General features: G+C 37.0%; 3 protein-coding genes across 3 annotated transcripts; 2 read left to right on the forward strand and 1 right to left on the reverse strand.

The window, feature by feature from the left end:
* Positions 1–23840: 23840 nt before the first annotated feature.
* Positions 23841–27918, reverse strand: LOC306873720 (homeobox protein engrailed-1a-like). Its single transcript, XM_079423203.1, has 2 exons — positions 27159–27918; positions 23841–24735 (listed from the first exon to the last, which is right to left on the reverse strand). Exons 1-2 carry the CDS (start codon positions 27664–27666, stop codon positions 24416–24418), a joined length of 828 nt encoding a protein of 275 aa, XP_079279329.1. The 5' UTR covers positions 27667–27918; the 3' UTR covers positions 23841–24415.
* An 11485-nt stretch (positions 27919–39403) lies between these two features.
* Positions 39404–47087, forward strand: LOC306873460 (arginine and glutamate-rich protein 1-B-like). Its single transcript, XM_079422771.1, has 4 exons — positions 39404–40018; positions 42389–42614; positions 43518–43601; positions 46154–47087. Exons 1-4 carry the CDS (start codon positions 39690–39692, stop codon positions 46316–46318), a joined length of 804 nt encoding a protein of 267 aa, XP_079278897.1. The 5' UTR covers positions 39404–39689; the 3' UTR covers positions 46319–47087.
* Positions 47088–48296: 1209 nt separating this feature from the next.
* LOC306873592 (ephrin-B2a-like) lies at positions 48297–59641 on the forward strand. The gene is made up of 5 exons (XM_079423008.1): positions 48297–48753; positions 51626–51915; positions 55801–55893; positions 56260–56373; positions 57005–59641. The coding sequence occupies exons 1-5, from the start codon at positions 48641–48643 to the stop codon at positions 57400–57402; spliced, it is 1008 nt and encodes a 335-aa protein (XP_079279134.1). The 5' UTR covers positions 48297–48640; the 3' UTR covers positions 57403–59641.
* Positions 59642–72089: the final 12448 nt, after the last annotated feature.

Genomic DNA, 72089 nt, shown 5'->3' on the forward strand with positions numbered 1-72089 from the left:
TGGTCTATTTGATCTGACATCGAACATAGTGTATCTATCTTGGTAATGTATAGCAGAGAGGAGAAAGCGACCTGATCTATCCTTAGACAGACCTCAGCATATATTAAAGTCACTCTTGTCTTTGCCCTTTAATAGTATCAATATGGACATTGATATGTCGCTTTTAATGACGTATTTGATTTAAGAAAATTGAAAGCATGTTCCAGGGATTGGGCAACAGAAATCCAGGCATGCAGCTTTCTCAGTAGTGGGTTTTCATAGTAAAACAATAACTTGAGATGGGCTTTGAGATTGAATCTTGCCAAAACCTCACTATATGAGCAGTCCCTTCCTGTTACTATAATAAAGTGTTTGGATAAAGTGTCAGGGATCCCATTGTTTTTACTCTCCTATTTATTTAAAGATGATTCAGCTCTTTATGGTAGTCAGATGATTTGGGTTTAAATGAAAATGCTCATCTCAGGCACGGTTTAATAGGTCTGAAATATGCATAATTAGTTTAGATGTATATGCATGTTATGCACATTGTGTGTGAGTATGTGTATGGGTGTGTGTGTATAATAAAATATTTCAATTAGGACAAAGATTGAAGATTATTTTCCCGTAATGCTCCAATATATTCCAGCTTCAAGCATTTATGCAGCCAAGCACTGATATATGATTAAAAAGTAAACATTTGGTGCAAATTATATTTAAAAGCAGTTTTGATAGCTTATTTTGTCAGTACTGAACTTGAATTTAGAGAAAAATATTTTTGAAAAGAAATGTGTTCTACATAATAGGGTATAAATAAGTGCAATTTGTAAAAAAAATTATAAAAATAAATAAAAAGATATATTTTATCACAAAGCTCGTGTTGGACAAATTCCTTTGTTTTGTGGCTGTTGTATTTACTTAGAATTACAATTCAGTATATTTATCTTCCTATCAATCAGCTTCTAGATTCAAAGTCACAGTCAATCTCTTTTTGTGTGTTTAGATAGATAGATAGATAGATAGATAGATAGATAGATAGATAGATAGATAGATAGATAGATAGATAGATAGATAGATAGATAGATAGATAGATAGATAGATAGATAGATAGATAGATAGATAGATAGATAGATAGATAGATAGATAGATAGATAGATAGATAGATAGATAGAAGGAAAGTGAGAAAGCGAGAGCTGTTTAGTGGTTGTAGACATGTGAACTTTGGCTGAACCCCTGACTCTGGCAGACTGCTTTAGGAGGTTGCATGGAGATGAGGCATTTGGGTTTGAATCTGCAGGGCTAACATAAGGCTGACAGAAAGACCTGATATCTTATTTTCCTGAGCTAGCCTGACACAAATTCCACTTATTATTCTCTTATGCCTGTTTTTTTTTGTAAAAGTTGCACTCCAGAAACGAATGGCTCTCTATGAGCAGATGTGCCTGTGAAGTGCTTTTTGGTTTTCATAGAGACAATTTGTTTGTCTTGAGCAAGAGGATGAAGACATTTACTAAGTCTGATTTGGGATCATGATCCTGTAGCAAGGCTTGACACTCAGGACTCCTCAAATTAAGCAAAGTTGACTCTTAAGCATGTGTATGCAATTGAGCCTGCCAATCTTAAATATAGGGCATGTGGATAGTATATGAATATGGGATGCAGAAATTGAGAACGAGTGAACTAGCGACAGACAGATGGGTGCAATAACAATATTTACATCAGATGAGTCCTGACAAATGAATTAGCATAAGACAGTGATCTGAACCAGTCTATTCACATGTTTTCTGCATGTGTTGCAAATATGCACCCTGCCTTTTTTTAATGAGGCAACATAAATTTTCAATGGGTTCTGTCATTGCAAATAATAATTATTACTCTGTAATAGTCAAATTAAAAGTGATTTGTGCATTTTTTTGTGATAATGTACTCTCGATTATATGCAGAAACAAGTATAAGTCATAAAACTTTGCCAAAAAGTATAAATATTGAGACTCTCTGGTGATTTTGAAGCATTGACTATTTGTTTGAGCATCTCAGACATTATTACCTTCAACTTTAAATATACTTTAAATTATCGTTTGAAGGTTGGAGGCAGTAAAATACTTATTTAATTCATTATTTATACTTTTATTCCGCAAAGATGCATTAAATTGATCAAAAATGACTATAAAGACATTTAATATATTATTAAAACATTATATTTCCAATGAATGCTGTTCTTTTGAACTTTCTGTTTGTGAAAATATGATTACAAAAAAAAAGTATCAAGTTTCCACAAAAAAAAAAAAATATATATATATATTATTAGTAGCACAACTGTTTTCAACATTGATAATAATAATAAATGTGAAGGATCATGTGACACTGAAGACTAGAGTAAATGTTGCTGAAAGCAGAGCTTTTCTCATTGATTTAGCAGTAGCTTACTGTCCAAAAAAAAAAACTCAGACAAACACAAACAACTTCCATTTAACCCAATATTCAAACTTCATTTGTCCCGCAATCACCCATTAGATTTCCATCCATCCCTTAACCAAACATTCCTCAAAGAGGACAGAGAGGCAAAAGAGGCTGCCAAAAGACTGTGAATTAGCATAACTGCCATGTCCTATACATCAAAAGAGAACTTTAATGATTTCTGCCCGCTCTCTTCTCTTCACTTGGCCGTGTTTTGGAAGGAAGTCGTGAACCCAGCGCAGGGAGAAGCAGCATGGACTGATATTGCTCCCAGTGTAATTTAAAGCAGATTCTGAAATTTGGAGTATTGAGCTCATCATAATTTCCTTTCATGCTCATCTTCGATCCCTAAAGTTACTCTAAACACAGGCATAAGGCGGCCACATGCAAACAAACATGATCATTACATTTCTATACGGATCCCTGACTTTAAAGCAATAGCCTAAAAGTTGTTTAGTCTGTCTTGTCAACACTATTTTCTTCATTAAAATGGGTGTGTGCAACTTCTGCATCACTAAACAAAACTGCAAAAATTATCACTGCCTTAAAACAGGTTTCTTGAACACTCTCCATGTCTTCCATTGGGAACTGTATTGGTTAAGCCAACTCATGTTGTTGATTAGAATGCTGACAAATTTATCACCAACATTTTTCTCTGCATGTGTGTGTGTATGTATACATTTGTTATGTTATCTATGTTTTGTTGTGAATAAAACATTGGCTCGTGATTTGACATTTAAAAAAATGTCCCAACATTTCCGGAATTCGGGTTGTGTGTGTATATATATATATATATATATATATATATATAAAACATATATACATACACACACACACACACACACACACACCAAGGCCAGTTTGTTTCTGAAATCAAATTTAATTTAAACAAACAAAACAATACCACCAACAACAAGAAAGTTACAGTTACAGTTTTATCTCGTAATCTTGTATCCCATACCAAGATATATAATTATATAGAAAGCCTTTACAAAAACAAGTGAACGCTTCCAAATGTGTTTATTTTAGGTGAACTGTCTCTTTAAGAGACATTTGTAAGGTGTGGCATAGAGAGGTGGACAGTCTGGCTAAGAGATCAGGGAACACTTTGACATTCCAGTCTTTCATATGCTGGAATCAGAGCAGTGGCCAGTGTGGCTCCATCACTTGCTCGTATGCCAGCAGGCATCTGTTAGGGATCTGCCTGGCTGGTAAGTGATTCCTCATAAACATCGCTCACCAGTTCATTAGCAGTGTGTGTGTGTGGACTGGTAAGTTGGTCTGATGAATGCAGTGTGGTAATGCCCTTCAGTTCCTGTGTTTTAGGGCTTCCTGTCTGGGAAAGATACTTAGAGAGACAAACAGTTGAGAGAACCGCAAACAGTGGGCTCTCTTGAATACTGGAGAAATAATTTATTAATTTATTTGACAAAAATTGTGTTTATAAATAACTGTGAGAGAATTATCTAGCACAGCAGACAAATATCTATAACCCCAAACGGATCAGTCAACCGCTATTACTGATTTTTTTTTAAATCAGCATTTTTAAGATCATTGATGATGTATGCATTTACTGTATGTGACATTTATTTGAGCATGTGCACTTGTGCGTGTATACATTTGAAAAGGGTTATGACATCATCATCATCGTCCTGTCTAAATTTCATTTGAAAAGCCTCTGTAAAATGGTCATGACTGTTCTGCTATTTTAACCGATTTGAGACAGATTGGTTAACAAGCCAGGAATGTCACTGGGTTGAGTTTGAATTTGGCCAGGGGTTTCGTTCCACATCAAGAGATGCTCAGGCCTGTTAACAGATTATGTACTGACAAATGTGAAATAGTGCTAAAACATTAACCAAGCTCAAAGATCCAAAACTTTATTCAAAACTTGTTTTGTCATGAATATTCAGTATGTATGGTATATTGTTAATGTAATTCATATTTTCTCAACTTTTAATGCTCAGTTTATTTGTTTTTGTATTTACTTGGTTTACTTACTCACCTGCTTTGTTGAATCCAAAGCTGAGCCCTGTGACCCAAAACCATGACACTGGCATTTCTACAGAAACATAAATTTATTTGTTTGTTTGTTTTGTTTACTTGCTTTGTTTTTGTTTGTTTTCATCCAAAGTGACCAAAGTTACTTTCAAGGCATATATTTTTTCAGTTCATGCATTCCATGGGAATCAAACCCGCTACCTTTGCATTGCTAAAAGAAAATACTTTTGTTTGTTAATTTGTTTCTTTGTTTTGTTTTGTTTACTTGCATTTTTTTAGTCAAATTGACTTACATTGCATTGCTAAAGGAACACACTTTTATGTTTGTTTGTTTGTTTTTGTTTTTTAATTATCTATTTATTTAATTAATTAATTAATTAATTATTTGTTTGTTTGTTTTTAATCACTTACTTACATTGTTTTATCCAAAGAAACTTACATTGCATTCAAGGCATACATTTTATTAGTTCATGCATTCCCTGGCAATCAAACCTATGATCTTGGCATCGTTATAGGAATGTACTGTATGTTTGTTTTTTTGTTTGTCTGTTTGTTTACTTTGTGTGTTTGTGTGTGTGTGTTAATCCAAAGTGGCTTATACATTAAAATTAAATGTATACATTTTATCAGTTCATGCCTTCCTTGCGAATCAAACAGCACTGCTTCAGGAACAGATGTTTGTTTGTTTGTTTGTTTGTTTGTTTGTTTGTTTTTACTTACTAACTTACTTCCTTTCTGACTTTTTTTTATTTTTTAATTTTTGTTATCCAAATCGACTTACATTGCATTCAAGACATACATTTTATCAGTTGATACATTCCCTGGCAATCAATCCCATGACTTTGGAATGCAAGCATGCATTCATTCATTCTTTCAATCATGGATACTTTGCTTTTAAAATTCATTTCTGACTGTGATTCAGTATATTGAGCTTTAGAATTCACTTTTTAAATATGGACAAGACGATGAGCGTGCTTACATGTACAACTAAGAGACAAGAACAAAACGTTTCTGTGATTTGTCTGAATGACCTTTCCCTGACAAAGAACACTGTTTATGGTGTTTACATGACCTTACATTTCATCAGAGTGTTAAGCATAATTGTCTAACATTGTGCATGTAATCTGGAAGAGGTGATATACCCTGTAGACTGAGCGTATTTTATGTGCTAACTGTTGAATGATAATGAGTATATGTATATCAGTTTAGCATGCACATCACTGTTCCTGAGCTCATTACAAATTTAAAATGACATCAAAATGGCATGCTCTTCATTTTTACTGTCTCTACACAAATTATAATGACAATATGACTAAGTAGTTGTACATTGAACGTTTCTGTTCATCTGAGAGCCAAACTCATACAGTCTCCTTATTATCAGCCCGGTCCATGTGGTTCAACTTTTCACCCTTCTCTTCTCAGTGGGGCCCGAAAGCTAACACAAACACACACCTGTGTTCTATTAGGACATCAAGCCATCCATCCCAATAGCCAAAGATAGCACTATCTCAATCAGTGGGAACACTGGTAGCTGCAGAGCTTCCCTATGAGTAAACATATGAAGTTCTGGTTGAAGGGAGGGTCATGTTGCAGGCAATTTATGAAGAAAAATACCATACTGCGTACTACTTCCTTTCAGGAGCTGCACCATATTGTCACCATATTTCAGCCTTCAGCCTTTTGACACACAGCTGAAGTGATCTGATTCCTCTTCAGGAACTCGAGCTGCGTCAGGAGACGCTTTGGGGAATGCCTACAGCGTAACCGGCTCTGAATACCAATGAAATCTGTCCAATGGATGGGAGGGACGTCACGGGCGAGGTGACGTAATGACCAGCTGGTATAAAAGCACGTGCGGTGAAACCGGCTTCAGCTTTCTGTCATTCAGCTAAGTGCTCTGTGTCTTGTAAGTCTTATTTACTGTTGTCTGTCCGTTTTGCAAGGTCATGTCAAAAAGGCTTTGTAAAACTAAGCATGGGAGAAGTGAGGCGCAATACGGGCTGTGTGTTCCTCCGTGCAAACGTTATTTGTGTACGGAGGATGCGCACAGCTTGTGTGTGCTTTGCTTGGGAGCGAGGCACACGGAGGCAGCCCTCAAGGGGACTGACTGTCCGCACTGCGAGGGTTTTCCTCTGGGTGTGCTTCGCTCCCGAAAGGCCCTCTTCTCTGGAGAGGGTTCTTTCATTGGCGTTCCCCACGGCGCGGGTCCCACTTCCGCTGAGGCGGAGCGGAGACGGCGCTCGTGGGGTTCGCAATGGGATCTAGCAGAGGGATCGGAGACGAATGACTCTCTAACTCCATCCTCACTTGTCAGATCCCATGACCGCTCCTTGCGGTTACTTCCCCTCGGGCAGCGGCGTCGGCGTTTCTCATGTCTTCCTCCGAGGAGGTTGACATGGGAAGTGTCGAGCATGTTGCACCCACTCTGTCACCCCAATATGAGGAGCTTGTGGAGTGTCTTGTCGAACCGCAGAGAGGGTTATACGAGCGTTTTCTGCGGTTTCAGACTCACCTCCACATCAGAGCCTGCCTTTTTTTTTTTTTTTTCGACCTCCACACTGAGGTGTCGAGGTCGTAGGGAAAACAATTCGGCCCGCCTCTTCGTGGTTACAGAGCGATGCCGCGTGTGGAACAGACGCTTGCGAGCTATCTGTCCCCTGACGCTGCGTCGTCTCTGAAGGACCCCTTGCCAGCAGTCAGGAGGTCGGGCTGTCTTATGTCTGCACACCATGGTAGTGTTGCGGGCATGCCAGGCTGACCTGCTCAAGGAGTTGGATTAGGGCGAGGGATTTCGTGTGGAGGACATCCGTGAACTCCGCAAAGCCGCTGATTTGTCTCTCTGCGCTGCCAGGGAGACCGTCAAGGCGATCTGTGGCAGCCCTGGTGGCGGCGGAGAGGCATCTTTGGTTGACCCTGTCGAATTTAAAGAAAACCGCGACAGTTCCTCGAAGGAACGAGATGCTGCGTCGCGAGGCCACACTTCCGGCATCCCTGCCAGCGCTTGCTTCATTCTAGAAGCTGACGCCAGTTTCACCGCACGTGCTTTTATACCAGTTGGTCATTACGTCACCTCGCCCGTGACGTCCCTCCCATCCATTGGACAGATTTCATTGGTATTCAGAGCCGGTTACGCTGTAGACGTTCCCCAGAGCGTCTCCTGACGCAGCGTCTCGTTCCTTCGAGGAACTGGGGTTACATACGTAACCTAAGACATTCTTCTCAGTGGCTTCAGTTTGGTGCATAGCCTGTATTAACAGAATAAGAGATGAATGGCTAAATCCTTAGGAATAACATTTGGATCTATCGAAAATCGTTAAAGGAATAGTTCACCCAAAAATGAAAAACTGCTGAAAATGTTACTCGCTCTCACGCCATGAAAGATGCAGTTGAGTTGTTGTTTTTTTTCTTCATCAGAACAGATTTGGATAAATTTAGCTTTCCATCATTTGCTCACCACTGGATCCTCTGCAGTGAATGGGTGCCGTCGGAATGTGAGTCCAAATGGCTGATAAAACCATTTCAATAATCTACAACTTGACAGTCCATCAAATATCATCTTGTGAAGTGAAAAGCTGCATGTTTGTAACAAAAACATAAGGCATTTTTTCTTAAACTTCAATCCATTGTTTTGGGCTCAAAAATATCATCTATCTATAAAATTGCTTTCTTCAGTGAAAAAGTCATTTTGTCTGAATCAGGAGAGAAATATACACAGATATACGCACCATTTACAAGCGAAAATAATTATAAGCTAATATGCCAGTGGATATTTATGTGTGAGGACAACAGGGGATGGACTTTTTCATTTTTCCCCCCCATAATTATGGATTATGGATGGGTATTTTGGCCAGAAAGAATGCTTTAAAGTTAAAATGTCTAAATGATGGAGTTGTTTCTTACAAACATGCAGTTTTTCAATTCACAAGAGGTTAATTGATGGTCTGGAGTGGTGTTGATTACTTGTGTATCATTGTGATGTTTTTATCAACTGTTTGGACTCTCGTTCTGACGGCACCCATTCACTACAGAAGTGATGTCATGTTGCATTTTTCCAAATCTGTTCCAGTGAAGAAACAAACTCATCTACATCCTGGATGGCCTGAGAGTGGTTAAATATTCAGCACATTTTCATTTTTGGGTGAACTATTCCTATATAGGACCCCTTTTCAGTGCTTTCACAGTACCGAGACAATGTGTTTTTTAAACGCTGTCAGTCAAATTCAGTTTGTCATCGTATGTCCTCCTGTTTAACCTCTGACCCACTAACCCAAAAATGGGTCTCACATTGGTCTCCAGTGAGGTTTTCAGGGAAGTTAAAGTAGATGCTGTCAATGAAAAGGGACTCTAGGGAGCAGGGATGTCTAGTCACCCCTGTGGGAACTAATACCACACTAACACCATGGATTATGAGAGGATTAAATGCTTGGATGTAATTGATTGCTTTTGCTCACAGCACGTTGTAACTCAAGGTGTCAGATTATGATAGGGCTATGGAATCCTGTCTTTTGGGAGTAGGGCAAAAGTGTAGATTATCTTCTAGATCATTCTTTCTTTCTTTCTTTCTTTCTTTCTTTAATTATTAATTTTATTTATTTAATGAAATATTACATGTATTATCTTCTGAATGGCATGTTTATATTTTGTTTTGTTTTTGTTTAAATCATTAAAATTATTTATTTTAAAATATTAACACGTAATCTAGAAGGTAATATATATATTATTAAAAATTATTTCATGCATTCATTCATTTAAAACAAAATTAACTACAAGTTTTTAATAAAATAATATATTTATTATCTTCTAGATGTCTTATGTTGTTAGTTTAAATCATTAAAATCGTTTATTTTAAATAAGTTTTCAATAAATAAAATAATATATTTATTATCTTCTAGGTTACTGGATTATTTATTAAAATTATATATTTAAAAGTTATATTTATATTTTATAATTTTATAAAGAATAAGACATTGTATAAGCATTACAGAACTATTAAATTGATGACTATCAGTATCAATCTGCAGGTGCTAATCAATCAATCATTCAATCAGGTGCTAAACTATCAGGTTAGCTAGTTCTTTAAAGTTTTTAGAGCAGATGACAGGAACAGCTTTCTGATCAGATATACTTGCAAAAGAGAGACCATCACAACAATATCAATAATGAGCAGCCACCTAAGACTGGGCTGGGCAGATCAGGCAGCAGACACTAAAGCAGAGCCGTTTATCTAGGCCTGCAGAGGGCAGAGAGTGTTGGAAAAGAGGCCTGGAGAGATTTCACGCTCCTGGCTGTCCTGATGATTTGTGCCGACCCAGAGCTGAAAGCACAGCTACTTGCTGAGAAACGCTCCCAATGGGTTAAACCGATGCAGATGTATCTTAATACCACACAGACACACACTCATTGTGCGGCAAACTGATATTCACATGTCCCAGACATCACATGTGAAGCACCATAAAACAGACGTGTCATTCTAGTTCAGTCAGGTTCAACAAACTTCTTCTCAAAGTGATGAAATGCTTTATTTATTACTTTTTAATTGGGCTTTTTTCATCGAACCACTTCACTGATTGTTTTAGGAAAAAAATCTATACTGATTTGGCATCCTTTGCAAATCCTTTGCAATCCAATCAAGTGATCTGTTTACTTAGTCAGGCTTAAACATGAAAACAGCGCTCAATTGCTTTGCATCAGATGAATGTGTGTATACACATCAAATAAATAATTACGCTCCTTGTTTTTTGGTCACTCAATAATCTCATCCAAGGTCAAAGAAAATATTTTACATTGTCATCAATAGAAGTCCTAGTCTTATATGGACAGCCATTTTTCAATAATATGTTATTGATATTAGTCTGTAACTTAAAGGGGTAGTTCACCCAAAAAATAGCAAACTGTTATAATTTACTCATCCTCATCTTGTTCCAGACCTAGTTTTGAAAAAGAAAAGAAAAAAAGTCTCTGTAGGCTATCCAGTGTTTTTTGAAAATTACTTTAAAAATAAAGGGACCAAATTAAGTTTTTGTTTGTTTGTTTTCCGCCATGCCATAGAACAACCATTGGTGGTTCCCAAAAGAACCTTTCATTTAACAGTTCTTAAAGGGACAGTTCACCCAAAAATGAAAATTGCCTGAACATTTACTCTCCCTCAGACTATCAAAGATGTATAGATGAGTTTGTTCTTCATTGGAACAGGTTTGGAGTAATTTAGCATTACATCACTTGCTCGCCAAGGGATCCTCTGCAGTGAATGGGTGCCATCAGAATGTGAGTCCAAACAGCTGATAAAAACATCATAATAATCCACAAGTAATTTTCATGGCTTCAGTTAATCCATTAACCCTCATGTGAAACAAGATGTTTTCAGTTTAGGGAATTATTCTGATAAAAGAACCATGTTTTTCTTCGTGTGAAGAATGTGTCACTATTTAAAGGACCTTTTTGAAAGGAAACAGTTCATCTAATGTTTAAGGTTCTTCATGGAACCATAGACGCCAATAAAGAACCATTTTTTTAAAAACAGTGCAATTAGTATAGATAAAAGCATTCCTTAAAATATCTTCTTATGTGCCACAGATGAAAGAAAGTCATTTAGAATGAAGGTTGAGTTTTCTTTTTTTTTTGGTAACCCATCACTTTAACAGCTGATGGGCACTGAATTTGAAGCAATATGCATATATCATTACACACTTGTACAAGACCCTTTGCTAGTAAAATAATATTTGCTGGAAGTTTTCAAAACAATATAGAGAAAGTACAAAAGCAGTTTTGACAAGAAGTATGAGAGCTCTCTGATGATGCCTTTTTTCAGTGCTGTCATCAACTTCTGACAATACTGTAAGTGCTGACATTACCCCTAAATTAGTTTTCACTGTTAGGGAATATTATGTAGTTTGAAGCAAATGAGTGAACGGCTACTCGTCGGTTCACGTTGACTGGGTAGAGTTAGTTTTTGTGAAATTACGTGGTGTGCATCCACATCTGGCAGGGAGTTTCTGTGCACCCCCCGAGTCTGTATAAGTGTCTCTGAACATCTGTGTTTCCAGACCCCACATTGTTTTTTTGCTTCACGTTGCTTTTTTTCTAGCGTCTCCCATGTTGCCTCTCTTATTCCTCTGGGTTTACCTTTGCAAATATTCTGAAGCAGGTTTGCAGCTTTCCAGCATCTCTCAGGCCGATCCCTGGAGTATGGCAGATTCTGTTTAATCTATTTACGTGTGTGTTTGTTTTTTTGTATTGTAATACGTGCTGAAGCGTTCAAGCATTTCGCATGTTAGCACAGTACGCTACAGTGTAAATGACAAAATAACTGTTACATGAAAAAGACACTAGACAGGCATTTCATCATTATTTTCCTGCCCCTGATCTGAGACTAAGTGTGCACCAACTGACTTTGTCAAAACAGTATTTCTATACCATCTCTAAATTAGAACAATACTTATTTATCTTACTGTTTGGAGAACTGTTTATCTATTTATTTATATAGAAGTGCATGTATATATATATATATATATATGTATATATATATATATATATATGTATACATAGTTACAGGATCGCTGGATATTGTTTTGACTGTCTTGTTAGTGTGTTGTAAGCCTTCACTAATTAAGATTCGTCAGTACGAGATGGTCTGTGTTTACTTGAACTCTGCACCATTGTGATCGACTGCTGGAGTTAATGACTTGAGGGTAATGGCTAATGAGTGGAGGATCGACCTGTTGCCTATGTTTACACTAATGGAAAACCAGTTGGTCAGCCAACCCCATTAAAACATTTAGGGCTTATAAATAAGAGCAGCCTAATATGATCAGCTCATTACCTGAGGAATACAGGGAATACACTGTTGAATGATCTTGTGAATGAAAGAATGAAAGAGTGCATGTTAAAAAAAACATATATACGCTGATGTTTTGGCTTATCAGTGTATATATAAATATATAAAAATGGCTATTTTCCTGCTGATTTTTTACGTCAATCTTCAGTGTCACATGATCTTTTATGAATCTTTGTAATATGCTGATTTGGTGATAATTGGAAAATATTGGAAATATTTATTATTATCAGTGTTGAAAACTGTTGTGCTTAATATTTTTGTGGAAACAGATACTTTTTCTGGATTCTGTAATGAATAGAAAGTTCAAAAGAACAGCATTCATTTGAAACAGAAATCTTTATAAATGTCTTTACTGCCATATTTGAACATTTTGATATGTCCTTGCTGAATTAAAGCATTAATTTATTTTGGATGGTATTGTAAATTTCATAAGCAATGCTTGCAATTACTGTTAACCAACTTGACCTCAGTTCTCACCAACTGACTGAAGCTTAGGTTAACATAGGTGTCCTCAAGTGTATTTTGTATTAATATAAATTAATTTTAGTATATTAATTTAGTGTAATAGAGTGTGCTGAAAAATGCAGAATACCTAACAAACTTTGTTTTATGATATGCTTTGGTGAAAAAAATATGCTTTTGATATTTTGCTTCAAAGTAAATACAACTTGGTTTAATCTTTTGTTATCTCTATTATAATAACTGTCCTACATATATATCAACATGGAGTATTGAGTTATTTTTATACTCATATCAGAAAAGTAGAGGAAGAGAGGGGGGGGGGGGGGGGGGGGTCAGGGTATGAATTTGGGACAAATTTGAAGTTGCATCCCAGTGAACGTTCACAGTGTCATGGCTCTAACCCCAGTGACCTTTAAAACAGATGGAGAATGGAGATCTGATGTGAAAGCTACCAGTAGATCTCAATGAAATGGACAGATAGATACTGCTCTTTGAGTGACAGCAGCCGAATGTTTGGTTTGATATAGTGATGGCTGACAAGTGCTCTTGTGTTCACGAGGCTTCTGGTAAAAGATAAAAGAGCGAGGGAGATCTGTGTGAGTGTGTGTGTGTGTGTGTGTGTGTGTGTGTGTGTGTGTGTGTGTGTGTGTGTGCACGAACAAGAGTGATGGAAACACAAATAGATGAGCATGCAAGCATATGTGGGTTTTTGTGTGTGCCTGAACATGAAGAGATAGAGAGAGAGATGCCTGTTAACATGCTGCACTGCGGACACACTGCTCTTTAAACACAGATTGATGGAGCAATGTCACGCTGCTTGGAGGTCCATTCTGTAGAGGGCAAAAGGGGGAACTGACATCCGGGCCTCCTCCACAAGTATTTCAATGCTCATGTCCTCCTACGCTCTATAAAACATCAAATAAAATGTATTTATTCATTTTTTCAGTCAAAAATTATACCTAATAGGGATTTTGTTCTGATCAAACAGAGTTTACATGCAGAAAAGTGACTTTGAAAGGAATGTGCGAAGTGTGTGACACAGTTCGTCCGTTGATTCAAGGCAGATTTAGGCAGCAGCTGTGTGTGTCAGGATCTCTTTTTTTCATAGACATCTGTGACTGCTCGATGGAAACGTGTTTTTAACGGTGTTCTTCTTAAACACGCCGCAGGAGATTTCGCTTGATTCCTCACCACAAATGCGTCACCAAACTTCTTTGGATATTAGATACAAATCAACAAATGCAAAAGTGAAAAAGACAGGACAAAATATAAATATTTGAGTAAACATTTATGAATTGCTTTATGACTGAAAATTGGTTGTAAATGTTAAACACTGGCCTCTTTTGAAAGGCGATATCATAAGAAAGCACAATTTCTCCACTTCTAAAAAAATGCATCAGGAGTACAGGTGTCTCAAACACCGGCACCTGTTGTCATGGGACAGGTCAGCCTGCAATTCCAATAAAACCCTGATGCATTCCAGCGTATTACCATCTTAATGCTAGTCCGGCCATCCCACCCTGATCCCAACACAAACTTCCTGAACATCCATAAAATGATTTACTCACATGGAACAGTTGTTGCTGTAATGTGTGTATGTGTGTGTGTCTGTTCTGGCCATGCAGACACACAGTGAGCTTACACACACAAGACAAAGAGGGAGGAATGTGATAGTGCCCTTCGGACCACACATCTCGCAGGCTGCGTGTAAAAGGACTTCTTCACGCTCAATGCTGTGCGGCTGCCACAGATATCACTCAGTGTCTTGAGCTGGTTCTATCATCTGAAAGAAAGGAGGAGTGAGTCAGTGAATAAATGAGTAAATGAGTCAAGTGTGGTGTATTGGTTAAAGCTTAGGGCTCGTAACTGGAAAATCAGAACTTGAAATTCATAACTCACTCAATATTTGCCCTTAAGCAAGATCCCAGGTTACTCCAGAAGAACAAACGAATGAATAATAATATCTACTAAGTGACTGCTACTTATTTAAGTATATATATTTATACTTGTTAAATTTACACATTATACCAACTAAATGTTTGGAGTCGGTACGATTTTTTATTTTATTTTTAGGTTTTTGAAACAAAAGAATATCTTATGGTAACCAAGGCTGTATTTAATTTATCACAAATACAGTAAAACAGTAATATTTAATAATATTATTAAATCAATATAATTCATACATATTGATATTATTAAATTAACTCTTTTCTATTTTAATATGTTTTAAAATGTATTCCTGTGATGCAAAGCCATCTGTACTCCAAAGAATCCACTCCAATATGTTGATTTTGTGTTCAAGAAATATTTTTTTATTATAATCAATGTTGAAAACAATATTTTTATGAATTCAGCCCCCCCAGGATTCTTTGATGCACTGAAAGTTCAGCATTAATTTGAAATCTATTGTAACATCATAAATGTTTTGATGAATTTAATTAATTATTTTTGAGTCTTAATAGTACTAATTCCTTTAAAATAAAAAAAATAATAATAAAAAAATACTGACCCCACAATTTTGAGAATTTGAACCATATTTGTGAACATTTATTACACATTATAAAATTTAAACAATGCCTCATTTTTTTTTTTTTTTTTTTCAAAATTGGAAAATATTAATTGAGTGGCTAAAGAGAAAAACATAATTGTTTCAGTTGATCTATTTCTTATTATTTGTATTTTTTTTTGCCTTTGATTTTTATCTTTGTCTCTCTTTCAGTTAATTCATTCAGTGGATGGTAAACTGCCTCTACTATTAGTTCATATCTGTGACTTATTCCAGAGCAAATGAACTGAATTGATACTGAAATCTCTTCCTTCAGAAAGGAGAACAATCATATGGCAACATATTATCATGTTCTTGCCAAGAAACTAAGTCTCTCTCTCTTAATAAAGTGAAACCGCCTAAAAGGCAGTCATGAACAGAAATTGCATTCTGATGTGTTTGTCAAACAGTTATTTTATTATCATCCGATATTTCATTTCATTCTGGTCACTTCAAATGGAATCGTCTTTTGCCTGAGGATGGTTTCCACTTCTCTTCTCTTCTGTCGGCTTTGCACTTCAGCTGTAGAGTTGATGCCACCCCTTGACCCATACTGACTCTCAAGTTTATATTCCTGTGGGTGAAAGCCGATGCCGCAGACCACCCCTCCTGTACGGTACTCCATCAGACCCTGGTACATATTAATGTTATTTTTGGGTCATTTAACTTTGCTGTGCAGGAGGGCTGAGGCTGACGCAAAACCGTAAATCATCGAGCTGGTGCCATAACAGATTATCATATAGATTTTAGGTGACGTTAAAATAGTCCCTGAACAGGACCTTATTGGGTAATGATACAGGCACATGCAGATGCGTTGACAGGCATGTTTCACCACTGACACCTATACAACATATATTAACAGACCTATCTCTTTATAGTTAATAAACGTGCAGAAATTAATACAAACCAGACATCAACACAAAGACATTTTAAAGTCACAAGTAGATTTTTAAATATCTCTTTGTTGCCAATTTATAAAATGGATAGATTATCCTTGATGTATTGTCAACCATAAAATTGCATAATCCGAATAGGAATTAAATTCTCATTAAAGTTAATTTGTGTAAAAGAGAGATTTAGACTTTATAGAAATTAGATGGTTTTTAGAATGGTTGGCAATTCAAGAATCTGGTTTATTGCTCATGCAAAGCTGAGACTATGTATGAAAATCGCAGTATTAGCCTAAATTCAGGTTAATTTTGTCACTGCATCTTTAAACACCATAGGCCTACTGTATAGAGAGGGGAAGCATTTTATGGTTTTGCTCTTGTTGGTTAGATGTGCAAACCACAATGGCAAACAAAATTCAATAAATAAAGTGTGCATAATAACAGATAAATAAACTTGGATTATTCAAATCTAAAATATTATTTATTATGACTGAACCAACCCTATTAGGCTACATTAGGTTACACCAGTCGGATTAAGGGTTGAACCCGACATATAACTTTTGACAGTATATTGTTTACATTGTGTATTTGTAGGCTATATTAAATATGCATTTTGTGTTACAAATTACCATATATTTTCTCATTTAAAAACTCAGCTGTGTTGTAGGCTACTATTTGTGGTTATATGGAAGCAGCTTTAAAAACTATACCCCGGTTTCACAGACAAGGCTTAAGCCTAGTCCTAGACTAAAATGTAAGTCTGAGCTGTTTCAGCTGAAAGAAACTTGCAATGACTGATCTTAAAATATATCAGTGCCTTTGTTTGGTCTCAAAAAGCACACCAGTAATGCGTTTTTTCTAAGCACATTAATAAAAAATTACTTAAATGTCCGAATTGAACTATTGCCTAATCCTAGTTTAACCTAAACCCTGTCTGTGAAACCAGGCCTATCAGTGTTAAATGTGTAACTGATCAATCGATGCATACAATAAAAAGCATCAAAGAGGTGGCTAGCCTATATGATTATATCTGTCTGACAAGTAGGCTATAAGTCATTTTAGACTTTAAATCATAGTTTAAAAAATATTTAAACTCCATGTTTAAACACATCACATGCCCTGGAATGGATCTAATTATGGGCTTGATTAACTTTCAGTGATGGCAATGACATAATGACTCTTTTTGGAGGGGGAAAAAAGTTCTTTGGGTAAATAGGCCTACTTTTTTTTTTCATGCAAGTAAGGTTTTTATAGAGAGAGGAAGTATGGGTTGGGGACAAGCTCACAATAGCCTAGTCTTAAAATGAGGGAAAATTAAACTTTTTAGACACAATCTTTAACAATAACCAAACTTACAATAATATGTCCAATGGTTAAAATCATCCTAGTGGAAGAATCGCCCGTTAGGCTTATTGTTCTACTGATGCTTCTTGTTTCTCAGACCATGTCCTCTCTCAAAGGTGGGACAATCGTTCATGTCTCTCGCGGGGAATGACATCACGGCCCGTTAAGAGTGGTTGTGACAGCCGTGTGCTAATTGAATATGACGAACTGTTCTCCGGTTCACCTCTCGCCACCTCGGGACTGCACAGCCAGCGATGAGAGACCGGCGATTTAGCCGCCTTTTGAAGTGCAAGACCGACGGTGAAAACATAGCCGCTAATGCTAGCGCGCATCGTGGAAGGCCCTGTCTGTCTGTCTGCGTCTACTCGAGACGGTAAAGTAATACCACATGTGAGAGGAACACCGAGTGAAGAGCCTCTTGACCACCCATCGCATATGATGATACCAGGTGTCCCGGGCTTTGTTCTCTTTGTGCGTGTACCTTCATTATATAAAAAAGTGCCCTGACAGGGATGGGCTCTGAAAAATCTGCACAGCAGATGCCATTGTGAACGGGGTGAACACCCACCGTTGTCCCACGATAGGACCCCTTCTGTTTGTAATTAGAATTCTTGTCAACTCTTCTTCCCTTCATATATGGGTCAATGGTGTGACACTCATTTTTGTCCGAATCTATTAGGTTAAAAAAGGCCTACATTAAAATGTAGTTTATACGAAAAAAAAAAAAGCTTGAATAAAACTCATTTCCTAATAATTATTATTTGTATATGGACCTTATTGAGTCTGAAATAAAGATATCATATCATATCATATTATAGGCTATTATAATAGGCATAATAGAAAATATCCTATTATATAAAATTGTGTTATTATTCATTACATGTATTAGCCTAATAACAACATTCATTAAAGTTAAGAGAGATGTAGACTTTGTAGAAATGTTATGGTTTTTGAAATTGTAGGCAATTCAAGAGTCTGATTTATTGTTCATATTTTACCCAGTGCTGGGTTGTATTTAACCCAGCATTTTTTTAGAGTGATATTATTCTGCCGGTATTTGCATGTACACTATGTAAGAAAATCGCAGTATTAGCCTAAATACAGGTGAATTTTTTCACTGAATCTTTAAACACTGTGCATACTATTTTAAAATGTTTTCCATATTATTAATTTGAATCTTATTTTTAAAAACCATTAGAAGCCATTTTTGTTGTCATGTGACGGGACCACATAAGATCATTATTATGTCGAGGTAAAAAAAAAAACCACACATTTTCACCTTTTAATGAAAATGAAGTAGCCCTTTTTTCAGTCATTCTTAATTTAAATTGAACCACATAATGGAGGTGCAACAAAATGACAATTTTGTTTAGGCAAAAGTTTTGATTTTGAACGTTTGATTGCATCATACCACTGCAGGGCCTTTCAGAAATTACTAGGATGTTGAGGCTGTCGTGGATCACTGACAACCCAGAGTACTTTATAAGCACAAACTAAATCCTAAGATGTTGATTATCTCGTAAAACCAGCTGATTCTCATTTTGAAAAGAAGAACTTCTCTGCATAGCCAAACTATGCGAAAACTGTAGGCCTATATATCAACATCATGCATCCAAACCGGTCAGCTGAAATAGCCTAACTGTGATAAGAAATATTGTAATTTCTCAAAGAAGCCTACTTGGGGAAAAAAGAATATATATATATATATATTTGATAATATAATATTATTTTAAATTAAGTGAATATGTTTGCTACACATATATTTTTTTCTCTTACTCTCCTGTGTGTGAAACAAAAATGTCAGTAATACCTTGAACAATAACAGAATTGTATTTAGATAAAGTCAGCCAGAAACAGATACAAGGCTGTGCAGAACTTTTTCAATTGATATATGCATATGTCACCATACTCTTCTTTTGCAAAGCATAGTGCAGCAGTGTGTTTGTGTCTGGATCTGTGCAGCTGACCGGTTGGGGGTGGGTGGAGGAGAATGAAGGTACTTGGTTGTATCCACCATGTAATGTTCATTTATCTGCTCCCACATTTGTGGCTGCTCTCCCAGTGTTCCTAATGCCTACACTGGCGCATTGGGAGGTTAACATTCAATGCCATCCTTTGTTGAATCGCCCCACCAGTGTTGTCTCTGTATACATTTGTCACACATTTCAACAGCAAAAACTGAAGTGATGTGGACCTTGAAGGAAGGGGGGAACCGGTTTAGAATAGGAGAGTGCATTTGTGTGAAATTAAATGAGAAAACAGAGGCTTGACCTCAGAGCACCTTTTATGCTGAAGGGGACATAGTTTTGAGATACATGATTTTATTTATTTTTTTTAAATGCATTATATGTCTAGATTTGCCAGAGCATGTGTGAATTAAGTTAATCTCTAATAGTGCTTTATTTTAGAAGTTTGTGACAGAAAGGCATCCTCTTTCCAATGCAAGTCCCACTGATTTGATCCTTTTACAAAAAAAACAAACTGATTACCACACATACTGCTCAGTAATTCCATGGCGGATTACATTTGAGTTAAGCAGTGCTGGTTTGTGATCGAAGCAATGATGCCTGTGCATGCATGCGTGCGCGCGTGCGCACAACAGAAACACATGTCAGCTATGTGTGTACAAGCACAGCGCCGTTTGTAAGCATCGAGAGCTGATAGGGTTATAACGCGAATAGCCCCTGGACCGCTGGCCCTCACCCACGGCGTGTTCTAATAGGATTACCAATCACTTAGCTCCTATATTTGCATCCTTTAGTCCTATTCAGGGTCACTGGCCTCTTCCGCTCTCCTTTGATCAATGATGCACGTTCGCCTCTGGTCAACGAGGGCACAAACCGAGACAACCAAGCGAGGCTGTGAAATTTGTGCAGGCGATGCAGCAAGCTTTTCCTGTCCTCAACCCCAGCGCCATGGCCTTCGCCTTTTCTCTTGCCATTTCTCAACACATCCTCTCCTTCAGTTTTCATTGGAAATTGGCTGATGTTCTCTTACCTTTATCTAAAGTTTTAAGTTTCTAGTGTTGCAGCTACCCTGCTAAATAATCTCCATAGTTTCGTCTTTTATTGCTTTCATTTGCATATATATTAAATAGCCTACATGTTGTATGGTAGCTGTAGGGCAGAGTGTACTGAGCACGCGCCGATCTCAGCTGCCTTTTGTTTTAGCAAAGCACCTGCTGAACGAAGGAAGGCGGTTTTGAGCCGTTTTTGAATGCGTGCTATATATTTTCACAAGGTAATGCCAAGTAATTATGGTACCTCACAGTAGATTCGTTATATAGTGTGGACTGAACATTTTTATTTGGCCCACATACAGCCTAGATAAAAAAAAATAAAAACGTACAAGAAATAAATAGCATTTTTAAAAAAATAGAAACACTAGAACTTGAAAATTCAGCCCGATCTCACGGCAATTCGTACATGTTTTACGAAGTGGATAATTCGTACGAATTCGTACGACCTCACTCGTACAAATTCATACGAATTTTGCTTAATCGTACGTATTTTACTAGTTTCCTACCGGGGCTTACTGCGCATGCGCACATCAATATTTCGTCCTTTTTCTCACGCTGAACAACAATATTTAATGCATCTGCATTACTGTAAGGGGTGGGTTTAGGGTTGGGGTAGGTGTAGACGTCAATAAAACGGTAAATCATTTCCAAGATTCACATTGAATATCTCGCTGTTATCATTTGATTTGTACTGCAAGTTGAAAGACATGGGCTTTATTTTCTATTTTTGTCCAATTTAAAATGCATAATAATATAAGCCCCATTCACGTAACATTTTATTAAATGTACAGAAAAACACGAGGGATTGGCTCGTACTAAAGCAAATTCATTTCAAGCAATACCGGAATAATTCTAATGAAATAACCCCATCGTTCTAACATTTTTAAATAAGTAATGTCAATTGGTTTATGGCATTTAATATTCAATATACAGATGTTTTAGAAATGGCGTGCTATATGTGAGTTAATTAAATCCACTCTATAGCAGCAGTTCTATTAGCAGCAGATTAATTAAAAATAAAAGCCGCCCACGGGCTCCTGTGGTGGAAAAACCCTCGTATTCCACGGGGAATGGCTAAATATTTATTAATTCAACGAATTCTTTACTTTAAAGAATGACATGAATTATTCTATAGTCTATTCTATATTATAAGAGTGAAAGAAAGCAGATTTAAGTTCATTTTTTTCCCTGCTTAGATTGTATCATTTGTAACAAGTAGGCTTTGTTTAGAAATTTGGAGAACTCCAAAACATAAAAAAGTTAAATGCTGTATCAAAAGGCTTAAAAGCTCTCTGACGAATTTACAATATTTTGCAATATAACTTTTTTTCATAGTGAAAAGTATTTGTGATCCAAAAAAAAAAAAAGCTTGTTGCCATATTAACATATTCATTATATATTTATGACAACCAAGCAAACATTCCTATATCTCAGATCATGATCTCGGCTTCATATTTAAATGATTTAAAGCATATAGTTGTGCAATAACAAATGTCGAGAAATTTTATGCAGAAAATCGGGAAAAGATTTGTGGCAGTACTTCTGCAACATGTTCTGATGACTAATCGTCCAAATATTCAAGCAGTCCCACACGCTTATAAATAACAGTCTCTTTAACATCAGATTGGATATTCTGGATATTCCAAAAACAATTTATTCTGACCAATAAAGATGATAAACCTCTGATATGAACTCGTTCTGTTTATAGACATCTCGAAGTCCAAACATCACATTTTAGAAAGACCAGGCCTTTCTGTTTTTGCCATAAATGTGAGGGTCTAGTCTGTGAACTTTGACTGTTTATTATTATTATTGTTGTTAAGTCTTCTTCATAATGTATTTTACTATGGGGTAAGCCTTCAGAAGTAACTATGGTAATTAACCATAACAAAATTAAACGAGCCTATTGTTGAAGTCTCGTCCCAACAATCCCTGCACACTGGTATTTAACAGCGCATTTTACATTTGTAATCATTGCATTATACTTTAAGACTGATTTTCTCGAAAATCGTCCAGTCTTGTATTGTTCTAGTCATGACTGACTTGTCAAAATACTGTGCAAAAATTTGCAGGTACATTGAACTCAATGCATAAGCTAGTATCTACAAAAATAAGAGTATTTTTGTTATTTGCACTGTTAAACCCCTGGGTTAAAATGATTGTATAAAATTGTAAACACATTGCTTCATGGTCTGCGCGTTTGATGATCATTACATTTCCTGTAAAAATAAACACATGGTTATTATTCACCCAAATTATTTTGTAATAATGTTCACAGGCCGGCAACATTTGTTAAGCTAAAATTTCGCAAGAGATAGGCTACTTTATTGCCCACAAAACGTTTAATAGTCTACTTTGAACGCAATGTATGCTGTTTTGTTTTAACATAATACGTAAAGTGTTCAGAGAGAATGTCTTGTTTTGAAATATCCACGATTTTGTTTTGACTGCTTAACTTGACCTTTTAACCTCGATGGGAGAGTTTTTTGAATCTGTTCTTTGATCCCTGGACAGACTCCTGCACACTGCCTCGCCAAGACAACCATTAGCCGAGCGCTTCTCTGCACCGCACGAAATCAGATGTGTGACGGAAACATGAGAAAACCACTTTTATGGTTGGTAAACGACATTCAGACAGTTCATTAAAATAATCTGTGGTCAAACACATGAGATACATTGGGACTAGTTCTGATAGCCTACTATAAGCCAATCCTGCAAACACCGAAATTAACACGTGGAAGCATGAGCCTTTACATTGATATGTATATATAGCCTATATATCTGAATGTGTCTAAAAATGCCGTTCCTTATAGGGTGGAAGATTAATCAGATATTGATTCGTCCTACATTTAATAAAGTCTGGCAGATTCTCAAAACACTATTATTTTGATGTACAATAGTCTATTATTGTCATGCGCAGAATTTTGCTTTAAGTGAATAGCTGGCATCAGAATGAACACTGTCCAATCATAAAATGAGAAAAGCAAGAAAAAAAAGTTCCACGATATATTTTCATTTGGAATAATAACGTTTTTGTACTACACTGCAAGCCAGGCTTAAATGTATCGAATACATATTAGCTACATTTAAACTTTTGTTTTCTATGATTTATACTCCACTGTGTATTAAAATGACAAACAACTTAAACCTTAAAACAGGCTGACCCCTAAAGAATTCTCTCAATATTATAATGTCTTCCATCATAACAAATGCAATGCGTTATATATAAATATAACATCTTATTATTACAGTGTAACCACAACCCACTGCTTCGGTTAGAAAATTAGAGTAGCATAGAAAAGCATCGTTTTGTGATATATTTATTAAAAATCTCTGTCAGGGGTTTGGGAGAACGACAAGTCATCGTAGCGTTTAAATAGCTACGGATCGTGTAATTATGTTGAGATTTTGTAGACTAGTAAAAAAAAAAGTAAAGAAAATAAAAAACAATGGCACATTCTACCTTTTTTATTTCAGACAACATAATCTGAACATATTAAAATCTTTGGCTTGAAGCGTTGGTTCAGTCACGCATTTGAAGAACTGTGAGATAAGGGATTTAATCACAAAAACTCTAACAAGCCTGACACTTAGGCCTACTGGAACCACATTGGGAAAGGAGAAGAAACGTTAGAAATATCCAGCAAGTAAGGAGCAATATAGACATCCCCTTACCTGGAATTAAATATACACATCTTACAGTTTTGGCTATATATAAATTTTCATAGTGTTCGTATTTAGATGCATGTCCATATACTGTATGATAAACAGAAATTCGCTTAAATATTCGCAGACATTTCCTTTTCATTTGATTCATAAAAATATGAAAAATCACTTTTGTCGGCGTCAGCGTCCATGGCCTTTTTAGGAGAGAAGCCAGGCCATTTTTATTCGCTATCGTCTTTATCTTCTTGAACTGTTGTTGTGGAATGGTTGTAGAGTCCTTGAGCCATGAGCTGAAGAGCGAGGCCGTTCTTGTAGCCAGTGGCCTTTTTGATTTTGGCCCTCTTATTCTGGAACCAGATTTTTATTTGCGACTCGTTGAGGTTGAGTTCCTGGGCCAGCGACTGTCTCCGCTGCTCAGTAATGTACCGATTCGCCTGAAACTCGGCTTTAAGTCTCTGCAGCTGTTCAGCCGTGAAAGCGGTTCTCGGTCGCTTGTCTTCCTTCTCGCTTTTCTTCTTTTTCAATTTTCGTGTCCTTGGGCCTAGTGTAGAAACAACAATAAAACGAAGACATAAATATCATAAAGCAGCATATGGCAATATGTACCCACATCTGACGGAGAACGCCTTGGCAGGTGAGTGATGCGGTGTTAACATTGGGACACTTCCATATTGGAAAAGCTATATTAGCTGCACTCTCTTTAGAAACGTCGATAACGAAGTCATACTGCAGTTCATTATCCGACAGCGAGTGTTATGAGTGTTTGTAATCTATGTAAAACGAGTGACCTTAGCTGACACGTGCATGTGTAAATTGCCAAGAAAACCAAGAAACAAAATGCTGTTTAAATAATAGCTCTAAACCGCAAATAGCAGCGAACTTTAAAAATGCATAAGATATTTAATCATAAGCAGTTCATATGTAGACCTGCAAAGTAAGCTTTAAAGTAGGCCTCAGTCCTCGATTATCACTAGCACTTTACACCCAGCCAAAATAGCGGGAAAGCAGAAGTCTTACTCAAGCTATTAATCATTTTCTGAAATTTGAGTTTGCATAGAATTCACAGAGTGAAAAAGAACCATGCAATCCAACATTATCTCCAATAATGGCTTCTGTACATTATATTTTTTGAGCTAGTCGCCTATATTATTGCAAGCATCATAGACAAAATGACAGCTTGTCGACATATCAGTAGTAGCTATATTTCGCTCTGTTTTCCACAGCAATGGCATATCGAGTTCTTAATGTTATTGTCCATCACACAGAAAAAGAAAATCGCTAGGTTAATCAGTTTTTGTTGTTCTGTGGCCTCTCTCTTTATAAAACAGGCAAGCGATTGGATATGTTATTTTGATATTAATTTCAAATTAATAAAGCGTTTTAAAATGCAAGTCAGTGTGTCAAATAAAATTGAGAGACAGGGAATGTACATAAAAAATATATATATAACTTATTTACCTCTGCACATGAGCAGTTAATTGCAAAAGTTTTTACAGAAAATAAGTCGAAATTATATTTTTACATATCGGCATTAATATTGCATAGGCCTTCGTTTTGCTCTGTTGCAACAACTGTTCTGTTATTGTTCTGCAAATGCTTTTATTTTCCTTTAATATGCCCATGAATAATGCAGCTCATATGCAAACCCATTCATGCAAAGTAGGTGCAATTTAAACAAACAAACAAACAAAAAAAGCTAAAGACCTGTTTACAGCATATTATGCAAAGCAAACCAATCACGCATGTGGTATTACACGCACGTCAAGAAAACTATTTTCTGCATTACAAATCAACAACTGAACAGAACCCTAAGTCTTTCCTTCAGGAAACTGCACTCGGATGATCGAAATTCTGCTTGCCGTCTGTGAAAGTCCAGTGTCTGATAGCTCAATCAGTCAATCAAAGCATCTTTTCCAACAGCCCAGCTCACTTTGTGTCAGGTGTGCACTGTGAAAGGTTTTGTCAGAAAATGTGATAACCGCCAAATGAACTGGCTTTATTCAAGTCAAGCAGATTATTTAAAATCATTGAAATCTAAATGATTACTGGGTTCATGCGTCTGAGCAGGTAGAGATAGCATCTGAAGGTAGGGACTACACACAATGTGATTAACGTAAGGAGATTCATAATATTCAACAAAAGCTACCCTTTCGGCTGACCCTTAACTGCTTTGTCACAAAAAATAGCCTATCCGTTAAATATCTATCGAATATCCTAAAATCATTTCACTACAAATAGCCTAAAACTAGCAGCATCGTAAATTTAAAGAAGAATGCCACAAAACAAGGTTGATTATGTCAGCACTTCTTTTCTTTTCTTAATTAAGATGAAGGTTATTTGTATTGACATTATGGACCCAAATACTTTTAGATTAACATCTACAACCCATGGTCATAGACTAAGATAAATGAAATGCTAGAGTAAAAATATTCATATACACTGAGAAATTGTGGATAGCAAAATATTTTAAATAAGTATTATCTAAATATTAATCTATAAATATGATCTATATTTTTCACATTAGAACAATTACGTAGCCTATTATTCCCCTTTTCTATTGCTGGTAGTTGGTGTTATGGTAGGCTACATTAATTATTTTGTATAGAATCAGCCTAGAAATTTAGAGGGCAACCAGAATTCGAATTTTGACGCCATAATGAACGTATTTTGCATTTCTGTTTTTCTCCAGAAACGGCTTAAGTGAACAAAATGTGTTTCTACTTTGGTTTGCGGCCTAGATGACAATTGTTCGCTCATGGCTCAAAATAACACTGTTGAATATAAGCCATAGCTTCAGACGCTGCGTAAAACGAGTGAAATGACTAAAACTTAATGTACCCAGTGATTTAAAAAAATAAATAAAAAAAAATACAACCATCTATGCGCCCTCAAAAAAGTTTCACGCGCGCAGCGTCACTCGCTGTTTGTGAATCATACAGTGCAATTAAGAAACTAGCGCCTTACCAGATGAAGGTCTGTCCGAGTACCTGGTGCAGTACACCCACGCAGGCCATAGTAAAGGCTCTTTCGATTCTTTCGCTTGCGAAGTTCCCCCGTTAGTGTTCACCACCATTATCGATGTCGTATTCTCCCCGTACCTTGCTGTGCTAGTTCCATTTCCTTCGACAAGCTTTGCAGAGGTCTGCTTTGAGGATGGCGAAGAAGACGAGGACGAAGAAGTGCTGTCACTACTGCAGTTTGAATCCTGGCAAAGGCTGCTATTATGCGACGGCCTTATCACCATAGGGTTAACATTCTCCCTACCCGAGGTTTGCGCCCGGTCCCTACTCCCAAGATCTTTCTTGCAGCCGAAATCTGGCCTTAGGATATTATCGATGAAAAAGTTGGTGGTTCTGTGGGCTTGCTGCGCAGCCTGGTGAGGTAACATCGGAGGAGATGGTATATTGGGTGAGAGCGAGACGCTCTCGGACTCAGTCGAATCACGACTATTTTGATCCTTTTGCTCCTCCATGACAGCTGGATCGTGGTCTGCACACCAAAATCCCACTTGTTGCAAAGAGCAGTATCCGGATAGCCACAAACAAGAATGCAGTCTATAGTGTTAAAATCAAGGTATACGAAATACCTTAAGAGAAGCGACTGTCATAGCATCGGAATGCTTTCCGCGATCAAGGCGTTTCAAGTGTCAAAACACACCCGTTATTCATGTCAGACAATGCATCGCGCGATGCTCCGCAGTCCCTGACTCGCTGCCCCGTGTGACAGCTCGCGCTTAACAAACTCTTTCTAAAATCACGGTGCCCCTCACATACTTTTTCCCTTAACCGGAAGCACGTGAGCAAGACACACGTGCAATGGACCAATGGGGTACCAACATCCTTGGTGTCACAAGCGGAGAATGTCCAATGATCTTATGCAAATAATGAACGGATGGATTTCCAAGACCAAATAAACTGGCGAACATTAAATCCACTCTAATGAGGACTGGATGTTTCTGGATCGGCATTGGCTTTTGACAGAAAAAAGATCTGATAGTGCAGCCAGATATTTCATTATTTAAGTTGCTCGTTGTATTTTTTTTGCCAAAACTAGACACTAATAACATTGCGAATTGCTCTTTTTTTGAGAGCGTTAGTGAAGGTAGGCGATAGGCGAGGGGTGAGCCTTCATCGTAGCTATGGAATTATTATTCTGTGGGACAAGGTTATCAAGCAATTGAATTAAGGCTAAGAAACCACAATGAGACACATTTAATAATAATAATGTTTACAAGTAATTTAGTAAATGCATATTAATACGCGAGATACTGTATAATGACAGCTAAGGCATAGCTATTATTTAAGGCTAAGAAACTGAATCTACCACAACAAGACACATTTATTATTAATAATAATAATAACAATAATGTTTACAATTAATTTAGTAAATGCGTATTAAATAGTATATCCGGGATATTGTATCATGACCTGTAAGGTATAGCAATAATTTACCTAATAATTGCAATAAAATTACAACAGACTAGACCGTATTATCATTATTCTCAGCATTCGAAACGTTTTAACCACAGAGTCGGCTACAGTAGGTGGTAATTGTAAAAGTATGTAGGTGTTACCATGAGTAGCCTATAATTTGACCTAAGTCTTAGGCTAATTAAACACACTTTTGCTGGTCAGGTTAATTCCGCCATATTAAATAATATTTTGTTTTGATTAAAAGCAAATGAATCACGTCCAGGTTACATTTTTGCAGAGTATAAAACATCGGACAGTTTCCTGCTTTAACAATCCGTTTGCATGAAATGACACCTTTGTCCTTAAAAACTGATTCACACATGGATGACCACGTCAGCACAAAAAAAGAGAAAATGTGGCAGCAAACATAGATCACAGCATCTTAGTAAAAAGCAGGACAAGGACGTGTTAACATGTAAATAGCTTAAAAATGTTTGCAAAGAACTATCAAATTATGCAAAATAATAGATCTGGATGCTTTACACCAAAAACGCACACAAAACATTTAGAGTAATAATTAGCGCAAACGTGTAATTTTAGTAGCCTGCATGCAGCATTCATTCATATAAAACAGGTTAGGTTGAAATCTTTATTCGAAAAGCTCGAGTGGGTACTTAATAAATTTCTAATTAGGACACTATCAATATGCTATTTGAGCCAAGTAGCCATTGTGAGGCACGCTCCTTTTTCAGGCGGTAAATTAGCTCTCCAGCTCTTATCTCGGCTGCATGCGACGTCTTGAGAGGGGCTGCAAAAGATAATTTATAGGTTTTAATTAGCGCCCATTCCGCCTGATCAGCTTGGCGTTCATCACCAGCGAGTGAATAAAAGCCGGTCAAAAGCACTGTCACTACCCGCTGGCAGGGCGCTTTATCAAGGTAAGCAGGGCCGTATTACACGAGCTGTAGAGGCGACGTAATTTCCCCAATGCTGATAAAGCCCGTTGAATAATGCCGGAGTCATCTGAGACACCATTTACTGAAATGACTTTATTGACGACTTCACGTCGGTAATTCATTTTACCCTTCACGTATCGGACCTGGATTGGGTACAGTAATGGGATGATGAATGTGGCAACGGGCCGCTCCTCGCATTATTGAATGTAATACACACGCCCTGCTCTAAATGTCTCGAAAATCGTGTAAAAATCGAAGTTGTAGCTATTTTAATTTCATTATGGACAGGTTGAAATATTGTCCGGTCTTGAATAGCTCTGTTGCAATGATAGCTCGCGGGATATTTAATTACTCAGGCGCTCACAGCGAGGACCTGACAACACAATGGGATATTCGTGGACAAACAATCATATTCAATATATAAAAACAAGGGACACGCGTGACACCAGTGATTATCAAAACGCACCTGAAAGCATGCAAACTTCTGCTCAGCCGTTGGTTACTGCTCGGGCTCACTAATCGTCAGTGAATTTGAACCCATTTTCATCCCAGGTGTGTTTTATGGATTGCTTTAGTTGTGCTTTTCTAAATTGTTTCAGCCGATTAGTTAATAGCATAATTGCCTTCATTAAAATAGGACAAATCCGCCGCTGCCTAAAAGAATAACTACGCCTTGTCATGCAAAATAAATCAATGCGAAATGCTGCCAGTTGCATATTTCAATTAACGCGTACAGAAACAGCTATAAGGTGGAAGCTCTACTTAATCAAATATGTATAGCCGAAACAGACATAAGTGAGCTGATGATTTCGGTTTTTCACTTTTTTTTTTCTTTTTCAGCCAGGAGACTGTTGTCGTTTTACCAGCAACTTTTACACCCGTCGTCAAATCTGGGCTAACAGGGACCATACAACAGTTATAGCCCACTTATTGTCCAGTTCAGTTTTTGTCCTCCAGTAGCCTAAGAGGCTGGTGCAAATAATTGTCTTATCAGAGGTTGATTAGCCTATAAAATAGTTCGAAATATTTCTGATTCTTTCAGCTATATAATGAACCTACGATTTTCACCTGAAACATAGCGACAGTTTCTTGAAGAAAGTTGTAAGGTGCTTCTCTAGTTATTTTGTTAGATGTTATTCATATTTGCATAACATGCAGGGTAGCTTGATTTTACTGCATCGTTTATTTTCATTGTTTAATTAGAGTTTTGTAAAAACAGGTCGTTTGTAGCTACTTTCATTTCACATAAAAATAAGAGCCAAAGTTGCAACTTATAGGTGGTTCACAATAACGATGTAACGAATTTAATTTAAGCGCGTTAAATTTATTTATTTATTTTTAGCTTACATCAGCAAATATGTCTCTGTTATTAATGTTAGGCAATATACGGGGTTTACAGGACACGTTGCTATCTGCTATAGGTGAAAATACCCTTATTATTTGAAACATTAGACCAATTTTAAACATAAGCTTGACTTCATCATAACGATCTGCATTAAAGTGAAGTAGGCTATTGTCTTTATAAAGTTAGGCTTATTAATGTCCTTGTAGCCTAAAGGATAGTCCACCATTTGAAATTTTAATTTCATGTTTTACCATTTCACATGATAATAAATTCATGTTAATCTATACTGTGAATATGTAAAACAGAAGGCCTGCTGCATGTCAAAAGGTGTCGTTTTTTTCATCAAATGGTTTTCTGCAATTACTTGAACGCCTCCTAATGGATGTTCTGCGTACAACAGGGAGAGATCTGATGAAGAAGAAAAAAGACACGATCAAGGCATAAGCATACATGAATGATTTCTAAAGACTTATAAATATAGGCCTATAAATTAATACAACACATCTACCAAAGAACAGCAGCAAGTTGGTAGGCTTCTTATATTTAGTAGGCTACTTTATCTGTTTTTAATTAAATGTAGGCTATGCCTATAGTTAGACATTTTTAATGGTGCAACAAACTGTTTCCGATTTTATAATGGTCCCCTGCGACAACAAACGTTCCAATTTCCCGAATAATTATATCCAAAAAGCAGCAATATTGTCCTTCAACAAGATAATGCCATTTGGCGAACCTTGACTGCCATCTTGTGGTCAAGGGAATAACGTCCACATGAAGAGACATTATAAGTAGTGTTGGGGGGTAACGCATTAGAAGTAACGTAATCCGATTACCTTTTTCAAGTCACTAGCCTAAAGTAACGCATTACTTTTTAATTTACAAGAAAATATATGAGTTACCTTTTCAAATAAGTAGCCTAATGTCAGTTACTTTGTTTTCCCATTTACTGACTGACAGTTCTCCTGTCCACATGCTGAGAGAAATCATAAGTCATTATGTGTGCTGGGTGAACATGATGTTACTGTAGTTCTAGACTAAACAAGAACATAGGATTTAGGCTGCACAAAAACAGATTCAGTATTCCTCAAAATGAATAAAAACAGTGAAATAGAAACTTGCAAACCTGTAATAAATGTGTTAATTAACACAAATATCCTCTCATTTAATTAACCAATCTATTTGCTGCTGACACTCAATGATCCAATACAACCATATTAATAAGCTTATTTGTGTTTCATTGCTAAAGTAAGAGTGTTGAACTTTCTTCTCCTGCATTTTATTCTCCATGCAATCCAGAATGGCAGCACAGCAGAAAGGTCTGTCTGAGCTGCGCCCTTTACTGATTTCATTTTTAATGTGAAAGGGCTTATACATTTTCCAATAATAGAACTTGTTTAGCCTATATTAAAAACAAACAAGCAAGCAGCCCAGATGAGGAAAGCGTAACGTATAGGCCTATCACATTACTTTCCAAAAAAAGTAACTAAATAATGCAGTAAGCTAGTTATTTTTTTAGGAAGTAACGCAATATTGTAATGCATTCCTTTTAAAAGTAACTTTCCCCAACACTGATTATAAGCGTTAAATTGGACCGAATACACATTTACACAAGCATAAGCATTTTTGTAAACATTTATTTAAAACACCCTTGTATAAAGACGTCTTTTAAATTGAAAAGTTTTTAATCTCTTAAATGAACTCTGAATATCTGGGAGTAGTTATTTACTTAATCTACACATGAAACTTAACGCTTTTGTGCTTGGACAATATAAAAAGAACATTAACAAGGGATTACAAACAAATACATAAACTAATCAACAACAATACATAGGCTAGATAAATGAATAATAATTACCAGAAACACACGCATACACATATCTTATAACAAACTGAAAATAGTTACAAATAAACAACAAAGCAAAACAAACAAAAATAAAAACAGGTTGACATGCATGCAAGGTCAAAAACCACTTTCATTGTCTTTATATGCATTTATTTTTACCTACTTGCTCAACGACTCCCAAACGATTCGTTCAACGATTCGTTTTTCCAGACCCCTTCTTTGCGTGACCTGCGGTGATTGGTCCAATTGGTCTCGTTTTCATTTCATCATGCCTGTAATGCCTGATAAAGCAGCGGTTTATCAGTGCAGTGCTGCTTTGTGTACAGCATTACTGGGGAAACCGCTATTTTACCGCTCCAAAAGCGGCACCTAGTGGCAAGGAATGAATTAGCATTTTCATTCAGACCAACGCGAAACGACCAACAAGAGGGCGGGCAATATACTAATATTTCATGTTGAAGTCAACATGAAATAGGGTGACCATATATTAGTTTTCCAAAAACAGGAGGGGGCGGGGTTCATGGCTGGGACATGGGCAGGGCTTTGCCTAACAGTATAAGATGCAAGGTTTTTTGTTTGTTTGTTTGTTTGGTTATTTTGTTTTTATAATAAAAAAGAAAGCAAGTAGATAGAACAGAAAATAATATAATGCTAGTGTTAGAAGGTCATTATTTATGATAAATAAAAAGTAAAAAAGTAGAAAAAATAAAGAAAGAATAGAGAATGCTATGTTAGAGGCTCTTTTTTTTTCTTTATAAATAAAACATGTAGTTAGAATAGAAATATAGAGAGTGCAAATGTTAGAGGGTCAAGTTTTTTAATTTAAAAAAGCAGATAAAATAGAGAGTGCTAGAGTTAGAGGTTCAAATGAAGATAAAAGAGATGTGTTTTCAGCCATTACCTGAAAATATTAAGGACTCAGCTGCTTAGATTGAGTTAGGCAGGTCATTCCACCAGGAGGGAACCGTTAATGTAAAAGTCCATGAAAGTTGTATCATAGGTAGAATGCAAAATGTTTCAATACAAGCATTTCAGTCAAATGCAATTTATTTATAACATTTCAAACCTTTAACGCACTTGGGAAAATTAACCCATGGCAACAGTTAAAAAGTAGCCCAATTCTGTGGAAAATACGCCGGACTTGGTAACCCTGCATCCAACAAGTGCTGCAGGAGTAAGATTTGACTGATTATAGGTCAAGAATAAGGAGAGATGGCTGACAAGACCATGCTTGCATATTTGCTGCTCAACAGATCCTGATCTCATTGACAAATATCTGATCTTGTAAAATGTGCTCCCTTTACACTGAGTGCATGTGATCAGGAAATCGAAAGTGAAAGTAAAAAGCGCAAACGCTCATTCAAAAATATTTAAATAGGCCACATACAGATAGGGGCTCCCTGATGCGCCAAAATTATATATAATATTAGAATGTTTAAAGGAGTGGACACGAAATCCTGGCCGGACGCATTTTTGTAGGTCCAAAAAGAGGACATATCCGGGGGAAAGATGAAGTATGGTCACCCTAACATGAAACGGCTTGGGATCACTGGTCTAAAATAGAGTCATTATCAGTGCTTGGGATTCGTTTCAATTATTCAGAGTCGATCTTTCTTTTGAGAGACAATAACTTTGTTAAAGGTGCACTGTCAGATTTAAAATTTTACATGATGTTTTCATTCTCTTAGAGCTGTGTTAAGGTCATTGCACACTGAAGGTCACTGAAATTTTCGCACGTTAAAAAATAAATACGACCTCACGTTGTGTCGATCACGTTTGCACATCAGGTTCGATTTTCTGGTAGCATGCATTTTGAAAAAACGCACGCGAAAATCTCGGACTCAGTGTGCAATGACCTTAACACACTGCATGAAATGTAATTTTCAAATAATAGGGGCACTTTAAAGTTCGCGTTTCGCAGTTGCTTCTCATGCGCAGGCTATACTGCTGACATAGTCCCGTTTGGGAGGAGTTAAGTGGCCTAATTTATGTTGACTGAACAAATTGGCCGAATTTATATTCACATCTTGCAGTAGCTTTATTTAACCAGCAGGTGTCAGGGTAGTGTTTTGACAAAGACCAAACTCGTGTCAGCAAAGATAACTCATGAGAATCCTTATATGTTAAAAGTTTTCATTGACTGATCTACATAAAAGAGATATGAGGATAGTTTATAAACATTAACCTATGTCAGGATTTATATTTATGAATGTATAAGGAAACGTGTAAGAAGGCAAATAATGATCCTAGTTTTAACATATGTACCTTATTTTTGAAATGGCAACAAATATTATTATTATTATTTAATTATTGTTAATTTGAGATTTTTTTATTCTTTTTTACATGGATTTATTTAACACTTTTAGCACCTAACTTTCCAAAAGCAGTTAGCCTAATATCAACTACTTATGGGGAACATCATTTCTTGATTGTCATATTTGTTATTATTGTCAGAGCCTTCAGGTTTTACACTAATTACTAAAAATGTTGTAGCTGTGTTAGAAAGCAAACGCTCAAGTGAACATAACTAAATGCATTTTTACTAACAACAACAATAATAATCATAATACATAATAATCATAATACTTCTTAATATTATTACTAATTAATAAAAATACTAATGATAAAATAATATGAATAATATAAAAATAAAACTAATGTAAATAATATTTTCTTAAAGTGTATTAATGAAGAATATTCCACCTTTCTCCTGCAATATGTTGATTCAGCCTTTGTTTTTTGTTTTTTGCCACTTGAGTAGATTCATTAAATATTCTGCTGTTTTCATTCATAAATGATGGACATGTCTAATGCAGACTAGACCTGTATCAGATTACATCAAGATCTTCAATGCACTTCCATCAGTCAGCTAGGCTCATTATCAATAAGAACAAAGCATATTTCAGATCTTATCATAATGTTATTACAGTGGGTGTATTTTGTGAAGTTTAAAACGCGTAATATGATAAGATAGGCTTAATGAGGTTTATAGCATCAGTAAACCTATTATCCACATTTGCTGTTCCATGCAAAATTCCGGGGTCAGATTTTTTACATTTTAAAAGAAGATTGAAAGAATATTGAAAGAATGTTTTAGAAAAATAGAGTAACAAGTGTTTTCTATCTTAATGCATTTTAAAATGTTATGTTACAGCATCATTATACTGTCTTCGGTGTCACATGTTGATATGTTAATATGTTGATTTAGGGCAGTTATCAACACTGAAACAGTTGTGACATTATAAATATCGTTAGTGTCATTTTTTTTTATAATAGTCAATAAAAGTATCATTTTTTTCTTACTGCTGGGACGTTTCTAGTATGCCTAGTAAGAGCTTGATTAGCTGCTTCAGATGTGTTTAATTGAGGTTGGAGCTAAACTCTGCAGGACACCGGCCAGGGGCGTCACTGAATCACTGAAGCTGTTTGAAATGAATATATAACTTTAAGTAATACCGTGGAGTTTCAGTCAGGGCCTTCAGGAAGCAACTGTAAGCTACATGTACACCAGGAGCGTTTCCTCCGAGGAGGCAAGGGAGAAAAATTGGATGAGAAAATAATCGATAACATAAATCGCAAATATTACGGCATTATTATTATTATGGCATTAAAAGTATATATGGTTCCTGCGATAAATCCCACTTCTTGGTTTCGTGCGAGCTATTGACTAATTATAAATGATTATACTATACTTATACTAATTATTGACTAATTATAAAGTAAGTAAACAACTCTCCTGCTTAGATATCACTGCTTTGTGTCACGTCAAAATAAAAGTTGAAATGAAACGTGATGACTGCGTCAGTTTTTAGTGAGCATTCAGTGATGAAATGAAAGATATATATCTTCGTGTCTGTGGCAGTGTTTATATTATTTTTATGATGATGACCCAAAAATAAGTTGACTATTAAAAAGAACAGCTGAACATCAGTTCACAAATAAAAAATAAAATAGGTAACATTTTACAATAAGGTGTCATTTAATATAACACGAACAAACAAGGAACATTTATTACAGTATTTAGCCTATTAATCTTTGTTTACATTAGTTAATACAAATACAGTTCATTGTTAGTTCATAAACTAATATTAACAAACACAACCTTTGATTTTAATAATGCATTAGTACATGTTGAAATTCATATTAACTAAGATTAATAAATGCTGTAGAAGTATTGTTTATTCTTAGTTCATGTTAACTAAAGTAGTTAACTAATGTTAACTAATGAAACCTTATTGTTTCCAGAATATTGTTCAAATTGTTACTGCCTTTAGTTATTTTGGAATAAATACAAAAATGCATAAAAACACTATGAAATGTATAATTAGTATTAAAATGATTAAATAAAATAAATTATATTAATAAAATACAAAATATAATTATATTTGTTCTCTTTTTTATGTAATATTTGTTTACAGGAAAATGTGACAACATTAAGTGTAACAGACACACACACCCATATATATATATATAAATATATATATATATAAAACTGCCTCCTCATTTTAAAACACCACCACACGCCACTGATGTACACATCTCTGTTACAGCTAACGCAGCTACATTGGGGCAAAGTATTTGATACACTGCCAATTTGTCAAGTTTTCCCATTTACAAAGAATGGAGAGATCTGTCATTTTCATCGTAGTTACACCTCAACTGTGAGAGACAGAATATATATTAAAAAAATCCAGAAAATCACATTGTATGATTTTTTAAAAATGAATTTCCATTTTATTGCATGAAATAAGTATTTGATACAATAGAAAAACAGAACTTAATATTTGGTACAGAAACCTTTGTTTACAATTACAGAGGTCAGGCGTTTCCTGTAGTTCTTGAGCAGGTTTGCACATGCTGCAGCAGGGATTTTGGCCCACTCCTCCATACAGGTCTTCTCCAGATCTTTCAGGTTTTGGGGCTGTCGCTGGGCAACACGGAGGTTCAGCTCCCTCCATAGATTTTCTATTGGGTTCAGGTCTGGAGACTGGCTAGGCCACTCCAGCACCTTGAAATGCTTCTTACGGAGCCACTCCTTAGTTGCCCTTGCTGTGTGTTTGGGGTCATTGTCATGCTGGAAGACCCAGCCACGACCCATCTTCAATGCTCTTACTGAGGGAAGGAGGTTGTTGCCCAAAATCTCGCGATACATGGCCCCATCCATCCTCCCCTCAATATGGTGCAGTCGTCCAGTCCCCTTTGCAGAAAAGCACCCCCAAAGATTGTCTTTGAAAATAATTTATTGTACATTAATCAGAAGTAGTAGAAGTTTAGATTATGGAAGTATTATTTACGGATTTGCATCAGAATCCACACTCAAAAAGATTGATACAATACAGAATCAAGCTCTTAGAATATGTTGTGGTGCGTTCAAAACATCTCCCATTGCAGCCATGCAGGCAGAAGTTGGGGAAGCTCCTTTATTCCTAGGCATAAAATAAGAATTAATTATTGGGTCAATTTAAAAGGACATAAAGAGAGTCATCCAGTAAAAGGGAGTGAATGAAGAATGCGATAGGAGCATGGAAACAAAAATATTAAAAGCTTTGGATGGGTTGCTAAAAGGGAAGCACAAGTAGTTGGTATTGCAGATTGTGAGGTTAGCCCAACTGTAATATTATCCAGTATTCCACCATGGATTTTAAAATACAAATAATAATTAAGAATGAGAAAGATACCCCTAAGAACATTATTGCACAGCAGTATTTAGATCACATCATGGTTACATATTTTTACTGAAGGTTCTAAAGACGCTATCTCTGGTAGAACAGCTGCTGCAGTATTTATTACAAAGTTTCAAACTAGTATTAAGAAAAGAATAACTGGTCATGCATCCGTGTATACTGCAGAATTAATTGCCATGGCATAGCACTCCAGTGGGTGGAGGATATAAAACCAAGGTTAGTAGTTATATGTTCTGACTCTTACGCAGCAATATCGAGCCTTGCAAGTGGAGTAAAATCATCAAAGCAAGAAATTATATATGAGATTCTTGCAAGTTTGTTAAGAATAAGTAATGTGAGCGTAATAATCCTGCTCATGTGGGAGTGGAGGCCAATGAAGAGGTTGATAAGCTAGCTAAGCAAGCCCTTAAACACACAGAAATAGATATTCAAGCGAGGGAAAATTAAAGAATTCATAAACAATGAGTGGCAAGAATTGTGATAGCAAGGGTAGACATATGTATAATATTCAGCAGCAAGTAGGAAATGGAATGTGTTTTTAGGAATAGGAAAGAAGATACAATTATTTATCGCATCCGAATAGGGCATTCTAGTTGAAATCAATCTCTTTTTAATATGAAAACATGAAACAGGTCAGTGCATTTATTGTAATCAGGCTGAAACTATGGAGCATGTTTTAATAAATTGTAAAAAATATGAAAAAGAAAGGTTGAATCATTTAATTTGACAAGTCTTTTGAAAAAGCATGCAGAACAAGGTAACATATATGGTGCTATTATAAAATATATTAAATAAATAGGACTAATCATGAGAATTTAGAATTATAATTTACTAATTACATTTTTTTTATTATTATTATTATTGTTAGTACTTATTGGTGCTTCACACTCCAGTCCAGTTTGTGGCGGTAAATGCACCAAAAGTTGGTTTGCCATCCGCCATAAAGCAACATTAAAAGAAGAAGAAGAAATTGCATTCTGGGATCTGAGATCAGTCGTCCTCCATCTTGGTTTTTTTTTTTTTTTAACCATACAAGATGGTACCGTGCAGTTAAATGATCACGTTGTTGTTAAGCAATTAATTTGGACGCAAGAGTTTCGCCTTCAGGGCTATTGTCATGCAGCCTGGGCTGATTCCTTAAGTGTGCGTTTGGGAGCTTGTTTTAAAGACGCTCCGGTGCTTGCACTCGTCTATCCGATGCTTTAGAGGTGTTCAGTCTCCTGGTTACTGCTACTGAACTCTACCGGCGTCTGAAATGGGTCGTTCGCGGAGCCGCAGCTCTTCCCGTCCCAAGCACACCAAAAGCAGCAAGCACAGTAAAAAGCGAAGCCGCTCTCGGTCCCGGGACAAAGAGAGGAAGAGGCGCTCGAAGTCCCGAGAGCCCAAACGGAGTCGGAAGAGAGGTTCTCGCTCTCGGTCCAGATCTAACACGGCCACGGCTCGCCGGGAACGGGAAAGAGCCGTCTCTCCGCCAGAGAGAATCGATATCTTCGGCAGGGCGTTGAGTAAGAGGAGCGCTGTGGATGAAAAGCAGAAGAAGGAGGAAGAAGAGAAGAAATTCGAAATGGAGAGACAGAGGAGAATGTGAGTACCAAACCCAAACATGTGTCACAGATGTAAACATCACCAGAACAGTGTGAGCCCACGAGGACCCTTACTAAAGTATTGTGGGAGAACCAACATACGAAATAAGTTCATTTCAGAGCAATAGTACTTATTTATATGTGACCTTGCACCACAAAACCAGTCATAAGGGGAGATGTTTTATACATCATCTGAAAGCTGAATAAATAAGCTTGGATTGGACAATATTTGGCCGAGATACAACTGATTGGAAATCTGGAATCTGAGGTTGCAAAAAATCAAAATATTGAGAAAATCGCCTCTAAAGTTGTTCAAATTAAGTGCTTGGCAATGCTATTACTAATTAAAATGTAAGTTTTACGGTAGGAAATGTACTAAATATTTTAATGGACCATGATCTTTACTTAATATCCTAATGGTTTTTGGCATAAAAGAAAAATCAATAACTTAGACCAGTGGTGTCAAGCTCAGTTCCTGGAGGCCCTGCAGAGTTTAGTTCCAACACACAAACATTTAGTTTTCAAATAAGCCTGAAGGACTTGATCAGTTGGATCAGGTGTGTTTAATTAGGGTTGCATCTAAACTCTGCAGGGCTCCGGTGCTCCAGGACACCCCTGACTTAGACCAATACAATATATTGTTGGCTATTGCTACAAATATACCCGTGCAACTTTTTTGTGGTCCAGGGTCACATATGGTGCTTTTTTATTACAAATATCATTGGCATTGTACTCCAATCTTTTACAAGGAAAATTACATTACCATTGCACCATATCTAAAATATCATGATAATATATTTATTATATAATACAGTGGTGGCCAAAATTGTTTGAACACTTTGCATATTTAAGAGATTTCAGTTGTTTTTGTTGAATTGGCCATTACAATGCCCATAAAACGAACTATGAACTTCAAATCTGGTGGAACATTGAAAATGATGGACTGGCCCCCTCAAAATCCAGACCTCAACCGCATCAACTAAATTTGGGGCAAGTTGGAAAACAAACTGGACAGATCTATTGTACATTCAAAGGAAAGCTTTTGGCTTGAGTTGTAGAAGGCATAGGATAACATTACTGTTGAAGTTCTCAGGAAATATATTGACACTATGCCAGAGAGATGTGCTGCTGTAATTGCTGCAAAAGTTGGATAAAAACAGTACGACTCACTTCATCTGATATTTATTATATCACCCTGCAGCCCACTGAAGCTAAGCAGGGTTGAGCCTGGTCAGTACCTGGATGGGAGACCTCCGGTGAAAACTAGGTTGCTGTTGGAAGAGGTGTTAGTGAGGCCAGCAGGGGGTGCTCACCCTGTGGTCTGTGTGGGTCCTAAAACCCCAGTGTAGTGACGGGGACACTATACTGTAAAAAGCATCGTCTTTCGGATGAGACGTTAAACCGAGGTCCTGACTCTCTGTGGTCATTAAAAATCCCAACATGTCCTTCGAAAAAGAGTAGGGGTTTAACCCCGGCATGCTGGCCAAAATTCCCCATTGGCCTCTGACCACCATGGCCTCCTAATCATTCCCATACACTGATTGGCTGCATCACTCCGTCTCCTCTCCACCAATAAGCTGGTGTGTGGTGGGCGTTCTGGTGCAATATGGATGCTGCACATTGGTGGTGGTTGAGGAGGACCCCCCCTCCTTCTATGTAAAGCACTTTGAGTACCCAGAAAAGCGCTATATAAATGTAACAAATTATTATTTTATTATATTTGTTGTTTTCAGAGCAACAATCTGCATGTTTGATGAACATCATCAAAAAAAATCAATATTAAATACTTCAATATTATCTCATCTGACATTGGCAAATAAATAAATAAATTATGCCTACATTTATATTTTGGTTTTGTGCTATTTAGGGAAGTAAGCAATAACACGTGTGACCCTGGACCACAAAACCAATCTTAAGTCACTGGGGTATATTTAAAGCAATAGCCAAAAAAACATTGTATGGGTCAAATTTATTGATTTTTCTTTTATGCCAAAAATCAGTAGGGCATTAAGTAAAGATCATGTTCAATGAAGATGTTTTGTAAATTTCCTACTGTAAATAGGAATTAATTATTAGTAATATGCATTGATAAGAACTTAATTTGGACAACTTTTAAAGGCGATTTTCTCACTATTTCAATATTTATAAGTGATTTTCAATAATTAAATTAATATTCAACATTGATGTTGGCCTTTAAAAAACCTATACAAGTGAACCACTACTGATAAGGTGATGCTTTGTAGTCGCTTGATTTTCTGTGCACACTGACAGATTAAAGTTGGTCATTTGTGTCATTTCATAATTGGCATTTAGTACGTTTTAATTTTCTCATACTGAATGATATCGCTGACTTTAATCTTGTCTTCCTTAGTCGACAGCAGGAGATAGAGGAGCGTCTGATTGAGGAGGAGACTGCGCGGCGCGTAGAAGAACTTGTTGCCAAACGCGTGGAGGAGGAACTTGAAAAACGAAAGGATGAGATTGAAAGAGAAGTGTTGCGGCGGGTGGAGGAGGCCAAACGCATCATGGAGAAGCAGTTGCTAGAAGAGCTGGAAAAACAGAGACAAGCGGAGCTGACCGCTCAGAAAACTCGGGAGGTAACTTGCATGTGAACAGGCAAAATAAAATCCCAAGTTCTTATTAATGCTGATTCAGTGGGTAGGATTTCCTGTAGTTTTGTTGGAAGTGGGCCTGTTTCACACCACATATTTTGCAGTCCATATTACCAGTATAATAGAAGCAATTTAAATATTATATTATTATATTCAATATAGTAGCCCAGCAATGAAATTATTCTCAGTTTGGAGCTGCTGCTTATGTGCTGGAACGTTACCGATGTGAAAGCATAACGCAAGACTTAGAAGTATGTGGTGTTAAACAGGCTGAAGCCTATTTCCTCTCAAAATTAAAAGTGAAATTCCAAAGTTTTACACTCATCATAGTATCTTTGTGTATGACATAGTGCTACCGTTCTGTTATCCTTAAATTTCATATTTCACCCTTAACAGTTTTCTTAACAAAACCGCTCATGCCGTGAGTTCCATGAGCCTTTGTAGCGATTCGCCTGAACTTCACTATCTCTCAGATGCTTACGATTAGAAGTGATGAAAGTTGTTCACGCTTCTGTTCCTCCTATACACCATTTGAGCTGACTGCTCTTCAGACGGCAATTCACTGTGTGCCTTTTTTCTATGTAAGTAGAGAAGTACCAAAAACACAGGTCAGTGGTTTGAAAGAACCTCCCTTGCTGGTTGGTGGTACATTGTGCGATTAAGAAAGAAGAAAAGAAAAAAGAACATATTCCCAATTTGACCCTGATTCCTGAACTGTTTATTCGTGAGTGAAGGACAAGTTTACTGTAGGTTTATCCATGTCTGGTGAGCTGAATGTATCTTCATTATCTACTCATGCGTGTTGTTTGTTCAAGTTGTGCCACTTATTTTTGGGAATATTTTTGATTTGTGTCACTACAATTCCACTGAAGCACTTTGCCTTTGCAGGAGGAGGAGAAATCAAAGCGTGAAGAACTGGAGAAGATCCTGGTGGAGAACAATCGCAAGATAGCCGACGCTCAAGCTAAACTGGTATGTGTCGCTTATAGAGGGATTTTATTTTTCATTTTAAATATATATATGTAAAAAAAAAAAGTTAATTCGGTGTGGTAGTACTGTGTAATTGAAAAAAAGTTAACTGATTTTTGAAATTAATTCTCATGAATGGTGAAAATAAGAGACTTCTTTCAAAAACATTCAAACATCCTTCAGACTAAAACTTTTGAACAGAGATGGAAATTAAGGGCAGAGGAGCCATTAAAATGCTTAAAAACAAACATTTGTTTTGCTCTTCTAACAAGCACTCGATTGGCCTCGTTGTCTTCTCATATAGAATGAATGTCTGTAGCCATGTGGAACATTAATGTTGCATAAGCACTACTTGACATGTTTTGTATTATGGAGTTTTCTTTCTCAATAGAGCAGTCTTTTAGAAGAAAAAGAGGCTGCGGTTTAGTTCTGGTCCTGATGAAACAACTTTTATATAAGGGAAGGGATCCTCTCAACTCCAAGCCATAAAGGTCAAGATTCATCTGTCAGCACATGAAAGTGATCTGACAGATGCAGTCTGTCCCATAATTAGAAAATGAATAAATATGGAAAAAAAATAAGATTGTAGAGGAAAATCTTTAAGTGCTACTTGCTGGAATGACCTCATGAAGTAATCACAGAAGGTGCTCTATGGTTGAAACTATTATAAGAAAGTAATCCAAGGTAATTCTTCTAGTCCAAAAAAGTTTAAAGATTCACGTTATGGCTATCACAAGGGGGCAGTTGTGGCCTAATGGATAGAGAGTCGGACTTGTAACCCAAAGGTCACGGGGTTGAAGTCTCAGGTTTGGCAGGGATTGTAGGTGGGGGGAGTGAATGTCCAGCGCTCTCTCCACCCTCAATACTACGCCTGAGATGAGACCCTTGAGCAAGTCACCGGACCCCCAACTGCTCCCCGGGCACCGCAGCATAAATGACTACCCACTGCTCTGGGTGTATGTTCACTACTATGTGTGCACTTGGATGGGTTAAATGCAGAGCACAAATTCCGAATATGGGTCACCATACTTGGCCACACGTCACATCCTTTCCTTTTCAAAAGAAACATTGAAAATGACTAAAAATCTGACAAGTGGAAAAATCTAAAGAACCATTACAGGGGGGGGACGTAAAAAAAATTAAATAAATAATAGTAAAATGGTAAAAAATACAATAATAATAATAAAAACTAAAAATAAATCGTACTAGTAATGGTTTTACACAAATGAAGTAAGTTTAGTTCTTTATTCGACCCAGGAAATATGGTAGTTTTAACTGAAATGTCCAAAAAGCTTCCCTTTGTAAAAGTCTTTGTAGTCTTTCATGCTTTCTAATAGATCCAGTTACTGTTTCCAAACCAATGATTTTTAAAGTCGATGGATTAGAATCATGAACCAATGCATAATGCACTGCCATATAGTAATATTTGTTTCTTGTGCGAATTACATTTTTATGATCCCATAATCAGTCTTGCAGTCTACGCTTAGTTTCACCCCCACAGAAACGATTACAAGAACATTGAAGCCTATAGATTACATATGTGCTTTTACAATTCATAAAGGATCTAATTTAATATATAAGATATCTACAAATGATTGAGTTTGAAATTCTTTGTCACAGTGATTGCAGTGTCCACACTCAAACATCCCTTGCATTCCTCTGTCCAACCAAATTGTCCATTTCATAGCAGGCAAATAACTTTTCCCAACTTTATCCTTGATCGTGGGAACCTTTCAGTAGCTCACAATTGGAGGTTCTTGAAAAACTCACAAACTCAGATCACTTTGAATAATCCCCCAGTTCCTATTGATTATACACAGAACAGTACTATTGTCCATCACAAAATATGATCATGCTGAGCTGTTCTTCTTGCTTTTTATTTTTTTATTTTTTTTAGTAGGTCGTCCTGTTGTAATTGTCATTTTATTCAAAGCCTGATCAACCACTCTTTTTTTGATATGCCCTCTGTTTAAAATGATCTGTCATATCCCTAGCGAGGTTATTAAAGTCTTCATCACATATCCGTGTTAGTCTTTGAAATTGGCCCAGTGGAATACTTTCCATTTATGTATATTAAAAAATACATCTGCAAAATAATTTTTTTTTTAGATGTTAACTTGGTTTTATTATTTTCACAAAGAAATAGTTGAAAAAATATATAAATATAAAGAAAGTAAACATTCGTGAACTCAGTGATCTTGTAAGTCTGTGAATGGGACTCAGGAACTGGCATTCTAAGTGTTGTCAAAATAAAAGTCTCACATACTGTCAAAATAAAAGTCTGAAACATCAGCCAAACAGAAAAACTTATCAGCCATTGTCGATAAAAAAATAAATAAAAAAAATCAAATGATACATCAGTCGACTACTAATGAATAGTCTTAGATTGTACTTTATATTTATGTAATTTGTTTGACTGCAAACAATTTATTGCATGTATGATAAAAGATGACCATTCAAAGATGGCGATGCTGTGGATGTTTAGGGATCAGCCAAAGTTCTGTTCACACCTTAATATCTAGCTCCTAATTAACTCCACTTTTTCTGTCCTACAGGCAGAGGAACAACTACGAATAGTTGAAGAGCAGAGGAAAATTCACGAGGAGCGTATGAAGTTGGAGCAAGAGCGACAGAAACAGCAGAAAGAAGAACAGAAGATCATTTTGGGGAAAGGGAAGTCGAGGCCTAAACTTTCTTTCTCTTTAAAGGCCTCTGAGTGATGAAAACAATGTGGCCAGGATTTGTTCAGACTTTCTCCAGACCACCTCTCCGTGTGAGGCGTTTGTGCTGCAGCGCAAGGTCTTCTTCATAGGTCTCGTGTGGTGTGTTTCAGATTCTCAGAACAAGGGGAACAATCAGATTTGTCAGATACCCTTCAGTTTTTTCCTGTTTTACCTGTCTTGTTTTGTATTACTGACTCTTGTAAAGATCACCTTCACTTGTCCTCCATGTAATCTCTGCAAACGCATTCGGTGCATTGTACGAGTATAGGGTAAAAAAGGCCTGGCCTGACCTGCTCAGTCATCCAAATGGTTTCTGATTTCACTAATTCAAGGCCTCAACAGATTTTCCTGGCTGATTTGATTGAATTATTTTGTATTTTTTTTAATAGTTTTTTCATAGTGTAAACTAATTAGAAGGAAAGATTGACAGGGAAATAGCTTGAACTGGAATCCCATCCCTCTATTTTGAATAGCACAGACCACTATGGGTTCAATGGTAACCAGTCCAACCAAGAAGCGTCATAAAACAACAATAACCTCCTTTTATCACTTTTACTTCCACGTTAACAATTGAATATTCAAGAGGTAAAGTGATGCTGTAATAAAGGGTACCTGCTCGTTGCATGTCAGTGATGAGATGCTTTTAGAGGTGATCGAGTGAAAGGTTGCTGATTGGCCAGAATTAGTGTTTGTGGTTGAATATTTGACCCACCTATCAAGAACATGTCAAGAATCTCCAATAAATCCATCAATGTCTTGTTTCTGACGTTTGCTTGCATGTTTGTATTAACTTGTGTAGTTTTTAGGATTAGATTAAGCACAATTATGCATACAAAATCAATTATTTAAAATCAAATAGGAGTAATATGCATTTGAGGTGTTTTGTCTGTCACGAAAGCTAGTTGTAAGAATATGGAAAGCGTGGGACAAACAATTCAAAGTGGGTTTATTTGAGGTCAGGGTGTCATCATCACCCAATGCTTTAAATCCGCAGCCTAATTAATAGGGTGTTTGACAGCTCTGTAAGGTCGGCTCAAGCCCAAAGCGCAAATACACAAATGATTCAAGGCAGACCAGACGAAAGAAGTGCAAACACATCACACCTAACACCAGTCGACATTCAATTATCTCTTACCTGTTAGTTTTTCTTTTGATTATTGTCCAAACATGCGAAGGATAATAAACCAATGTTGGCCGGGCCATCGAACAAAGGTTTCAATTATTAATTTATGTGTCATGTAAGGGAAGCTATAATTTTGAGAACTTTGTTTTTCCCCAAAACATTAATTGGTTGACGAAATAAGCCACACCCGTGTGAGTAATAGACTTGTTGAGCTTTACTTGACTCAGCGGATTAATATCGTGGGAAATGCCTTTATTACAAGCATCCATACCGGTTTAGATTAAAATAAAAGATTAGTTATTTGATTTCAAACACGACGCCATGCCTAGCCTATATATATATATATATATATAAGTACAAAATGTATCCAGAAATAAAAATATCGTAAGTAGGCCTATACTAGTAATTTTCAGTCTTTGTGTAAATCTTTTTTTTTACTTAAAACTCCGCTAAATTGGCTTTTGTAAAAAAAAAAATATATATATATATATATATATATATATATATATATATATATATATAATATCTCTAAGGAGTGATTATAAATCTTAATTTACTCATCCTAACCTTTTATTTCTGTTGACGGGAAGAAATTGCTCATTTATTTTAATAAATGGAGTTCGCCAAGTGTTTAGCGGCCTCCCGGTTTAAAACCACTGTATTGAAATGATTTAGACGCTGTTTTGCGCCTCAGGTGAACTCAGGTGGAAGCCTAACGTTTGATAAAGAAGTACTGTTTCTAGACTCCAGTTTAGCCTTCAGTTCGTCACTCATTCAGCGTCATCCAATCGAGAGTAATGTGGGCGGGGTCTAAGCAACACTGGGTCGTCCTGAAGTCTCTGAGCACGTCTTGAGGGCACTCCAACACTGGCAGAGGAACAGGAGAAGCACTGATACTGCCTTTAGATTAGACCTCGGCAACATCCATCCACGGAGCCTGCACTGTTTCCCGGAGGATGCGTGTTAAAACATTCCAATGTCTAAAGAACCTGATGGATTATCACACACCGTTTTGTTAAATTTGTCCTTTAGAGTGCCAGTTGCGATTGAGCTGTTATTTTAGGAGGTCTGTTTTATTTCGTTTCGAAATCAAACGCGTTTCCATCAGATGAGAGCGACCAGCAGCATCGGATTCTTCTCGTATTAGCGCCTGTGGATCTCTCACAGTTATAATCAAATTTGGACATTGCATCGCAATGGATACAACTATGTGGAGTTATATATTAGGTCTTTTCATGGTTGCTTGTCGAGTAAAACTGGCTCGATCAACAGTTTTAGAATCAATATATTGGAATACTTCGAACACCAAGTAAGTGCACTTAAAATGAAAAAAGCTTTAAAGTAGCTTTAACATTTATTCTATTCTATTTTTATTTTATTTATTTTTTACTAGTGGCTATTAGTAAGTAGCCTAACTGTGACTATTTATAGTTTTGGAATAAATACTCACTGTATAGCCATAGAAACTAGAGTACTTTAATAACCATTACTGTCCCAATTGTGACACGTAACTGTTTCATTGTAACTGGTAACAAATTCTGTGGTTCAGTGTACCTGTATTAGTTATTGTTCCAGTTGTACTTTACTAATACCCTTTTCTGACACTAGTGTCTATTCCAGTTAGTCCACTAGTTTCCAGTAGTGTATTTTCTTGTCATATGTAATGACTAGTTGGAAAGGCTTAATTACCATTCATACTAGTAAAATTAAAATGTTGCTAGTACAAGTTGGAATATGCCACTATTTTTTAATAAACAAGTGTTAGTATAACTGTAATACAATTGAGAAATAAGTTGATATCTGAACCACAGATCCAAATGTCATTCAAAGGCAAAATATGTACTAGGACTTTAAGGAAACCGTTGCTGATTGGTAGGAATGACCCTATAATGTTATATGATTTTTCTAATCTTCAAAGTAGGCTACTACACAGAAACCTCAAGAACCAAAAATGGTACCTGAGTGTTCTGAAGGTGTAGCAACCGAAGAACCATTCATTTTTTAAGTGTATCTGTAATTTCACTTTCTTTTACAGTTTTTAATTTGCTGATTTCTCTATTGATTTTATTACCCTGTCATAGTCATTTAAACACAAGACAGCCCACTAAACATATTCGTAATCCACGGCACTTTGTTGGAGGACCACCCACCTTTCCAGACTGCAGGGTATTAGTTACAATGATGCTTTATTGGCAGCAACATTGAGATGCAAGTACTTTCATTTGCAGAATGAAGCTGAACGGCGACCGCTGTATAAACTTTTTCCAAAACAAACTTCCACCTTATAGCCATTCCCACTATTTGTAAATTTGTTGATTTACATAATTTAAGGAATTACCCTGTGTGTGCCCTGTCAAAAATTGCAGGTAAATGCAATGTTTTGTAGAAATTATATGGTGAGGTTGACATGTCTTGCAAAATCCATGAACCCTGGTATTTGCTGAGGAAAAGGTTCAGAATGAATCTGCACTTAGAGCAATCAAACTTGTGGAGACCTTACATCATGGTTAATATCGTGTAAGAGTGCTGAGCCACAGCCTAAATTTAGGACTGATTATAAGATGAGAAATGTTAAATTGAAGAGTGGATTACAGCCTCTCGCTGATTGCCATAGAGAGATCTGTTGCCTGAGCTCCTTTTTTTCCACTGTGAAGTGTGTCTCCGAGGTCTATACATCTGTTCCCCACCACACCTTTCTGTGTCGGGACAAATAGTTGCTAAACTAGGGTAAGTGCTACTTTTTGAGATCGAAACACCCAGCCTAGTGTTTTCTCAGCTGCCAAAGTAGTACACACTCTCTTCCTAACGTAGTGTGGTCTTGCTATTTGGTCAACGTTCCTGACAAATGTTATTAACATTAATATTCATGAAGCAATTTCACCAAAAATGCACTTAAATTTCCCATTTTTTTATTTATTTTTTTATTTCACAATCTGGCCACTCAAGTGAAAGCAGTCGATTTGGTGGCTGTTTCTTCACAGCGGTGAACCTGTATTCAAATAGACCAGTTTTGTTTAGATGCAGGATAACGTTCCTTTAAGATGCTAAGCTGTAGTGTAGTGGAGCTTTGCGCAGGTTGTAATCGGTTTTCATGAGTTCCAGTAGCTCAGTGGGTCATCTTTGTCCCAGAGCTTTGGAGACAAAAGGTGCGCCGGGATGAAGGCACAGTTCAACCCCCAACCCGGTTTGAGCCACACAGAAGTCGGTACTGCAGGGGGCGGAGGAGGGGCACTAAAGCTTCCTGTCTTCTCAGGAGCCCTAGCAGAAGCTCGAGGGTCCCTTTCTTTCCATCTCTTAATGACTTTATGAGGATGGAAGCTAGTCTTAGAAAGTGACTCTTTTATTCTGCCTTATGGTCTTATTCTCTCCCATGCTTCCCTAAACACCATGTCTAACTTTGTCATGGCAGATTTAGAAAAGAAAGGACAAATCCAATGCACACAGTGGCCTGTTTACAATGGAATTTGTGTGTTTAATGAGAAATCAGATTAATATGAGAATCTGCAAATAATTGAAAGGTCAATATCAGAACGCTTTTACAACAAGTGGACATTGAAATAGGTGATACAGTGAGGTTGTAATAAACATCAAGGGCAGGAAAGGATTGCCAGCAAGCGGTCATGAGTGAGCGATTGCTAATTGTGCAAATGCATTACAGAGTAGAGAAGTATGCAATGAGGAAAAACATAAGACTGCAAAGTTGCATACATTAGTCAAAAAATGTGTAAGTAAGCCAAGATCCCAAATGCTTTAGATGCATTCTGCTTCAAGACAGAACTCTTGAAATTAGCCAAAGGAAATTGCTTGTCTCAATCCATTGCATTGAGTTGCTTGTTTTAGAATAAATGTATTTTGAAAAATGTTCAAAATGTCATCTTTTGTTTTACTCCGGATACAGGATTGGATCTAGACTTGACTCTTAATAGACATTAATGAAGCCAATGCCCAATTGATTAATTCAATTACCTGAAGAAACAACAAGCTTTGAATATTTAATAGTTTTGCTGTGAGGATACATTTATTAGATATCCAAACATAATACATTTTACATCAACTTTTAAGGTTCTCACGCCTAATAAATAAACTATAGAAAATTGATTCATTATTATGCATGCTAATCAGTATGTTGTTCCCATTTCTGTAACTCTATAAGATGTTTAACATCACCGTGTTCCCTACAGGTTTGTCCCAGGAAGGGGTGTAGTACTATACCCTCAGATCGGAGACAAAATGGACATTGTGTGTCCAAGAATCAAGCCAGGCTCCACTGAGCAGACGAACACTGAATACTTTCGGGTCTATCTTGTTCCCAAAGAACAACTTGAGACCTGTCGAGTCACTAAGGGCGACATGTCACTGCTCAACTGTGACAAGCCAGACCAGGACGTGAAGTTCACCTTCAAGTTTCAAGAGTTCAGCCCCAACCTGTGGGGCCTGGAGTTCTACAAAGGAAAGGACTATCACATCATCTGTAAGTTTACTGCCATGCTTACTCATGAATTTACCTCAGGTGCTGATTCATGATCGTTTTTCACCTCCGTTGGCAGCTGTAACAATGTTTAGGAGCCAAATTCAGAACTGATCCCACCCGTGGGAATTTCAGCCTCCGGCATTGTCTCCCAAGATATCTTTTCCATGTTTTCGTCTGGGAAGGCGACTGACTAGTGAAGCCCTCCAAAAATAGTGAACAAGTCAAGTTTATAGTTAATGGAAATGTGTTAAATCCATTAGCAAGTGTGTTTACCACACAAGATGTCTTTGCTATAGACATAAAGATATCATTAGTCATTATATTGTTTAGCTTTCATCAGTTTTTAGGTTACTAAAAATGTAGTTTTCCCAAGCCTATTTTTGTCCTCTTCCCCTCCGGGGATGGAAACGTCACAAATGTTCAGTGTTCTCTGGGAAGGAAGACTTGTTGATGGCCCTTTACATGGATGTCATTAGTATCATTCGACCACTTCGAAAAAGGGGTTATCGTTAAAAGGGGTTACCCTTATTCAGTTGGCACATTCCTTAATGGCCGTTTATGTGATTTTAAGATTTACACGCTCCAAATCCCTCAATCCTTTGCCAGTATGAGACGGATCGGTTTGATGTGATTTTTCAAGGCAGCTTGGCCTGTAGCCCGAGGGACATGGATATCTGACCTAAATGATTCTAAAAAGACTTACCTCTGTGGCTGTGTGTGTGTGTGCGCCTTGTGTGCATGCAAATGTCAGAACGTGTTCATGTAACTGAGATGTGTGTGAGAGTTGACAAAATGAGAGGAAGAGAACTTTTTTTTAGGCATGTTGAAAAGACTTGATGTTCAAAGGTTTGGGTTCAGTAGGATTTTTTTTTTGTTAATACTTTTACTCAGTAAGGCTGCATTTAATTGATTGAAGTTATTAGACGTTGATTAAAAGACATTTATAATGTTACACAAGATTTCTATTTCAAATAATGCTGTTCCTATGAACTTTCTATTCTATTCTAACTAGAATCCTAAAAAAAGTGATCAGTTTATACAACCTTAGCAAGTTTTCAACACTGATAATAATAATAAATGCTTCTTGAGCAACAAGTCAGCATATTAGAATGATTTCTGAAGGATCATATGAAACTCACGACTAGAATAACGATGCTAAAAATTCAGATTTGCATCACAGGAATATATAACATTTTAAAATATACTAAAAATAAAAATGGTTATTTTATATTGTAACAATTTTTCTAAATATTGCTGTTTTTACTGTATTTGTGATTAAATAAATGCAGCTTCGGTGAGCATAAAAGACGTCTTTTAAAAATCATACCAACCCTAAAGTTTTATAGAGAGTTTATTGAGAGACATTGAGGTTTTATAACAATGAATATGTTTTAATTAATTGATTTTTGATACAGTACGTTAATGGTTGCTCCTAATTTTGTCATTTTTATTGGCTGATATACCCACAAGCTCAACGTGTTTATCTGACACAAACATATAAATTCAATTAAACCTCGTATATTCAATATAATCTTTCTACTTTCCTCTAAAATATGTTCGAAATAAACATTACTTTTATTTATTATAACTTTTGTTACTAGTTTTCTTAAATAGTGTACTTTCACGTCTGTTTTCAAAGGGGGGGGGGGGGGGGGGGGCAGTTAAGGGGCTAAATACCTACGCAATCAGTAAAAGACATCATCAGCAAATAATTAGCATTTCTTCTAGACATACAGACAGGATATGTTTCTATGTGGATATGTGGTTAAAATATGATCTCTAGGATAGATAGGTCTCTTAATGTCTGCAAAAATCTAAAAATAACCCGCAGAAACCATAACATCTGCTTGGATACACTTGCTTTATTGTATGCGCGCAACTTCAATTTTCCACCTCCACTTTGTTGCTTGGTCGCTGGCTTCGTGACTGGCTGAGCTGCGCTGGCCCGAGGCGCTGAATGTGCTTGTTGTGGTTAGGAAATGAGCGGGCTTCATTCAAGCCGAAGAGTCGGGTCACATCTAGAGCGGCCGCTGCAGATGAATGTGGGAAGGGTTGAAGGGAACTTGGACATGTTGGGTAAAAGCACTCTCTCTCTTGCTCTCTTCTCCCCCTCTGTTTTTCTCTCCTTAGCTCTTTGGTTGGCTTTCTCCCCCCATTCTCTTGCCCTTTCACTCTCTGGTCACTCGGTTATTTCTGTGCCCTAAGCAGTTTGGAGGGGAAGTCCATTTGTTCATGTGGGATTGGTCTTAATCCTCGCAGTGAAAGAGAGATTACGGCCCAATTGAATTTTTTAGCTCCGCTATCAGAAGACACAGCATGGGTGCGCAGGCACAATGGCATTTAAATCGCTCGACCAAGCCACTCCACTAGCCGTGGATTGACGGCCAAAGCAAATCCTTGATATTCTGTGATAATGATGTGAAAAGGCTTTGGTAATATGCTTAGTTTCTGTAAAATTCAAACCTGTGTGATTACGCTGCGGTTATTACTCACAGTATGAGGAGTTTCTAAATTAGCGTGCACGTGAGTGCGAGCGCGCCCCTTGTAGAGATTTACTGGCAAATAAACAGAAGCTTTTAAGAAGCTTTGGCGAAACTAAGATTTTCTCTTTGTACGAGCAAGCTGAACCTTCTTCACCTTCTGCGTACGCATGCAAAGTGACTGATGAACACATGACTCAAATGTCCGCAAGGACCACTTGAAAGGTTTTAAAGCACCTGTGAGGACGCATGCGGAAAGCTGACCCGGTCATAAACTAGCTCACTTAGTGCTGCTAAACCTTATATGGCCAAATACATATACAGGACTGGAAGAGAAATGGGTCCCGAGAGGAAAGAATAATACGGTGGCATGTTGAAGTTTTTAAGATGGATGATGGGCTTTAAATATTCAGCATCAGAAATGTGGCATCAAAAAACAAACAAAAAAAAAAACAATCCCAGAATTGATTTTGCTTTAGAAAACTGAATTGAAACGTTTCTAGTTTTCATTTTTTATATTGCTTTGAAAATGCTTTTATTATGGATGTTTCACTACTAAGATGTAGTTCTCATTATTCTCAAAGTTGATTATTATTAGATTCACATTATTTTATAATAATCAGCATAATGCTGATGCAAAATAAAAATATTTTTTTTTTACTGTATAACAGCAGCAATGCAGCAAATGATGTGTTAAGACCTTTATAATTACCAAATTTTAATGGTTTTTTGTATGTAATTACTACAGTTATATACTGAATATAATTTTTGTTGCATTCTAGAAATGAAAATGAAATTTTGCATGATTGTTATAGTGAGAATTGATAGATATAATTGTTTTTCTTAATTATCATATAAATAACATATTGAAGCCCGTTTTTTGCCACTGGATAAAAAAATCAAAAAACGTAAATTGCGACTTTTTATCTCACAATTTTCTCGTAGTTGCGAGTTTATATCTCACAATTCTGAGGATAAAGTTAGAATTGCATAAAGTCAAAATTGTGAGATACAAACTCGAATTTGCGAGAAAAACGTCAGAATTGAGATTTTTTATCTCGCAATTCTGACTTTATTTCTCACAATTGCAAGTTTAAATCCAACTATAACTCGGAATTGTGTTTATATCATGCAGTTCTGAGAAAAAAGTCCAAATTGTGAGATGCAAACTCACAATTGCGAGAAAAAACGTCAGAAAATGGGCTTTAATTTCTGCCACTAAATAAAAAACGGTAATTGCGAGTTTTATAATTACGGGCTTTCATACATGATAATGCCACATTGCTTTCATTAGGAAAAATGTGATCCAGACATGTTCTGTACACATTTTATGTGATGTTATTGTATTCTTTTTTTTTTTTTTTTTGAACAAAATTATGAAAACAGTTTTTCTTCCCTCTTTCAGCCACATCAAACAGCACTTTTGAAGGTTTGGACAACCACGATGGCGGTGTTTGTAAGACCAAATCTATGAAGCTGGTCCTGCGAGTTGGACAGAGTGAGTACCACCCATACCTACACCTGCATCGATGAAGATCACTGCTTCCATAACAGTCTTTCATGTCACTGGTCTTGTAGTGGGTGTCCATGCTAGTGTGCCTCAGCGTGTAATTGAAATGTCATGTGAGCTTGTTTCCTGTGGCGATGCCAGCTGTCCCTTCTTTGGGCTTGTGGGGAGATACTTGCAGCTTTACGCCAATTCATTAAATTCTCTCTCAAAACCTGGGGCATAATGCCTAGAAGCCAAGGAGTTGTAAGGGTGGTCCGATATTATGATCAGTTTTTCAGTTCGCTGAACATTTTGTACTGCTTTGCTCCACTAGTTGCTGTCTGTTAATATTTAATTCTCTCATTTTTTTTTTAGGTCCTACAGATTCATTCTCAGCAAAAAACTATCCAACTAGATATCCTCCAAAATACCCTGAGAGTAAGGACCAAAACACCTTCAGCAAAGAAACCGATGCTGTCAACAGAGTTGGTAAGTATTGATGTATACAAGGGTAAATCTCACTAAATGTCATAAATGATATTAATAAACTTAATATTAAACATATTTAGTAAACAATATTTTATATTAAAATATACACTATGTTAGAGCATAAAATGCAATAATAATTAATAAATTATTAAAATAATTAAATATAAATAAATATAAAAAGTCATGAATCATAAAAATCCACTATTACCCCAAAACTAAAATCTAAATAAATAAAGGAATGATAAGAAATTAAATATGATATAAAATACAATATATAATATGTTATATTATAATATTAAATAGTATAATAATTAATTATATTAATTAATTAACTCAGATGTCAAAATGTTAATTTTTCACCACGGATTTGTGTGTGTAATAATGTAAAATAAATAATTATACATTTTTTGGATATGTATCACAGGTGCAGATTTATATACAAAATAAATAAATAAAAACAATTAAATGTTGTCAGTTTAACATGGGCATGCATATCCTAATTTGTTCTCATGATTTTAAATGATGTACATGTGTAAAGCTGGTTATTTTACTTTCACAATCATTGTGTTTTAATCCAACAAATAATAAACTAAATCTGATCATAAACTCCCCATTCTTTCTCGTTCCCCAGACCCCATGCAGAATGGTGAGTCCGGAGGCAAGAGCGGAGAGTCTGTAGGAGCCGCTGGATCTGAAGTAGCCCTGTTTGCTGGCGTTGCATCTGGTGCTGTCATCTTCATCATCATCATCATCGCTCTGGTAGCACTGCTGCATCGGCGTCATCAGAAACACTCCGCCCAGTGCTCCGCCCAGCTGCCATTAAACACGCTGCCCAAACGCGAAAGTGCTGCCAGTGGCGGCAGCAACAATAACGGCTCTGAGCCGAGTGACATCATCTTCCCGCTGCGGACCTCAGGAAGCATGTACTGCCCGCACTACGAGAAGGTCAGTGGTGACTATGGCCACCCTGTCTATATCGTCCAAGAAATGCCACCGCAAAATCCTGCAAACATTTACTACAAAGTTTGACAGAGAATGGACAACAAGCCACGGACACGCAAAAGCCGACCGGCTCTGTTTCAAATGATGGACATCAGCGCTTTGATGCCTCTCTGACGCTCAGATGGTTGTTACAGATGGTTTAGCTCTATTAGCTGGATGCCAGAAGGGCTGAAGTGTTGTTTAATTCAGAAGAACTTGGTTTTGAGACTTGATTCTGGATTAGATGCTGGTGCACATGGGAATTTGCTCTTCTGTTTATACCTTAACATGGAAAACTGGATGACTTTCAAAGCCTCATCTTACAGATGAACACAAAGTCATGCTGAATAAACATGAGACTACCAACTGATTTTGTTACAAAAATACAAGACTTTTTTAATTTATTGTTTTTTGCTTATTTTGATGTTTCTAAACTCCCAGATCTTAATTTGTGCACGAGAAGCGGCCTTTATTCCTGTACTTTGCAATTCGTCAATGTATTTGAGTCCATCCGATGCAATTTAAGCTGATATTAACTGTTTGCATCCCAAAGCTGGCCTGATGGATGCATATTACGTGTCAGTTCAGACATTTGTGGCCCTTATGCTGTTGACGTGCAAGCCGGTGTGGTCCAAAACGCATGTGGTTCTTTTATCCCCATTTCCTTATAACTTTTCAAACATTTATTCAAACAGCAAACAAACAAAACTAAAGATCAACATACAGAAAGATCCTTTGTTGACTTGGTAATGTAAATACAATAGCCAAGCATTGAAATTATGCTTTTTGTGTGACTCTGGACATTGCTCATGCATTGTTTCATCATCGAATGTCCGCTTGATTTTGTTCAGATACTTCAGCAGACGTGAAGTGACTTGTTGGATATAATGGACATTTTTTTGAAATCTTGCATTTGTTAAACTTGTTTGTTGATTCTAGCCAATAGTGTGTTGAAGGAATTTCACATTCCAGATGGCTGACAAGGTTGAATGAAATGATCCACCATAGTCGCTTGTGCTGCTCTTATTTTATTTTAATTTTTAGTTTTGTTTGAATGAATGAAAAGTTCACAAAATTGATTTCTATTGTTCAAATAAAATAAGTGGCCTCAAAGTCAAAACACAAATCTTGACTTAATATCTAAAAGCACTACTGTTAAAAAAATCAGAGGAAGATGATACATAGATTGCAACTTTCAACTACCTTTGGACCAATAATCAAAAACAAATCAGAAAGAAGACTGTCCACTCGTTAGGTTCTTCATGTCCCTGGCGACTATTTAGGAAGCACATACCATTTGGTTTCATTTCCAAATGACGCATAGGGTCACAGGACATTCATCCCTCTCCCACGGTGGAGAGTGTAGTGTGATGCATTTCAAAAGAAGCACTCCTACCTCATGACCTCAGACACACTTAACCGTCTCACACAATCCCGGCTACACACACGTTCTGACACCGCATTTGCGCTTTTTCTTACAGACTCCGATAAAGACCTCTAACCTTCCACAGCACATTATCTGTAGTCCTTCCTCTCCCCTCTAACGTTACAAACAATATTCCACCCTGAATACTAAGCATGGATGGAGCAGAACAGGAAACGGTGTGTTTTGTTATGGAGGGACAGAACAATGGGGTGGTAAATCTACAAGTCAAGCCAGCTGCCTGTCACATTCGGCCAAAAGAAACACTTCTGTCATTTTACAAAATCCTGCATCCTGGAATGTACTCATTTCTGATGTTTTTTTTTTGCAAATGCAAAATGTATTTTTCTCATCTCCTCAATCATTGAAACACGAACGTCAGTTTCTTGCACTCAGGATTATGAATATGCTTGCAATGTCTGGAAATTGGTCAGAAGGTCTCTGTGTGTTTGTTTGATGTGGTTTCTATTACCGGCCAGCCAAAATGTCAACCAAGATGCTTAAGCGGCTCATATTAGTCCAATTTGACAATTTGGTGTGTTAGGTTCTTCTTTGCGTCATTTGAGATGTTTTCTGATTTGAACTATCTGGGTAAAATATGAGTAAATATTGTGTAACAATACATATACATATAATTCGCCATCTCTGAATTGTTTTATTTGGCATTTAAAGGGTTAGTTCACCTAAAAATGAAAATTCAGTCATCAGTTACTCACCTTTATGCCAATCAAAACCTATAAGAGTTTCATTCATTTTCGAGAAACAAATGAAGGTATTTTTAACAAAACCTGACAGATTTCTGTTTTTCATCCAAAACGTTGGCGCTTCAAAGAGCTTGCAAAATAAAAAATATGAATGAAGTGGTCAAGTCTTCTGAAGAGGCACTGAAGATTTTATTTAAGCTTTTATTCACATATTAAACACTGATCAATGCACATACATAGCGCACAAATCAAATATGCATTTACAATACAATACAATTTTTATTTCTATAGCACATTTAAAACAACTGCCGTTGACCAAAATGCTTTCCAGCATCATTACATACAGTCACAAAAACAAAAGTCAACAACAACATTAATTCAACATTAAAATGTAAAACCTGATCCCTCTAATCGACTCCAAAAGCTCTACTAAAAAGGTAAGATTTCAATCTAGACTTAAAAGCATCCACAGATGGGGAAGATTTAATATGCATTGGGAGAGGGTTCCATAAGCCACTGAAAAGGCCCTATCACCTTTCAATTTTAATCTCGTTTTTTGGAACATAAAGAATCATCTGCTTTGAAGATCTCAAGTTTCTTGAATTTTGATAAGGAATTAAAAGGTCAGCAATATATTTAGTGGCAATGCCATTTAAATTTTTGGGTAACTATGCCTTTAATAACCCATATTCTGCCATTTGCTCCTGCACCAAAGTATGGATATCTTGAAAGTTTTTGTTCCACACTCTTTACCTAAAAACTACTTACAATGAGTGAAATACATCATCTGCAACACACAATGCATCATTAAATCAGAGAGAGCACAGCTGAACTCGCATATCCGGAAGAAAGCACACATCTGGACTATAAATGACAAAAGACCTTTTCTAGTTGTCCCAAACATTTACAGCTGGTTAAAAATCAGGAACAATTACTCAGAGACCACAATGCCTTATGCCATATTGAATAACTTTTGGAGACGTGGTTGATTGTGCGCCTTTTTGTTAATGTCTGTGAGTCAGAACTCACAGGAAATGGGAAACTTTTTGGGAAAAATCAAGATATCATCATGTGGCAGGCACATTTCCTTCCCACCAATGCGTGTATAGGATAAAATAAAGGGCCAGTGAGGAAAAATGGGGGTGCTGGAGGGGAGGTAGTGGGGGAAGGGAGACACATCTGTCATGCAGGGTGAGAAAAGAAAAGGGAGGAAAAGTGCCTCAAGTATGTTTTTACTCCAAAGGAGAGCCATAGATCATTTCGGACCTGTCACAAAAGCTCTGTTTGAATACACTGCTGTACACAAGCTTGAATTCCTTAAACGACATGAGGTCGCTCGACCTGTATTAGACTAAATCGAGGTGCTCACTTAGACTCCACAAGATGTCTACAGTAGACCTGACCTAACAAAGGGCAACGAAAACATGTCCGTATAGTATTTTCATCATATATAAGACGATATCGCTAATCTATAAATGTATCATTACTCTCTTGAAAGTTCCAAACCTGTATGACTTTCTTTCTTCTGTGGAACACAAACGAAGACTGACATTTTGAAAAATGTCATACAGGTTTGGAAAAACATGAGTTTATTATAAATTTGGTTAAACCAACTTTCACTTTTTAATGTTAGGAAATTATGACAGAATAAAATTTTGTTTTTTTTAACTTTAATGAGTTCAAATATTGGCAAGTAACTAATATTTTAATAACTAATTCAATAACTAATATTAATTTTGTGCACAAAGTACTCAAGCTAACAATTTTCCTGGGCCAATTTGGAAAATAAATAAACAATATGGAGGGAGGAAATAATAAGATATCAAGGCCACAAATTATAAATGAATTCCCAAAACTTTTAGGTAAATCGTGGCCACATTGTATAACTTCATTCCCTCGTTGCACTAATTCTTAGTTTTTATTTAGCTAAATCATGGCCACGTTAGGATCATGGAACAAATTAGTACAAAGTGGTCACAGCTGACCTAAAATGACGGAACAAATTAGTAAAATGTGGCCACAATTTAAGAACATGTAAAGAGGGAACGAATTAATAAAATGCTGCCATGAATTAAGAAGTCGTGGGAATTAATTCTTAATTCATAGGCACAATATCTATTATTTTTTCTGCATGTCTTGTGCTGAGCTCCCTGCAGAAACATATCCAAACTTTTTATATATATTATTTATTATTATTATTATATATATATATAAAGTGCCATTCCAAATGCAATATTAAATTGGAAGCAATAAGTTGCGAGTAAATGCGAACACAATAGACAAAACACTATCACTCAGATGTGCAGACAAACTGCCTGCGGAAGCCTTCAAAGTTACCCGAAATTTCAGTGTATCTCTCAACTCCATATATCACCCTCCTTACGTTCAAGTGACAGGGAAAGTGGAGGAAAGATTAAGGGCTTGCGCACCAAGGAATGTTAAATGTGGTTGAAGCATGTGTGCTGAGTATAGACTAGCGCACGTTCAAGGCCAAATGGTTTGGAAACAATTAAAGTAATGGAGAAGGAAAAGACGGGACGCCTCCTCTGTCTATCGCCGCCCACCATCCTCACCCAAGCAGATGACTAACAGTCCCACCGAGCCCCAGTGTCACCTTTTTGACTGTGCCTTTATCTCATTTCTCACTTTCTAGCGCCTGGTGTCACTGCTGGCACGGCTTGGTGCATCCCGCAACTTCAAGGTTTAATAAAGGGTGTGAAAACGTTTAAAAAACACGTCCATACTCTTGCTCAACTACACTTAATGCACAGGGCACGGGGTTAAAAGCTCGATTAAATCTGGCTGCCTTTCCAGCACGTCATACCAAAGGACTCAAGGTCAAAAAAATCTGTCTTCCTTCAAGGAGTCTTGTGCATGCAGGTTATACAGCAGCATGCAACAGCACCGCAACCAGTGTTAAAATTGCAAATGCTTCTACATTTGTTCCACCACCCAGTAAAAGCAAACCCACATTCAGCTGAAAGGAACGCACATTGACAGCCAGATGTGCTGTCTGTCGTTTATTTTGCTCTAGAAAGACTTTGGCCCAAGGGTGTGGAGTTCCCCTTCTGTTAAAGCTGTGATGTGACATCCCTGTCTGGAGGCCTTTTTTTTACATTTTAAGTATCTGCCGCTTCATTCACGGTGTCTGTAATTTAGTCTTTGTAAAGTTAGTCAAAGCACCGAATTCAAAACGTGACTCAATGAAAGCAGTTTGAAAGAGATGTAGGCATCATTCTAGGGAAACAATTAGTGAAGTTCAACCCCTCGTAGCTGAACCTTGACCTCGTAACCCGCGCAGGCCTTTCACAAAACAGGGATTAGAAAGCCATCTGATTGCATTTTGTTACAGATCACTATAGTGAATGAGAGGCGGGAGGGGATGAATATCTAATCAGATCACCAAAGAAACAATCTACCATATGTTTATCTATCTATCTATCTATCTATCTATCTATCTATCTATCTATCTATCTATCTATCTATCTATCTATCTATCTATCTATCTATCTATCTATCTGGTTTGTTTGTTCTACATTAGTGCGGATTGCAAAGGCCAAATTTTCTGCGCAACAGACATGAACGACATCTCAAGTTTTATAACTTATTGGAGGATGTAAGACTTATGGTGAAATAAGAGGAAAAAAATATCAAACTAGCCTGACTAGAAAAATGTGCCTCTATTTTGGCTGAAATGAACACTGGTGGCAGTAAAACACCAACAATCTTTATTATTTTTCCAGGCAAATTATGATGACAAGAACAGATAATCGATTAATAAATACTTATTTCTGTGTGGTTCCTTGCACAACACTATATCATGACTTCAAAACACTTTTAACATAGTGCATGATGTGTAAATAAATACATTTTGATGATTGTATCACATAACCAGCTCTATATGTATGGCTTTTCTGATGTAGTAAACTTGCTCAGTAGCTCACCCGGTACAGCACTACAGTTGCAATGTGGAGAGCTCGGATAGTCCCATGAAATACAACTTATGATAAAAGAGTTCAAAGAGCTAAAACCGCATGATTAATTCAGCAAATGCAATTTTTTGTTTGCTTTTGTTAACAATATCTCTTTAGGTTAGGGTTTAGTGTAGGTGGTGTGTTATTTTTAAGTGTGACATAGCATTAACCTTATAGCGCCACTCATCGGACGTTTCATTTCCAAATGTCCAAGATACATTCAATAACCTATGTAATAAAACTTTGGTAGCACTTTATTTTACAGTCTTGTTCCTCATGTACATACTATGTACTTATTGTAGCACTTACAATAACTAGGTACAATAACACATTCATCTCTTTTAAATAAAACTTAACATTCTTTTAGCACAATTAACTTGACTTTTCACTTTGATAGTGTTGAGAAATGTGCAAAAAGCAACATAGTATAATTCTGCATGTAAAATATTTTTCCCTAATGAGCTTGAGTTGAAAAATCTCCTAAGTGCACTGAAAAAGGGCTCCAAGTAGCTCTTTTGACTTTGGGCTGCAAGCTAGGAAGATGTCTTTAGAAGAGCTTATAGCAACAACATAGCAACCACCAGAATGTTCTGGAAACCATGTAGAACACCTTGGCAAGAGAATAGAAAACACTGGGAAAGATGTCAGGCCAACTTCAACAGCATGGTAGATGGGCTTTGCACAAGAAAGCACTTCTTAAGCTCTTCAGAAAAAAACTAAAAAAACCTTGATTTAATATTAACAGCTAAGACAGAAGGAACAAAGCCCCTAGATCAAACCTCAGTAAAGAGACTAGCTTTGTAGAGAAGTGTGAAATGTTTGCAGGGAAACAGGTGAGAGCCAAACACGCTGTGAGAGCCTTACGGCACAGCACAAACAGTCCGCCTGCCACCTTCATTTCTACCCTCGCAGCCAACTGGTTTGTCTGCTGTCACTTGCTCGGTAAATCGCTCTTGCTAGTAGATTTCACACCCAGATAGGAGCAGCTCTAATTGGTAGTGTGTGGACCACAAAAGAAGATGACACCTTTGAACATTTGCTCTTACAACTCTGCAAACCTTTTGTTTGCCACTTTGTAATTGAATTAGAGAGCCTGCTAAGGTTGTCCCATACGTCTTGATGATAAAAGCTAGCATGTGGAATCCACTATGAAAACATCTGTTGCAAATGATCACCATTTTTCCAAGTGAGTATTTTACCAGTTTCCATTTGGAGTTGATGTGTCTTTGTTGTGACAGGTAAAAGGGGATAGAATGGACAGGCTTTCTGGTGAAGCTCACTTCTTCGTTCATTGCAAGGCAATGTCACAGTTGCATGTGCATTTAGCCCACAAGGTTAAATGTCACATCCAATATTCAGTGTCCAAAATGGCACCATATTAGTACAGAATTGCCAAAAGAATAAATGAAAAGTAGAAGAGTAAAATGAAACTCGGGTAATTTGTAGGCAATTTTAAAATGTTGAATGCAACCTGCTTAAAGGAAAGTGGAACTGCAATGGAGAAGCAATAATAAGGGTGAATTGTCTAATGTTGTTCTCTTGCAAAAAGCCAAAACCGATCATCATTGAAGCACTTTGATACAAAAGTGGCCTCTTGAGTGAAATATAGATCATGACAGCATTCTTCCTGAAAATTTTAATCGGATCAAGGATTTATGACTACGGCGTTAACAAGCATTCGGGGAGCTTTTGATTCTAATAACTTTCTACTGCTGAGAAACAGATCCCATCCTGAACAGCTGTGTGACATTGACTCTAAACGGGCTTAAATGGTTTCCACCGAGCCTTTCACATGCTCATGAATTCCCTCATCTCGAACGTCTTCGATTTCTGATTGAATACACAATACAACCTATCACTCTCCATTGTGAGCGATTCTTTGCCTGAGAATGATGTTCAATCACGTCCTTTTCAATCTTGCGGAACTGCCGCTGGCAATTCAGGAAGATCCGTGTAACATGCCAGCAGGATTTTGGATGTTTCTGCCGATTCGACAGAATCGAGAAACGCAACTCGGTTCACCAGCAACCTCCCCATCCTCCCTTTCCTCAAGCAAATGTGCGATTTGACACAAAAGTGCCACTCCAGTGAGCTTGAGGCCATATGGGCGCCCTGTTGTAACAAGCATGCAATTAATCCTGAATTAGTCCACCCAATCTGCCACACGCTACAGTCTGACGAAGTCTCTGTGTGCACCCTGGGAAGCGGGCTAGAGAAGAGAGGAGAGCGTGTTAACGCTACGGTACACACGCGGCTTCCAGGAAACATCAGAGCATCCGTTCCACATTTGCTTGACACCAGAGTGATCATTCCAGCTCCTACCATCTCCAGAGATTCAACACGGCAAGACACGACGATGAATAATTTAAACAAATGACAAAATCCATCCTGAGTTGGTGCACGGAGGGATTACAAGGTTTCAGCGGAATATGGTGGATTTGGACCGCTGCAGGATTTAGCTAGTCTGGATTACAGTTTTAATATTTAGCTTTATAGTTATGATAAAAATAAATAAATAAAAGCAGCTTTGGCATTCAAAAGACGACTAATTCTATGGTAGGCTGTTACGTCTCGTATGAGGATCTCAGGCAATGACTTTTGACATTCTACCCTATGAGGATCAATGGCAAGTAAGAATGTCTGAGATGATGACTTTATTTATGACTCTTTCAAATCTAGATAATTCATTTTAATTTCACACATTTAAAAAAAAAGGTAAATATTGATTTAATTACTTTAAAATTGTTAAGTGATGTAACCATATTAAAAAATTGAGTATGTGTGCACACAATTTTAATAATTAGATTTTTTAGAACAGATCATTTTTGAACCATTGGATACCATGAAATTTTAACCTGACCTATCATTAAAAAGTAACCAAAAATCTAATATATATATATAAAGGTAGACTACATACCTTGACACCCATATAGTTTTCTTGTCAAAATAAAATGAATAAAAAAAATAAAAAAATAAAAATCGTGTCATGGTAAAAGTGTTATGCCACACTGTTTTTATTTATTTATTTATTAAACATCATACCAAACTACTCCCTACCCCAAAATTTTTCTACCTTTCATTTTTTGTATAATATTTCAAACAAATAAATAGTTTCATTAATTGAGGCTTTTAATTTGGTTAATTTAATTAAAATTACCTACTTGAACCAGTATACCTACAACATCATAAAACCTGCTAAAAATTTGAAATGAACAGTCCAATTTAATCCATTTGGATGAGTATGCATTAATATAGACTTGCAAGCTCTGTCATAAGTAAACATGAAGAAACTGCTGTGAACTACAATGCATTACACCCCCTGACAAAAGTCTTGTCGCCTATCCAAGTTGTAGGAACAACAAATAATAACTTGACTTCTAGTTGACTTTTGTCTAAGCAAAGTCTGACCTTTCTATCCTAATTAAATAATTAAACATCAAGGCATTATAAGATTTTATTTTGGTAAAATAAGCGTAATCTAGAGGCCTTTGCCTTTCATATAAGCCACTTCTGATTCCAAATGATCAACTAGAAGTCAAGTTATTATTTGTTGTTCCTACAACTTGGATAGGCGACAAGACCTTTGTCAGGGGGTGTACACCACATTAAACTTTCAAAGTAATTATTAGTAATAAAATTTCATTAGCAGGCAATTTTTATTGTATCATGACATTTTTCTGAGTAAAAGAGGAAATTTAACTAGAAAAAAAGGCAGAATAGGATTTGCATTTTTCCCCACAGGGAACTGATTAAATTGCAAAAAGTTGACTCTATGACAGGTGGTTGGAGGATGAAGGATTACAAAGACAAACAATTTTTTCTTTGGAATAACATGCACTGATGAATCATTCTCAATAAGACCAGTAATGTATACTAAAAAAGTAAATAGAGTCAATTTTGATTTCATGCAGAAAAGTAAATCAAATATGTTGGCCTCTACATCAGACAGCAAATCAAACTGAGTTAGGGCTTTTAAAAGCCGTTTTAGCCGTCTCTCACAATCATTATTAATCAAAGTCATTATTTAATCACGTTAAAATAAGCAATAAATTGCTATTGGCCATGTCAATACTCCTCTTCACTTTCGATCCATCACCTTATTGGCCAAGCTTGGGAAAACATTTAAAGCCGCAGTATTTTTCCAGCTTAGCCACAACCACCATCTTTACTTTGTTTAAACTCTGCAGCTTCTGTGTTTGTTTTGAAAAAGAGACCACTACTGTTGTGTCTATGGAATCCATGAATCACAGAAAACCACAGCCATGCTGTCACAAATCCGGTTCGTGGCCTTCCGTCCGACTGCCACAAGAGGTCACCTCTCCACCATATTGACTCTCACGCCACCTCAGACTACAATACCCATCATCCATTGCACTGACGACACACACAGCTGATTGCACTGATCACACACCCTACATAAACCATGGACTTCCTCTTCCTCTCTGCCGAGTACTGTATTGCGTTTATCACTCCCCTAGTGTTAGCTGCCTTACCGAGCCATTCTGTGTTTTTCTGTTTAGTTCCAGTATTGTTCTGCATTTAGTTTTAGCTGCGATACGGAACCCACTTTGTTGTCATAGTCTTGCCTTGTGTGTTTTCTAGTGTTTCGATTCTTGCCCGTGTTTCCTGGATTAACCCCTTGCCTTGCCGTTCGGACTCTGTTTGCACCTCTCTTGGACCACTGCTCGTTTACCTGGATTATCTCTCTGCCTCACCCTGTTGGATATTGTTCGCCGATCGTCGACCCTCGCTAGCCCTAGGATTGCTCTGTGTCTTGCCCGTACCATATCTGTTTGCCATTGTTTGACCCTGCCTGTTTATTGACTATGTTTATAAATAAAAGCTTGCACTTGGATGCGCACGTCTCACGTCTCGTTCGCCTCCGTTACACATGCCACATAAAGCCCACTGTACGCACATCCTCATTCACTTCTTGAGATTCAGATTCTCATGTATCTAATAATTATCACGGCTGTATTTTGGTTAAGTTAACTAGAACAAATCCTTGAATAAAATAAGAAATGTATTTTCATCCTCCAATTCTCAGTTGTCTAATTGTGGCATGCTTCTTTTAGGATTTTTTATTTTTTTTTGTCTTGTCTTGCTTAAAGGTAGTTTAACCAAAAATAAAAAACTGTCATCATTCACTTATCCACCATCTGTTCCAAACCTGAATGAGCTTCTTTCTTGTTGAACACAAAAGATATTTTGAAGAATGTTGATAACCGAACAGTTGACAATATTATATTGTTTTCAAGTCAATGGCTAACATCAACTGTTTAGTTATAAACATTCTTCAAAATATCATCTTTTGTGCTCAACAAAAGAAAGAAACTCACTGGAACAATTTCAGGCTGAGTAAATGATTACAATTTTAATTTTTGGATGGACCATTCCTTTAAAGGTGCCATAGAATGCATTGATACAGTATTTTTAAATTGTTCTCTGATATCTACACAGAAGGTATGTGGCTTAGGTAAGGGCAAAAAATCTCCAGAAACGATTTTACATGTCCATTTACAACCCTAGGATTTTTCCCTAGAATGAAACGGTCTGTTATTGGCTTATTTGGCAGGGTCATGAATAATAATGAGCTCTGCTCTGATTGGCTGTTTCACAGTACGGCTCATCAGCAAGAAGGAAGCACAGGGAGGAAAATATATATTTAAATACTTTCTCTCGCAGTTATATCGTCGGGTAATTATACTGTATATAAAACGCGGGCATCAGGGAGCCGTTATTAATATGCGAGGCATTGAAACTGCTTTTGAACGATCCATCGATCGCGTTATAGTTCACTTTGAAGAGACGCGATCACACAAACTATGTTTACATTATGGAGCAACAGTACTTACCACACATTTCACAAGATCAGATGCTTGTCAGCGGTGCTCAGGATCTGTAAGTCATTCGCCATCATCCTCATCTCTCTTTACTGAGAGTGAAATCTTATGTACTGTAACAGGCTACCGCTAGCAAGGAGCTAACCATGTCCCTTTAGTGGCTCGCGTTATTTGCTTTCTGTGCCTTTCTGAATACAGACACCAACCCATCCCTGCACTTCACACCCCCTGCACGGCCTGGAACATAACATTTATTGTGTTATTTTCGCTGTTGTCCGCGCTTGTTTATTTACAATACCTGCAGAGCTTCTGATGGTTCGGCCGGCTTAGAACAAGGGCGGGTTTATGCAAATGTTGGGGGCGTAGTGATCCTGACTGTTGCGTCACAGTCGGTGTTATGTTCTGATTCGCCTGTTTTTCAGTGGTCTTTTTTAATCACGAGATTTACATATGAAGGAGAAAACTATGGTGTTTGAGGCTCACTGTATGTCATTTCCATGTACAGAACTGTTATTATTTAAATATGCCAGGGTAAAGACAGTTTTTCATTCTATGGCACCTTTAATGCATAAGAATCTGCACCGGATCCTATATGCTTCCCCAACCTGAGGCCTTCCACAAGTGCTACTGGATCACCAAAATGTGTTGTTTTTTCCAGTATGTGTGTGTGCTCCCATAGCTTTTGTCTTCTTAGAATTACCCAGAAGGCAGAGGGGCAAAGGTCGATTGCTGGCAGGGTGTGTCCACGCAACAGTGGACTTGCATGGGCGCATTTCTGGGGCCCACTGCTGCTCCAAAATCCCCTGCTGCAAAACACACAGTTAATATGTGAAGACCCAGCATAGGTTCTGTTACTAGAGAGGCTTTATATCAACAGAGATGGACAAGCTAGCAAGCAGCTGAAAGATATGTGCTAAATGAGCAGCAGCCTAGCGGTTACTTCATAATGCACAACACAAGCACCCTGCAAATACATGCAAATATGCAAGTTATAGCAAAAGACAAGTCATTTGTGAATGAACGCATGAGAGTGAGAAATTCGAGAAGTGAGAGAAAAAAGGGTAAAGGGGAAAATAACACAGAGAGAGAAAAAGACAGAAAGAGAAAGCCTGGAAAATATTCTGTGTAAAACAACATAATTTCCTCTGACTGGCTTTTCCAGTGCTGGGGAAGGGAAGAGAGCAGTTGTAGCAAGGCTGACATCATGCCACGGCATTGCTACTATATCTATAATATACATACAATAATACAATATATATATATATATATATATATATATATATATATATATATATATAATGAATGAATTAGACTTTTCCAACTGCATATATAAAAGAGGACCTTTGACGAGTGCTCACTTAACCCATTTAATCACAAATTGTCTTGACTTGAAAATATCCAAATGATGTGTTATTAGTAATCTTTTTAAATAATCAATTTTTTTTTTCTTTTTTGAAAATGTTTCTGGAAAAGTATGTAAAAAATTGTGTTTTATGGTCAGTCACAACTGTGGGATAAGTCGTCGTCGTGACGTATTGTCAAGTATGGTGACCCATACTCGAAATTGGTGCTCTGCGTTTAACCCATCCAAGTGCACACACACAGCAGTGAGTAGTGAACAAATGCGCACACACACACACACACACACACACACACACACACACACACACACACACACACACACACACACACACACACACACACACACACACACACACCGTGAACACACCCCCGGAGCAGTGGGCAGCCATGCTGCAGCGCCCGGGGAGCAGTTGGGGGTTCGGTGCCTTGCTCAAGGGCACCTCAGTCGTGGTATTGAGGGTGGAGAGAGCGCTGTACATTCACTCCCCCCACCTACAATCCCTGCCGGCCGGGGACTCGAACCCGCAACCTTTCGATTACGAGTCCGACTCTCTAACCATTAGGCCACGACTTCCCCCACGACTTAATGCGTATACTGAACTTAACATATTTCTGCAGTCATCAAAATGTATATATATCTCAGCCTAGCTATTTTAAAGTTTATTTCATCATGTTCGAGGGTTACAATTATGCATGAAAACCCTTATACAACACTGATAGAAATAATGCACAGCATTATCCAACCGGTCACTGTTGTTGCCATCAACATGTGTACTCATGTTTCCTTATTCTATGACCACACTCATCAAAAGTAATAATTGTGAATTCATATATTAATGCTAGACACCTTCGAGATAACATTTACTAAAATTCTTTGTCATATCTTTGTGTTAACATACTTTACTAGCCTTTTGTTTTGGCGCTCTGATGCAGCCATCATCACGCATGGTGCCAGCAGGAAGTAAACTGCTGTGGTCATGTGACAGTTTGCACTAACCATGACTGCGTTCAGCCCCGGCCCCCGACAAAACGATGCAAAAAGTTTATTAAACAGAAACGGTGGTGTGTTGAACACCCTGTTCTGATGACAAATGTGTTGCCACTATGGCAGCTGAGAAGGCCATTCTTTGTGTTCTTTTTGAAGAATTTTCAGAGCCTGATGAAATCGGTATAAATACATGTTTAATACTGCAAAATACACTCGATGTTACAGTCACTGCCCTTGCCGTCCAGAATAAAAGAGAGCATCCCAATCAAGTGAAGGGATTTGTGGAAACTGTGGTTCCTAATTATTGTGATCCAACATTTGCCTCACATTTCAGGATGAAAAGACAAACATTTCAGGTGAAGGATAATCCACTTCTTACCTCCAAGACTGTGTTTGATCTATATTATTATTTTTATTGTGAGTATTAGACTTATCATTATT

This window comes from Barbus barbus (assembly GCF_936440315.1).
Source record: "Barbus barbus genome assembly, chromosome: 8".
Classification (NCBI taxonomy): domain Eukaryota; kingdom Metazoa; phylum Chordata; class Actinopteri; order Cypriniformes; family Cyprinidae; genus Barbus; species Barbus barbus.

Excerpts from the sequence above, each read along its gene's own strand:
- LOC306873720 (XM_079423203.1), bottom strand. The coding sequence starts at position 27,666 with ATGGAGGAGCAAAAGGATCAAAATAGTCGTGATTCGACTGAGTCCGAG. Across the intron at positions 24,736-27,158 it reads CTCGGACAGACCTTCATCTG|GCCCAAGGACACGAAAATTG; the intron begins GTAAGGCGCTAG and ends TTTCTACACTAG.
- LOC306873460 (XM_079422771.1), top strand. The coding sequence starts at position 39,690 with ATGGGTCGTTCGCGGAGCCGCAGCTCTTCCCGTCCCAAGCACACCAAA. Across the intron at positions 40,019-42,388 it reads ATGGAGAGACAGAGGAGAAT|TCGACAGCAGGAGATAGAGG; the intron begins GTGAGTACCAAA and ends TGTCTTCCTTAG. Across the intron at positions 42,615-43,517 it reads CCGCTCAGAAAACTCGGGAG|GAGGAGGAGAAATCAAAGCG; the intron begins GTAACTTGCATG and ends TTGCCTTTGCAG.
- LOC306873592 (XM_079423008.1), top strand. The coding sequence starts at position 48,641 with ATGGATACAACTATGTGGAGTTATATATTAGGTCTTTTCATGGTTGCT. Across the intron at positions 51,916-55,800 it reads AAAGGACTATCACATCATCT|CCACATCAAACAGCACTTTT; the intron begins GTAAGTTTACTG and ends TCCCTCTTTCAG. Across the intron at positions 56,374-57,004 it reads CGATGCTGTCAACAGAGTTG|ACCCCATGCAGAATGGTGAG; the intron begins GTAAGTATTGAT and ends CTCGTTCCCCAG.